The 72,089-nt window shown below is 37.0% G+C and overlaps 4 protein-coding genes across 4 annotated transcripts; all 4 read left to right on the forward strand.

Annotated features, from left to right (window-relative positions):
- The first annotated feature begins 11,223 nt into the window (after window positions 1-11,223).
- LOC146539111 (uncharacterized) lies at window positions 11,224-12,027 on the forward strand. The gene has a single exon (XM_085185955.1). It carries the CDS (start codon window positions 11,224-11,226, stop codon window positions 12,025-12,027), a length of 804 nt encoding a protein of 267 aa, XP_085042081.1.
- Window positions 12,028-22,821: 10,794 nt separating this feature from the next.
- On the forward strand, window positions 22,822-24,938 carry LOC146539112 (uncharacterized). Its single transcript, XM_085185569.1, has 2 exons — window positions 22,822-23,109; window positions 23,377-24,938. Exon 2 carries the CDS (start codon window positions 23,385-23,387, stop codon window positions 24,270-24,272), a length of 888 nt encoding a protein of 295 aa, XP_085041695.1. The 5' UTR covers window positions 22,822-23,109; window positions 23,377-23,384; the 3' UTR covers window positions 24,273-24,938.
- A 13,412-nt stretch (window positions 24,939-38,350) lies between these two features.
- Window positions 38,351-39,222, forward strand: LOC146539113 (uncharacterized). The gene has a single exon (XM_085185570.1). The coding sequence runs from the start codon at window positions 38,488-38,490 to the stop codon at window positions 39,220-39,222; it is 735 nt and encodes a 244-aa protein (XP_085041696.1). The 5' UTR covers window positions 38,351-38,487.
- A 22,954-nt stretch (window positions 39,223-62,176) lies between these two features.
- On the forward strand, window positions 62,177-65,283 carry LOC146539114 (uncharacterized). The gene has a single exon (XM_085185959.1). The coding sequence runs from the start codon at window positions 64,960-64,962 to the stop codon at window positions 65,281-65,283; it is 324 nt and encodes a 107-aa protein (XP_085042085.1). The 5' UTR covers window positions 62,177-64,959.
- The last annotated feature ends 6,806 nt before the right edge of the window (window positions 65,284-72,089 follow it).

The following is a 72,089-nucleotide window of genomic DNA, read 5'->3' on the forward strand; positions in this document are numbered from 1 at the left end:
AAAAAAGTTCAAGAAGCTATCAACAAAATACACAGTTGGACAAAACATTGGAAAATTAAATTAAATTAAACAATGTCCGTTCATATTAACTTCACTAACAAGAGAGATGAATATCACCCCATAATCATTAATGACCAAATAATACCATAAAATACAGCAAAGTACTTGGGCATGACGCTGGAAAGCTCACGTTGAGAAGAAAAAAGAGGAGTTAGAAATTCGATACAATAGGATGTACTGGCTGCTTGGAAGAAATTCTACTTTAGCAGTTCACAATAAGATTTTACTATACAAACAAGTCCTCATGCCAGTATGGACGCGACAGCTGGGATATATGGGATACAGCTGGGATACATGGGATACAGCTGTGGGGCTGTACCAAAAAAAGCAACATAGATATTATACAGCGATTCCAGAACAAAGTACTTAGAGCAATAGTCGCCGTACGGTTCGCTCATCGTACGGTCGTGCGTATAAGATTCTTTTTTGTTTTTTAAATTCACCTACATAAAGAAAAAAAAAAAAAAAATGGTTCAGTGTAAGAAGTGCAAACTTTTTGTGTCTGTAAATAAGGACGATACTATAAAGTGTAAAGGATGTGAATCCATCTACCATAAAAAATGTGCACCAAATATAAAACAGTTTGCACAGACGAGTACTTGTGAGGACTGTCAAAGCACTAGAACTAGTCCTCCACTGCCAAGAAATCCAGGTGGGAACGTATCCAGGGATGTAACACACGAGAAGGTGTTAGAAGACATAAACAAAAAACTCGAGGTCATCTACTGTGTGGAAAAAAAAATTCAAGACCTGACGACTAGTATCGAATTTTATGCTGAAATGTACCAACATCTAAATGAGTTTAAGGAAGAAGCACAGAAAAAGATAAAATCCTTAGAACAAAAGAATGTGTACTTAGAAAAGTGTAATACTGCCCTCGAAGAAAGGATCCAGGAGATAGAATTGCGGGAAAAAGAAAAAAACATAGAAATTCACGGACTAGAGAAGAGAAACGACGAGAATACAATAAAGGTGGTTAAAGATCTAGCACAAAAGTTAAAATTAGACCCCAACGATATCGAAAATGCAAGAAGGGTAGGCCAAGAAAAATCAAATGATAGTAAACCTAAAATCGTACTGGTTACACTAAGATCTAAACATGCTCGGGACCAATGGACAGCAGTAAAAAAGGACCACAAAATAACTAACAACACAGTATACAGCAATGGCAGCAGCAACAAAATTTTTATTAAAGAAAGCTTGCCGAAATACAAGCGCCAGCTGCTATGGACGGTTAGAAATACTTTAAAACCAATGGGCTATCAATATATTTGGGTTCAAAATGGTAATATCTTGGCAAAAAGGAGTAATGAAGAAAAAAAAATATACAATATAAGATCGGAGCAAGATTTAAATAAGTTTGAGGGTAACAAATAAGTGCACTTAGCACTGTTGTTCTACACTAGGTGATTTTGTTCCATAAAATTCGATTCAACAAATTTTATTACAGCTGATTATAATTTCAAACGTTACTGCGACATAGAAAAATTGAATAATGATTTGACATCAAATAAGAATTCCCTACACTTATTGCACTTGAATATTAGATCACTACGAAAAAAATTTAATGAGTTGCAAATGTTGCTGGAAAATTATAAACATAAAGTAGATATAATTGTATTGAGCGAAATAAATATAAAGGAAGAAGAATTAACTTTCTATAAAATATTAGGATATAATACACATATATATACAAGGGAAACTACCCGAGGAGGAGGTTTACTGGTTTATGCAAAAGATAAATTCCATCTAAACATCAAAATACAGAAAACTTCAGAGTTCGAGGTGATCCACGGACAGCTAACAGCAGGAAAAAGCATTACGCACATTTTTGCTATTTATAGGCCTCCAAATAGAAATAAATCACTATTCGTGCAAACTTTTTGTGTCTGTAAATAAGGACGATACTATAAAGTGTAAAGGATGTGAATCCATCTACCATAAAAAATGTGCACCAAATATAAAACAGTTTGCACAGACGAGTACTTGTGAGGACTGTCAAAGCACTAGAACTAGTCCTCCACTGCCAAGAAATCCAGGTGGGAACGTATCCAGGGATGTAACACACGAGAAGGTGTTAGAAGACATAAACAAAAAACTCGAGGTCATCTACTGTGTGGAAAAAAAAATTCAAGACCTGACGACAAGTATCGAATTTTATGCTGAAATGTACCAACATCTAAATGAGTTTAAGGAAGAAGCACAGAAAAAGATAAAATCCTTAGAACAAAAGAATGTGTACTTAGAAAAGTGTAATACTGCCCTCGAAGAAAGGATCCAGGAGATAGAATTGCGGGAAAAAGAAAAAAACATAGAAATTCACGGACTAGAGAAGAGAAACGACGAGAATACAATAAAGGTGGTTAAAGATCTAGCACAAAAGTTAAAATTAGACCCCAACGATATCGAAAATGCAAGAAGGGTAGGCCAAGAAAAATCAAATGATAGTAAACCTAAAATCGTACTGGTTACACTAAGATCTAAACATGCTCGGGACCAATGGACAGCAGTAAAAAAGGACCACAAAATAACTAACAACACAGTATACAGCAATGGCAGCAGCAACAAAATTTTTATTAAAGAAAGCTTGCCGAAATACAAGCGCCAGCTGCTATGGACGGTTAGAAATACTTTAAAACCAATGGGCTATCAATATATTTGGGTTCAAAATGGTAATATCTTGGCAAAAAGGAGTAATGAAGAAAAAAAAATATACAATATAAGATCGGAGCAAGATTTAAATAAGTTTGAGGGTAACAAATAAGTGCACTTAGCACTGTTGTTCTACACTAGGTGATTTTGTTCCATAAAATTCGATTCAACAAATTTTATTACAGCTGATTATAATTTCAAACGTTACTGCGACATAGAAAAATTGAATAATGATTTGACATCAAATAAGAATTCCCTACACTTATTGCACTTGAATATTAGATCACTACGAAAAAAATTTAATGAGTTGCAAATGTTGCTGGAAAATTATAAACATAAAGTAGATATAATTGTATTGAGCGAAATAAATATAAAGGAAGAAGAATTAACTTTCTATAAAATATTAGGATATAATACACATATATATACAAGGGAAACTACCCGAGGAGGAGGTTTACTGGTTTATGCAAAAGATAAATTCCATCTAAACATCAAAATACAGAAAACTTCAGAGTTCGAGGTGATCCACGGACAGCTAACAGCAGGAAAAAGCATTACGCACATTTTTGCTATTTATAGGCCTCCAAATAGAAATAAATCACTATTCGTGGAACAGCTGTCGAATATGATTAAATTTATTCCGAAATCTGAACATATTGTGGTAATTGGTGACATGAATATTGACATTCTCAAAAACAAATTAAACCCGATAACTACAAAATACAAAAACACCTTGTGTGAACTCGGGCTGCAGTGCGTCATACCAAATGCAGAAACAACGCGCGAAGCGATCGTCGGCGGCCGCGTCGACGCATCTTGCCTGGACCACGCATGGGTGCGAGCGAGACGGAGCGAGCCCACGCGGTCGTACGTGCTCGAGGCGGACCTGTCCGATCATCACGCCATCGGAGTGATTTTAAGTTTCCGTGCGAGTGTGTGTGACGACGCGAACGACAGCTTAAACAATGACGTTAGTGTGCGTGAAGTGATTAGTGATAAGTTAGTTAAGCAAAAACTCGATGATTATGATTGGACGCAATTACTGGGATATACTTGTCCGGTATAGTTATATGAATGTATCAATGTAGTATTTAAGCAAATTTACAAAGAAAGCACTATAATTGTTGTTCCTAAAAGTAATAAACGAAAAACACAACCGTGGATTAGTAATTGTTTAGGTATTATGATAAAGCGTAGGGCTTACTTGTTTAAAATATGGAAAGCGGATCCAAAGAATATGTGTAAGCGGTTAGATTATACTAAATTTAGAAACAAAGTGAATAAACTTATAATCGAGGCAAAAAACAAATTTAGGCAAAAAGAAATAAAAAAATGTAACGGGGACTATAGGAAAATATGGTCGAATATTAATTGTTGGCTCGGAAGGGAGAAAGCTAGTCTCGACGATGTGATAATAAAACATTTAGGCAAAACTGAAAGTATTAGGCAAATATGTACAAATTTTGGAAAAATTTTTACGGAAGAAATTAAAAAAATTAAACATGTATGTAACGTAAAATTCTTTGATAGGAACACTTATGTGCAGCCGAGTTTAGTGAGTTTTAGATTTAGTACAGTCAGCTCGCTCCAAGTTAAAAAATGTATAGACCGGTTATCGTGCGAAAAGGCACCAGGTTTGGATATGATCAGGGTAAAAGATATAAAATATGTGTGTGAACAGATAAGTGGTGTTATTGCTAGATTTATTAATTTGAGTGTAACCACGGGTGTTTACCCTGACCAACTAAAAAAAGCGATTATACGTCCCATTTATAAATCGGGAAATCACCTGGACTATTCTAACTACAGACCAATAGCCATATTGTCTATTATTGACAAAATTGTAGAAAAAATTATTGTAGGCCAAATTAGTAACTTCTTAGAGAGCTATGATGTATTGTCGGACGCTCAACACGGTTTTCGAAAGGGGCGCAGCACTGTGACTGCACTAACTAACTTTGCTGACTACATAAACAGCTGTCTCGACTCCGGTGAGCAAGTGATAACGGTTTGTATTGACTATAAAAAAGCCTTCGACACATTAAACCACAATGTTTTGCTTAAAGCGATGGACGAATGCGGGATACGTGGTCCTACGAACACATGGTTAAAGAATTATCTAAGTAATAGAAAGATACAGACTGTTGTTGCTGGTGTAGCCGGAGAAGAAATGGACTTGAATCTAGGAGTCCCGACCGGATCAGTTTATGGACCGGTGGGGTACCTGATGCACGTAAATAGCGTATCTAATGTTGTAGACAAGTGTCGGGTGTATATGTATGCGGATGATATGTGTTTGACCTATTCCTCAAAAGATATATCGGTTGTAAAAAACTACATACAAATGGATTTTGAAAACGTCACTAAATGGGCACATGATAACGGTATAATTATAAACTTTGAAAAAACTAAATGCATGTATATACACTCGCCGTATAGCAAAAAATCAAAAACAATTACCAAAGATGAGCTAGAAATAGTAGGGCATACTTATGACTGTCTTCATAGTAATAAAAAGAAATGTAACTGTAACAAACTAGAATTCGTTAATACAATCAAGTACTTAGGCTTAAAAATTGATAAACATTTTAATTGGAAATCACAGGTAATAGATATTTGCAATAGGCTAAGATGTGTACTGGGGAAGTTTTACCACTTAAGTAAAGTATTAAATAAGGAAACGCTACGCATTGTATACTATGCCCTCGCGGACTCCATACTTAGTTATGGTCTCAGCGTGTATGGGCGGACATTCAAAACATACTTAAGGGATATAAAGCAACTTCAAATACGTTTGATCAAGTTTTTGGTTGGTAAAAAGATAAAAGAAAAATGTCGTGGAGAGTATGAAAAACTATTTTCAATTTGTGGAATTTTACCAGTAGACATCAAAGTAAACTATTTAATAAGCATAGAAAATTTTTATACTAATACATATAAGGAGACGATTGAGAATAAATATAATACTAGAAGGGTCGGGAAAAAAGAATTTTTTGAGCCAACTGCGGAAAATTATTTTGGAAATAGAACAACAAGGTGCATGGTACCCAAAATCTTTAATAATATAAATAGCCTTACATTGAATAAAAACGTTGCTAAACCAATTTTAAAGATAAAACTGAAAGATTTCTATCTTAAAGAATCAGACAAGGGCATAGAGTATTAATTTATTTTTTGTTTTTTTTTTTTGTTTGTATTACATATGGAATATATAGTTTAGGAATAGACGTAATATAGAATAGATAGAATATAGAATAGGTAGTACAAAGATAGATATAATATAGAATAGATATAGTATAGGAATAGATATAATATATAAGATGTGTTAAGTTTATTAATGTTATTTATCTTTTATCTATTTTTTGTTGTTTTTTTTTTTTGTGTTATGTATGTATGGTTAAATTATAAGGGTTGGTATAGTAGTTTAAATTAATGTAGTAAAGTAAAGAGCGCTTCTTGCCTACAAACTCACGAGTTTGGCAAGAGATTTTGTATATATTAAGATTGTAAAATAAATAAATAAATAAATAAAAAAAAAAAAAAATAGTTAATGCTCTTATATATCTTATACAGGTATATTAGAAACGACAACCTTCACGGGGACCTCAATATAGAGTTCGTTGATAGAGTTATTAAGAAATATGCAGAAGCTCACGAACACAGACTTCATCATTTGAACGTCGAGGCAATCCAGCTCCTCGACAACACGGACATAGTGAGAAGACTCAAGAGAATCAAATCTTTCTAGTTAGTGTAGTGCATATTAGTTCAGTGGTGAAAGTGTAATTGTAAATATAAAGAACACATTAACCAAGTGTCTTCCCCTTAAATAGAGACAATAAGAAAAGTGCCGATGGACACAATCTTAGCGTAATATTGTTTCATTATAAAAGTAGGTCAAAATTAAATTACTTATTATCTCCCATAATGCCAGAAGAAAAGGAATTCATTAAGAGATGCGGAAGCTATAAGAATCGGCTGACAATGTTCGTCAGTTATGTTAATTCATTGGATTCTGCTTCATTGACGGCTTCCGATATTAGTGAGTTACAATTAAGACTAGGTAAGATTGAAACTGTTTATAATCAGTTTGATGAGGTTCAAAAAAACTTAGAATGTTTAGATGTGCTAGATATACAATTACAGGAACGCATGTCGTTTGAATCTCAGTATTTCATCTGCGTTATTAAAACACAACAAATAACAGAAAGATTTCAACGAGATGATGACAGGTCTAAATTAAACAACGAAGTGTCTCATATAAATACCCATAGGGCGTTCTCGTAGCCGTACAAGGGAGCGTAACGATACGAGACGCCGCCGTCGGTCCCGTAGTTGTACTCCGCGTTCTAGAAGTAGATCTCGCACCACCGATTCGTTACATGATTCGATGCAAACCATTATGCTGCGGTAGCTGCTGTCCGTTCAACTAAGTATCACCTAAGATGAGTCCTTGGCATGACTCATACTCGAACGACGACAACTCATATACGAAGAAATGTATACTTTTCTCACTGAAATTGAAGCAATATTAAATTCTCGTCCTATAACTCCACTTTTCACCGACCCAAGCGACTACTGTACCCTCACTCCTTCCCATTTCCTCATTGGACGAACCATGTCATCAGTGCTACATCAAACGGTCTCTGAAACCGCCAATGTCAATCTACTCGAGCGACATAGACGTCGACGTCGACCTCCCTCGGGCAAACCACTGCCGTATACCCTGGTTCAGACGGAATAAACCGTGTTGCCGAAATAAAAACCAACAGAGGAAGGATACTAAGGGCATACAACAATATTTGTGCCCTGCCTATTGAAGACTGTTGAAGATACTTCAACCCCGGGGCCTGTTTGGAACTGATGCCGCGAGATGGCACTAGTTTGGCTGTTCGCATGCGCGAACTAATTTGTTATACGGACAGCTTATTAAAAAACTTCATTTCAATGTCAGCCGTCGCCATTGTACCGAATTTTATTTTGTTAAATTTTCTTTTATTAAATTCCTATATCAAATTATACAGTCCACTAATTTCAACCACCAGTGACCCCATCACTGATAACAACTGTGCGCATGCGCACAGCCAAACTAACGCCATCTCGCGGCATCAGTTCCAAACAATATACAATACATAGATACAGTGTGTAGTGGTGTAGGGAACATTACTTATTCAAAATTAATATTATTACATTTACTAGAATCATCCGCACGCAGCGCATTGGAACAATTCAAACCTGTTCCGAGTTTTTTTGCTATGCGTGTCGTAGGCTGCTAGCTAGCATCGCCACGTTTAAAGAGTCGGCTAGAATCGCTTGCGACAATCACTGGTGAATCCATTGCTCTCTTAGCTTGCATTCAATTCTCAACCTTAACTTCTTGCTATTACGTGCTAGTTTAGCTTGTATTTTCTATTGGTATTTATTTAACCCTTAACTTGGTAAGGTACATTAGACTGTACATACATTTCAAAAAAAATTTACTGGTTAAATAATAATATTTTTTTGTTTTGTTTTTATTAAAAATATTACTAAATAATTTAGAATTAGTAGAAAAATATTTTCGTTGTTGCAACACTGAACAACACATGTCAAATTCAAAATGGCTTCGAAACAACAAAGTGTTGGCGGGACCCGGGTAAGTTTTTGCGTTATAAATTACTTTTTAGCTCAAAAACTAATAAAAAAGGGTGTGTTATTTGATCTAAAAACTATGTATTACTCAAAAAGTGGTTTTATGCGTTACTGTCTCAATTTTTATGGCCGATTTTGGTTGAAACAAATGTATGTACACTGCACTGCACGTTGCCAATAACGCACTAAAATACTAAAAATGAATACTATGGTAACCACGCTGTACATTGCTAAGTTTACACAGTTTTTGTTTTTCAACGAATCGGCAGTTTTTGTTTATTTATTTTTTTACCTTCTCATAAAAACTGTCTGCTTTGAACTTTTTTTTTTCTTTTTCCGCCTGCAGAACTTACAACTAACTCGCGCCCATAAGATCTTGGCTTTGGTACCCGCTCAAAACGCATGATCTGACGATAGTTCCACATCTGATGAGGAAGCAAATGCTTATATACCGACTTCACCAGATACCTCTGATCCACCTTCAATAGCATCATCACTAGAAGCCCTTAATTTGCTTGATACTTCAACTGACTCCAACAACGAACAGCATGATATACCCATTACTTTACCACTCACACCAACATTTGATGAAGTTTTTCCATCGCCGAATACAAGTAACTACAATGTTATACCCACATTGAACTCCATCCAATCTTTGCCATCTCCTTCTGTTGAACTATCATCTCCCCAGCCTAGCACCAGCGGACAGCAGTTACTACTTACCAGGTCCAAGCGTAAAAAGACAACAAAGACTGTAGTGACCAAAAAAGTAAAGGTTCAGAAATTCGCCCTAAATTATCAATGGTCAAAAGCAGTATTTCGTCACAATGTATCTCTTGAAGAAAACTTATACAATCTCCATCAAACACAAATAGAGACAGTACTGGATTATTTTTATTTCTTTTTTTCTCCTGACTTAATTACTGACATTGTTTATAATACAAATTTATATGCAGTTGAACAACTAGGTCGATCTATTCAGCTGACAGAAGATGAGATTAAAAGCTTCCTGGCCATTCAAATCATGATGGGTATAGTACAGATGCCAGCTTATACTGACTATTGGGCAAGAAAAACAAGATACCCTCTCATTGCTGATCTTATGCCTCTCAAAAAGTATCAACAAATACGTCGATATATTCATTTTGTTGATAATACTTTGGAAGATTCAAACCGTTATTTCAAGATTCGCCCCCTAATGGAGAAAATACGCAAAAATTTTCTGAAAATTGAAGAAGAAGGAAAATATTCCATTGACGAGATGATGATACCTTATAAAGGTCGTAAAGCAGGTAAACGAAAGCAGTACGTAAAAATGAAACCTAAGAAATGGGGGTTTAAGAATTTTGTCCGTGCGGGTGTTTCGGGTATCATCTACGATTTTATTCTGTATGGTGGCGACGATACCTTTCGTGGACTGACTTTTTCAGAGAAAGAAGCTACAATTGGTTTAGGAGGTATGGTAGTGCTTGCATTGTGTCAAACTATAAAGAAAAAGCCGGCCATTGTGTATGCTGATAACTTTTTTATGTCGCCTGAACTAACATATATTCTGCGGGAAGAATACGGGATCCTTAGTCTAGGAACAATAAGGACTAATCGTCTCAGAGGCTGTCAAGAGTTATTGCCAACTGACAAACAATTAAAAAAGAAGAAACGCGGTTCTAGCGCCCAGGTGGTTTGCAATAAGAATAAGTTGGCAGTCGTAAAGTGGAACGACAATAAAGTGGTTACACTTATTAGCACCTACATAGACTCGTACCCCTTAGAAACAATCAAACGATACGATAAGGATGAGAAAAAGAAAGTAGATGTAGAATGTCCTCAAGTGGTCAAACATTACAACAAACATATGGGAGGGGTCGATTTAGCAGATATGTTGATATCGTTATATAGAACTCCCTTCAAAAGTCACCGTTGGTACTTGGGAATATTTTCACAACTTGTTGATATGTGTATAAATAACGCTTGGCTCCTACATAGAAGAGATGGGAAGAAGACTTCATTGAAAGATTTCAGATTTGAATTGTTTGATGAGTTGTCTAAGTCTAATAGAATAGGAACAAACCAAAACGTTACAGACGATATAGGCGAGAATCTGAAAATCCATAAACCAGTCTCAGTCCGACCAACTGATAGCGTCAGATTTGATAACACAGGTCATCTTCCAGAAGCAGGTAATGAAACAATGCGTTGCAAATATTGTAAGAGTGGAAGAACATCTGTCTACTGTATAAAATGTAACGTACATTTGTGTTTTGTTGTGGGAAAAATAAAACGTAATTGCTTTCGTAATTTTCACCTAAAATAATAAAGAATAATTTAAATATTTCCTCTTTTTTTTGAAATAAATTTATAATAACCTGAATAATGTAATAAAAACAATGTCCTTGGTAGTGTACACCAAAATGTACAAACAATTTATTTATAATATTTCTGTAAAATTGGCAGTGTACATTGTGATGTACTTAAGTTTTCTCGAAACCTAGGATACCTAGATTTTTATTTTTATTTTTCTCAAGTTGTCCATTCATAAATTAAACAAAATTTATCAATAATTTCCTTTTTTTTCATATTTTTAGTTCTTGCCAAGTAAAGGGTTAAATTTCTTTATTTCCTTCTGTGATCATTTTCTCTTCACGTATCTGTGAGTTAAATAAATTTGGACAATTTCTCCACAAAATTTGGATTTTTAATTTTACTCATTTAGTGTAAAATAAATAAGATCATATTAAATAGTGGTATCACATCTCAACCGCTATATTGGTGACCCCTAAATTGGTGAGCACTACAATAAATACCTACGTTTACTGCTGGCAAGAAGATTTAAAACGGCAGGAGGCCATTTTAACGACCTTGGCAAGTGACCTCTGATACAAGATGGAGGACGCGACTACATCCAACGTGTGCAGAATTGGCGTGCGTATTCCACCATTCTGGCCGGAAGAACCAGCCCTTTGGTTTTCACAAATTGAAGGTCAGTTTGCTTTATCTAATATAACAAGTGATACTACAAAATTTTATTACGTGGCCGCTCAGTTAGATAATCAATTTGCTGTCGAGGTGAAGGATATTATCATTTCTCCTCCCGAGACGGATAAATACATCACTCTTAAAACGCAACTGATTAAAAGATTGTCTGCGTCTCAAGAAAAGAAAGTGATGCAGTTGCTGAGGCACGAGCAGCTAGGTGATCGCAAGCCATCACAGTTTCTGCGATACATGCAAGATCTTGCGGGTTCATCTGTCCCCAAGGATTTTTTAAAAACATTATGGTCGAGTAGGTTACCACAAAACATTCAAACGGTTATAGCTTCACAGCCTGATCTGCCTATCGAAAAATTAGCTGACCTGGCAGACAAGGTGCATGAGATAGCACCCTCATCACCACAGGTCGCAAGCACATCTGCGATGGCCACACCCCCTGCATCCTCCATGTTGGAAGAAATGGCCAAGCAGATCCAACTCCTGACCAAGCAGGTATCGGAACTCTCGACCCAGGTACGTCACAACTCGGTCTCATCGAAATTTAAAGAACGTTCCCGGAGCCATTCCAGACATCGCAGGAAGTCGACTACCCGGCAAAAATGTTGGTACCATTTTGAATTTGGTTCAAATGCTAAAAAATGTGTGCAGCCATGTAATTACGGAGAGTCGGAAAACTCTCTGGGCAGCCGGAAGTAGCGGCCAACGTCTGCCCTTTACCTACAGGCCGTCTTTTCATTACCGACCGTATTTCAAAAATGCTTTTCCTCATTGATACTGGCTCGGATCTCTGCGTTTTTCCACGGTTGGCTACCAAGGCGCCCTGTACCAAGACAAAGTATGAACTTATGGCGGCGAACGGTACAGTCATTCATACTTACGGTCCTACATTGTTACACTTAGACCTAGGACTAAAGCGTACTTTCACCTGGAAATTTACCATCGCTGATGTTTCAAAGCCCATTATCGGCGTAGATTTTTTGATATTTTACAATCTTCTTGTAGATTGCAGATGTCAGCGACTCGTCGATGGAAATACCACTCTGTCAGTGCAAGCAATAAAAGAAAATATCTCCGATGACCTTGCGTCAGTCAAAGCCATTTCGGGAGAATCAAAATACCATCAGCTGCTTCATGAGTTTCCAGAGGTAACGAGACCATCAGGTACGTCTTCCTTACCTAAGCATAATACCGTGCATTACATCAAAACCATTCCCGGACCACCGGTTACCAGTAGACCTCGTCGTTTAGACCCAGTTAGACTGAAAGCAGCCAAAAAAGAATTTGACGATATGCTGTCACAGGGAACTGCCCGCTCCTCTAACAGTTCGTGGTCGTCCGCTCTGCACTTAGTTAAGAAGAAGGACGACGGATGGAGACCATGTGGTGATTATAGGGCACTCAATGCTCGCACAGTACCTGACAGGTATCCGATACGCCATATCCAGGATTTTTCCTAAAAACTCTCTGGTTGTACAGTATTTTCAACTATCGATCTAGTCAAGGCGTACAATCAAATACCAGTACACGTCAATGATATCAACAAAACAGCCATTACAACTCCTTTTGGACTTTTCGAGTTCCCGTACATGACCTTCGGACTGCGCAATGCAGCACAAACCTTTCAAAGGTTCATGGACGAAGTGCTACGTGATTTTGATGACTTTTGTTTTGGTTACTTAGACGACATTTTGGTATTTTCCAGTTCTGAAGAACAACATCAGCGCCACATCAGACTACTCTTCACCAGGCTCAAAGAGTATGGTGTTTTGATAAACACATCCAAGTGTGTCTTCGGGCAGCGACAGGTAAAATTTCTTGGTTACCTAGTGTCAGATTCTGGGACTCAACCTGACGTGGAGCAGACACTTGAGAAGCGGACAAGAAGCGGAAGAAGAGTCAAGTTTCCAGACTACTATCGCCCTTAACCAGGTCTCTGGGGGGGAGTACTGGGGGGAACATTACTTATTCAAAATTAATATTATTACATTTACTAGAATCATCCGCACGCAGCGCATTGGAACAATTCAAACCTGTTCCGAGTTTTTTTGCTATGCGTGTCGTAGGCTGCTAGCTAGCATCGCCAAGTTTAAAGAGTCGGCTAGAATCGCTTGCGACAATCACTTGTGTATCCATTGCTCTCTTAGCTTGCATTCAATTCTCAACCTTAACTTCTTGCTATTACGTGCTAGTTTAGCTTGTATTTTCTATTGGTATTTATTTAAATTTCTTTATTTCCTTCTGTGATCATTTTCTCTTCACGTATCTGTGAGTTAAATAAATTTGGACAATTTCTCCACAAAATTTGGATTTTTAATTTTACTCATTTAGTGTAAAATAAATAAGATCATATTAAATAGTGGTATCACATCTCAACCGCTATAGTGGTTAACTATTAACTACATTTTATGTAAATTTCATTTTTATTTAAATTTAGTCGCGCTTGAACTTTTGACCTATTTTTTGTTGCACCGGTCACGCGGCAAGTTTTGCGCGTACGCCGGTGCACCAATCCGACTTGATACCGCGACGGCGAATGCACGCTCCTCTTGCGCTTCTCGCTAATTCATTTTTGCTTGTATTAATCTTTCGCTTCCCTATATATATACGAGAACCTCAAGGAGAAACTAGAAAATCAAGAAAAAAGATTACACTTTCTTGAAAAGTAGTTAAGACAGAGAAACATCGTGATTTTTGGTCTAGCGGAAGTAGATCTAGAGAAGATACATCGTATTGAAATCTACAAAAAAACCGTTTTAAGTTTCAGAAATCAATATTTTTCTTTAAGGCTGGAACGCAGAGATTTACAAGAAACTAGGAGAATTGGGAAGAAAGGACATCCCCGACCGATCACGGTATCTTTTACCTCACTGGGCACAAAAATAGAAGTTTTTAAACAGAGGAGATTTTTAAAAGATACCACTTCCTATATTAAGGAAGACTTCCAAAGCACATTTTAGAGAAAAGAAAGAAATTACAAGAGCAGTTAAAAATTGAGATGGAGAAAGGAAACCTCGCCAGAATCAAATACGACAAATTGGCAATATACCACAAGAATACATATACACCGAGACACCAGAAAAGAACCCTACCAATATCACCAAATTACAAAGATCCTACACAATCGGAACTAAAAACGCAAGTTAATAAAAAGAACAAAACCCAAAAAGGTCCGTATAGATCGTCGAGCTTATCAGACGAAGTTATCAAACCCATATATAGGTGTAGTGAATATTATAAGTTGTGGGTAAGTCGAAATAAAGCGTTGGTTTACTCAGTTGTGATCGGACATTAAACGTGTACAAATCAGTTGGCATTTTATTCTACTATTATCTCGAAAATACTACAAATTGGCGACGAGGGACTTACCGACGTTTGCAACAACGTGTATAAAGTGCATTTCATTATAAATTTTCGAGGATAATACGAAAATGTCGTTTTTTGGGAGTACACTCGGTTACGATCACCACTCGCAACAATGGGATATTTATATCAGTCGGTTTAAGCAATATTGTACAGCTAACAATATTAGCGAGGAAAACGATAAAGCAGGAGTGAAACGTCGAGCCCTGTTATTGACATCTTTTGCTGAGGACACGTACCGGATAGCGAAAGATTTAGCCTACCCTACGGACTTGGAAAATATTGAATATGATACGTTATTGCAGAAGCTCACCACTCATTTCGTCGTAAAGAAAAGTACGTTTGCGGAACGATACGTATTTTATAAAGCGGAACAGCATCCTGGGGAAGACCTAACGGATTGGGCGGCTCGAGTTCGCAGCCTAGCGCAGCATTGTGAGTTCAAATCAGATCTTGACACCGCTTTAAGGGATAGATTTGTGTTGGGACTAGAAAACAATAAGGAAAAAGAGAGATTGTTCGCAGAAAATATTGAAACGTTGACATTCAATAAAGCTCTGGAGTTAACAACAAATATTCGATGTGCCCGGTTAGCATTGCATAGGGCGAGCATCGAACCTGCGACTTCGCATCGCCACGCGACGGACGCATCCGGCGTCACCGAGGTGTTCGCGGTGCGAGCACGAGCAGCGGCGACGGCGAAGTTGAATAACGTGAAACCGGTTTGTGCAGTGTGCGGCTACTGGAATCATAGCAAAAATGAATGTCGTTTTGCTAATTATACGTGTCACAAGTGTAATACGAAAGGACATCTACAACGCATGTGCGGGAAACAAATTATTAAATATAATAATTTTTTAAGTAAGGATGAGGACGAAAAATGTAATTTAAATAGTTTTAATATTAAGTGTATAAACGGAGCGCCGATGACGGAGACAGTTTTAATCGGTAGCGAGCGATTGTTGTGTGAGTTAGACAGCGGCAGTGCCGTCTCCGTGTTGCCCCAACACGTGTACGAGCGATGTTTCGCGGGGCGGGCCGAGTTGCACTCGTGTCGTGTGGTTTTAAATTGTTATAATGGCAGTAAAATGCACCCTTTAGGATTTATAGTGGTGCCTGTTGAATATGAAGGTCATACACAAATGTTGAAAATATATGTTTTAAATTGTTCTGTTCATCAGCCGGTACTTTTAGGTCGAGATTTTATAAGTGCGTTTAACTTGCAGTTATGCAGGATGACATGTCATAGTATAACGGATGATAAAGTATGTATCGGTTTGACAGAAACATTTAAAGAGCTATTTGTGGATGAATTAGGCCGTTTTAATAAATATAAAATTACACTAAAAATTAAGCCAAATTCGCAACTTAAGTTTTTTAAGCCCCGACCGGTTCCTTTCGCTTTAAAGCCAAAAGTGGAGTCAGAACTAAAAAGATTAGTGAGTTTAGGTATTTTAGAAAAAATAGACCATTCAGATTTTGCTACTCCCATAGTACCGGTTTTAAAGGCAGACGGAAATGTACGGATTTGCGGAGATTTTTCAGTAACGTTAAATAAAGTTTTATACACGGACAATTACCCATTACCGAGAATAGAAGAGCTATTTTCTAAATTACATGGTGGGGTCGAATTTTTAAAAATCGATCTGTCTAGGGCCTATAACCAGTTAGTTCTAGACGATTCTAAAAATTTAACGTGCATTAATACTCATAAGGGGTTATTCCGTTTTAATAGATTAGTGTTTGGATTAGCTAATGCACCTTTTATATTTCAACGAGCAATGGAGCAGTTATTATCTGACATAGAGGGAACGTGTATCTTTTTAGATGACATATTAATAACGGGGCCCACTAAAACTATACATTTACAAAGATTACAATTAGTCCTAAGTAGGTTACAAGACGCGGGGCTACGATTAAAGCGGGATAAATGTGAATTTTTTAAATCTTCAGTGGAATATTTAGGTTTTATAATTGATAAAAACGGGCTGCACAAGTCAAATCAAAAAATAAAAGCAATACTCGATGCTCAGTGTCCAAAAAACGTCAGTGAGTTGAAGTCTTTTCTCGGCATGGTTAATTATTATAGGTGTTTTGTTCCAAACACGTCGAGCATATTGAATCCGTTGCATTCATTATTAAAAAAAGGCGAGCCATGGATTTGGGGGAAGTTACAGAATGATGCATTTACAAAAATTAAGCAAGAATTGACATCGGATCGAGTTTTAGCACATTATAACCCCGAGTCGATGACGATAGTGACGGCGGACGCGGGGCCCGCGGGGCTGGGCGCTGTGCTCGCGCAGCGGCAGGCGGACGGCTCGGAGCGCGTGGTGGCGTACGCATCGCGGTCTTTGTCTAAGGCGGAACGTAATTATGCACAAATACAGAAAGAAGCGACGGCGATAGTATTTGCGGTAAAGAAATTTCACCACTATTTGTACGGGCGTACGGTTCCATTTACGTTACGCACTGATCATAAGCCGTTGTTATCGATTATCGGAACAAAAAAAGGCATTCCTGAACTAGCCGCAAACCGTTTGCAGCGTTATGCATTATTCCTATCCGCGTATAATTATAATATAGAATTTGTTAAGGGTGAAGATAATACAGCTGATTTTTTATCGCGGTCTGTGCCCATTGGATATGACAGTGAGATAGACGATAAGGAAATTGATAAGTCTAGTATTGTAAATTTTGTATCGGATATTTTTTTAAAACCTGTAACGGTTAATGAAATTAGGGAAGAGACTGAGAGAGATGAAATTCTAAAAATAGTGATTAATCACTTAAAAAATGGGTGGCCGCGTAACGTGAATGACGTGAAAGTGAGACCTTATTTTTTGTGTCGTTTAGAATTGTCTTTAGAAAATGGTTGCTTGTTACGGGGACATAAGATTATAATTCCAGCAGTTTTTCGAGATAGGTTACTAAATGAATTACATTCCTCTCATTTCGGAATAGTAAAGATTAAAACGGAAGCCAGGAGTCGTATGTGGTGGCCTAATATAGATAAACAGATTGAAGAAAAGGTAGGTTCATGCAGTTTGTGCACACACGGGGAACTGCGGAAAGATGCACATCTTTCCGCAGTTCCCCGCCTCGAGCTCCACTGGCTCCCTGGCCTTATCCTGAACGTCCATGGGAAAGAGTACATCTAGATTTTTTTGCGGTGCACGAGAAAAATTTTCTTATCGTAGTTGACGCCCATTCCAAGTGGATAGAATGTTATCCTATGTCTTCCACAAATAGCGACGCTGTTATTATGAAGTTGTACGAATTATTTAGTAGATTTGGTTTAGTTCATACTCTTGTTACAGATAACGCAACGAATTTTACTTCGAGTCAGTTTAATAATTTTTGTATAAGTAATAATATAAAACATGTCACGATTGCACCTTATCATCCGGCGTCAAATGGCCAAGCGGAAAACACGGTGAAAACTGTTAAAAAGGCACTAAAAATTATTTTAAAAACTGAGTCTAACCAAAGAAATATTAACGTAAAATTATTAAAATTTCTGTTTGATTATAGAAATTCAACACATTGCACTAAGGGATATTCACCCGCAGAACTAATGCTCGGAAGGAAGTTGTTTTCCACATTAGATTTTTTAAAAGATACTCGAACGTCACCTAATTCGATGTCGTTGGCATCTGCTGCTAAAACAGCAGTTAACTATAAACAAGATTTACAAAGTAAGCAATATGGCGGTGTACGCAATGTTTGTTTTAACATAGGTGACCAGGTTTTAGTTAAACATTTTTATTATAATGGAAATAAATGTACATGGCATTTAGGAGTAATTAGAAGTAAGATTGGTTCTAGACTTTTTATGGTATACATTCCAGTGTTAAATTTATTAATTAAGAAACATTTTGATCAATTGTTAAAGTATACGGGTGTAACTTGTGTTCCAAAAACAGATGAAGTCGGCCCAGTAGCGAATTCTGAAACTACATTGGATCAAGTGGGAGAGAGAGAGAAGTTATCGGAGGAAACAGAACCATCGGATCCTGATGTTCGAATTAATGTAGACCAGAGTAATAAATCCAATGTAGATTCAAATTCTAGGATGGGCACATTGCCTGTTGTTGATAAAAACAATGTCATGTTACCTGGTGAGGACACTACTCCAGTGTCCGTCACGGCCGAGAGTGGTCGGAGGTATCCTATTCGTAAGACACGGAATCAAAAAAATGTAAAATTGTAATAAACCTATTAGTTTCGTTTACTTGTCAATTGGATAATTGTTTTTATTTGTATATTTTTATATTATTGGTGGAGGGATGTAGTGAATATTATAAGTTATGGGTAAGTCGAAATAAAGCGTTGGTTTACTCAGTTGTGATCGGACATTAAACGTGTACAAATCAGTTGGCATTTTATTCTACTATTATCTCGAAAATACTACAATAGGGATACTCAATTTCTTAAAAAAACCCAAATAAAACCCTCCAGAGGAAATAAAACTTTTTGCAAATATTAGGAAAAGTAACCTTAATGACACCTTATACATAGCGACAGAGTTTTAACATTGTATGCTAAAATTATGCCGACTTACTCACGCCTAGAATTAAAAGAATCCTAAAAAAAATGTTAAATATGACATCATTGGTATCTCAGAAGTCAGAAAACAGGGCAATAAAATTAAAGAACACTATGAATTCATTTTCTACCACGTAAAGTACTCACTGGATGCGATTAGCAAAGGAAAGAGAACAATGGTCATCTCTGGAGGAGGCCTTTACCTTCCGTTGAGGGGTTCTTGCAATCTGCAAATCCATTAAGAGATAAGTTGAAAGGAAAAAGAAAAAATAAACAATAATATTAAGTTAATCTATAATAAAATAAAATAATAATGATATATGTATAAAAATATATAAACTAAAATATTGAATTTCTTCATTTGGAGTGTTGTTGATTCGTGGTTCGTATTAGTGATCTATCAGAGTTTACAGAGTGTGTTGTAAACATTTATATATCTCTTACTTGTGTTAAAATGGAAGATCAGGTTCAATCATTCAAAAGGAGAAAATGATCAATGTGGACATGCTTTAAGAAAAGTGAACGTGGAACAGTAGCTGTTACTTCTAGATTGAAACCATATGAAAGGAGATCTCCTTGCATAATTTCAACGCTACTAAATCCTCATTTTAAAAAGCTGGGGTTCAGAACAGATTCTGACGTCGACCGGGCAGTTCAGCTTGTTCAAAATGAATATTCATCATATTTATCATCAATAAATAAAGCGTCACCATCCTCTTTCAAAAATGAGAATGATGAACTTGAGTTCTGGTGAGGGATTCATTGTATCAACCAAAAAATAAAAAATAAAAAATTTTCTTATCTTCAAACTCACCCTCAATCGAGCAATAGAAGTCATACTGCAGATGCAATTGAAAATTGATGCAATTGACTTGAGGCAATATATTGAAAAGCCGATCATAAACCAAACCGAATGTCCCATCGTGTACTGGTTTTACAGTCAAAATAATTTTAAAAATATAGCCCTAAATTATATGCCTTCCATAACACGAAGCTTTTCTGGCGAGAAGTTAGTGTTTTTCGAGGTTGCTCGCTAACCTGCAGAATGAAAGGGGTGCTTTCGAAGGTCGTTGAAATTTTAATTGAACAATCACACGTTTTGCAGCGATGGGCGGATGATGAGATCATGGTTAACGGGGCCTTAGCTGCATTGATGAGACGGCGAAACGTCAGCACAGCTACGCGTGTGACCGTACACAATGCAGTGTTGGTTCCGACGTTGTTATATGTCAGCGAAACGTGGGTATTACAAAAGAAGGATGAAAGAAAGATGAATGCCGTGGAGATGCGATCTCTTCGTAGGATATGCGGAGTCAGCTGAGCTGATCGAATCCGCAATGAAGAGATACACAGAATGGCAGGTACTAGCAAAGATGTCACAGTGAGAATGAAGAAAAACATACTCAGCTGGTTTGGGCACGTGAAACGAATGAGTGATGAAAGAATGGCAAAAAATATCTTTGATGGAAAAGTGAGCGGTAAGAGAGGTACGGGGAGACCTCAGTTGATCTTCGAAAAAACAGTATCAAAGATACTGGAGAAGGTAACGTAAAAAGCATGAGAATCCCTAAGAGGGCATGTATTAATGACCAAATAATACCATACCAAAATACAGCAAAGTACTTGGGCATGACGCTGTATGCTAAACTACGCTGGAAAGCTCACGTTAAGAAGAAAAAAGAGGAGTTAGAAATTCGATACAATAGGATGTACTGGCTGCTTGGAAAAAATTTTACTCTAGCAGTTCACAACAAGATTTTACTATCCAAACAAGTCCTCATGCCAGTATGGACCTATGGGATACAGCTGTGGGGCTATACCAAAAAAAGCAACATAGATATTATAAATAACAACAATACAGAATAAAGTGCTCAGAGAAATAGTTAATGTTCCTTGGTATATTAGAAACGACGACCTCCACAGGGACCTCAATATAGAGTTCGTTGATAGAGTTATTAAGAAATATGCTTCTACATATTTCTCCCGAACACAGACGACACATCATCATTTGAACGTCGAGGCAATCCAGTTCCTCGACAACACGGACATAGTGAGAAGACTCAAGAGAATCAAAACCTTTCGAGTTAGTGTAGTGCATAATAGTTCAGTGGTGAAAGTGTAATTGTAAATATAAAGAAAACATTAACTAAGTGTCTTCCGCTTAAATAGAGACAATAAGAAAAGTGCCCATGGACACAATCTTAGCGTAGTATTGTTTCCTTATAAAAGTAGGTCAAAATTAAATTACTTATTATCTCCCATAATGCCTGAAGAAAAGGAATTCATTAAGAGATGCGGAAGGTATAAGAGTCGGCTGACAATGTTCGTCAGTTATATTAATTCATTGGATTCTGCTTCATTGACGGCTTCCGATATTAGTGAGTTACAATTAAGACTAGGTAAGATTAAAACTGTTTATAATCAGTTTGATGAAGTTCAAACAAACTTAGAATGTTTAGATGTACTAGATATACAATTACAGGAACGCATGTCATTTGAATCTCAGTATTTCACCTGCGTTGTTAAAACACAACAAATAATAGAAAGATTTCAACGAGATGATGATAGGTCTAAATTAAACAACGAAGTGTCTCATATAAATAATCATAAGGCGTTCTCGTATTCGTACAAGGGAGCGTATCGATACGAGACGCCGCCGTCGGTCCCGTAGTTGTACTCCGCGTTCTAGAAGTAGATATCGCACCATCGATTCGTTACATGATTCGTTGCAAACCATTATCGCTCGACTAAATGTATTAGAGGGTAGGTCTTCGGTAGCGGTTTCGTCTTATACTAATGTAGAAACAATTCGCACGAATGATTCGACTAAGGAGATAGTGGAGGCGATTAATTCGTTAAAAACAAATTCTACTCATGATTATTACGTGTCTAATTTTGATATTAATGTGCATAATATTGACTCATGGTTTGATGAAGTAGATCGTGCGCAAAGTGTTAATAGATGGAGCGATATAGAATGTTTGTCGTGAATGTCATTCTTTAAAGGGAGACGCGAAATCATGGTTAGATGACTGGGTGAATGCGAATCGCTCTTGGAGTATTTATTTATTTATTTATTTAATAGGAAGCCAACGCTGTATACTGTACTGTAATCAAAACGCTAAAAAAAACAAAATATCAAGTGAAAACGACATTAATTGTATACCGCACTTACAGGCTAACTTGACATGCATAAATTAAGAATAAATGAAAACAAACACAATACAAATCCTTCTACACTAACATTACTGAAGTGTATTCAGAAAAAAATAAAAATAAAAATAAAATAGATTTATTATAAAAAAGATTTTAAATCTTTATGTGTAAAAATATTGATACGGCTAACATCATATATAGTGTTCTGAGTACTACTTCGGATGCCTATCCCACGTTTGCCGATTATGCACGTCGGTCTTTGCTTCGGTTGCGTATGGTAAAAGGGTTGAGTGATGAACTTATGAGCGTAATAGATTTATAGACTTAAATAGAAAGAGATAAACATATAACTATTACATTTGACAATGAATTGACATTTGACTTTTTTATAATTTGGTGTCTAAGACATGTATGTATGTTTGATTAAGTTATAGATCAGAAATGTTTATTTATATTTAAGTTATATTATTACGATAAAAATACTTTAATTAATTACTATAAAATTATAATGAATATGATATTTTAATAATAAGAAATATATGTATAGAATCATTACCATAGATATTTATTTATGGTCAGTAGTAAAGGCAATTGATATTTGTCTATGGCAAAAGCTTTAAATAGTGGGTTCGAGAAGGATCGTCCTCTTTTCCCTCTGTTGAAGCTAAGCGATCAGTCATTGAAAGTTAAGTTGTTATTTTTTCCAACTATCAGGTAAATATGTGTAGTTGTTCTCTAGATGGATAAATTAATTATAAACTGGTCCTTTTATTATAATTTTGTGGTTAATGTATGTATTGTGTCTTCACTGGTAAATATAATAAACACGTGTATTTCATAACCTCTTTTACTTCAACAACCTTAATTTGCTATTTTATTTACTTATAACTAAATTCTTAAAGCATATAAACATAAATCTCACATCAGAATTGGGATAGTGTCCACGAAATCCACAATATTAACATTGATTATTTATTTCAGGATTAGAAATGGATCTCCCTGTGTTACAAGAACTTCTTAAGGCGATGAAGGATACTCTTTCCGGTGTACAACGGAGAGATGACGACATCGTTTTACCAGTCTTCGACCCAACTGCGAGCGACCTCGGTGCTGAGTCCTGGTGCAACAACCTCGAAACGCTCTCCAAGGAGTTCGGGTGGAGTAGCATTGCTACCGTCGCTGAGGCAGGTAAAGCTTTAAAAGGGTCTGCGCTGTTATGGTTCGAGACTTGGGATCCCGAAGAAGGTCGTTCTTGGGAGAATTTACGTAGAGAGTTAACAGCTTTATTTCCTGAAAAAAAAAATCTTACGGAAAAGTTACAAAAAGCAGCGTTATATACCTCTGACTCGGCCATTTCCTATTGCGAATATGCTAGAGAAAAGATAAGACTGTTACGTAATACAAAGATTGCCTTTAGTGAAATACAATTAGTTGAATTAGTGTGTGGTAGTATAACCGATGTAAATGTAAGAATGGCGTCTTTCAATAGCAATGTTAGAAATACATCCGAACTTATTGCATTATTTACTTCATATGTCAAAATTAAAAAACGGCTTTTAGAGCAAGATAATAGGTATTCCAAAAATTCTTTTATTCCTAATTATTCTAAGCGTCCTAAATTTGAGGATAAGTCTAACGAAATAAAATGTTTTGTATGTAGTAAATTAGGACATACAAAAGCGCAGTGTCCTATGGTGTTCACTGGTTTACAGAAAAATAAACCAAACACACGAGATCGCGAATTTGTTAGAGATTTCTGCACGTTTTGTAAAAAACCCGGTCATGTAAGCGCTTTTTGTCGATTCAAACCGCAAGTAAACAGTAACAATGTCCCTGCGTGTGAAAAGGAGGTTAATTTTTTAGGAAATCCGAACTAAAGCTAACTAAAGTATCTATTAATAATGTAACACTAGACTCGCTTATTGATACTGGAGCCAATTGCAGTATTGTAAAGGAGTCTGTTGCAAAACGCCTTGAATGCCCTCTCGTACCATGTGTTTTTTATGTTTATGGAATAGGTAAAGGAAGTATACAAGTTTTTGCGAAGATAACAGTACCGGTTCAATTCCCGGAACTTTGTATAGAATTAGACATCTATGTAATTAGGGACATTGATTGCCATTATGATCTGTTAATAGGTAGAAATGCTATACAATATTCTGATATTGAAATAGTGACAGATTCCGTAGGCTCTCGTTTAGTGCGAAAACATAAAAGCAATTTAGAAATAAATTTTTTAGACGTTCATAGTGACGATCAGTTTACAGAACTTACATTAATGTTGGTGCACTTAGATAAAGAGTTACAGAACAAAATTAAAATCATTTTTCAAAAATATCCCTCTGTTTTGGAATCTATGGGAAACGTTAGGTGTGGGGAATTAGAGATAAAACTAAAAAGGAAAGAAGTTGTATACTATAGACCTTATAGATTAGCCCCAATAGAAAGAGAAAAGGTTAAAGAAATAGTACAAGATTTATTAGATAAACGGATAATAAAAGAGAGTAATTCTTCGTTTGCTAGTCCTATAATTTTAGTTAAAAAGAAAGATGGAAGTGATAGAATGTGTGTTGATTACAGAGCGTTAAATAAATTGATAGAAAGAGATGGATACCCACTCCCTCTTATTGAGGACCAAATCGATAAGTTAGGTCAATCTAATCTTTTTATATCAATTGATATGAAAAATGGTTTTCATCAAATACCTGTTTCTGACAACTCTACAAAGTATACGGCTTTTGTAACACCTGATGGGCATTATGAATTTTTAAAGATGCCATTTGGCATTTGTAACGGTCCATCGGTGTTCCAGAGAGCAATCTCTAAAGCTGTCAAAGATTTAAAATTTTTAGTAATATATATTGACGATATTCTAATTCCGTTTAGATGTATTGAACAAGGGCTAGATTATTTAGAACAAACGATTGCAGCACTTAGTTCTAATGGATTCACAGTGAATTTAAAAAAATGTAAATTCTTTGTCGATAACATTGAATATTTAGGTAGGCATATCTCCCGTGACGGTGTTAGGCCTAGTCAATCCAAAGTGGCTGCTTTAGTACATTCCCCTATACCTCGTAATGTTAAACAAATTAGGCAATTTATGGGACTGTCTAGCTATTTTCGTAAATTTATTCCTGACTTTGCTTCACGAACAGCTTGTATTAGTAAATTGTTGAAAATTGACCAAAAATGGGAGTGGGGCCTCGAGCAGGATGTGGCTAGAAAATATATAATAGATCACCTTGTTTCAAAACCTCTCTTAACCAATTTTAATCCAGAGTATCCTACAGAACTACACACCGACGCTAGTTCGATCGGCTACGGGGCAATACTTTTACAAAGAGTTAATAATGTTAATAAAGTCGTTGCATACTATAGTAAAAGAACTACTCCGACAGAAGCCAAGTATTGCTCTTATGACCTAGAAACGTTAGGTATTTATAATGCTCTGAAGCATTTCAGAGTTTACCTCCTTGGAATTTATTTTTTTATTTTTTTTTTTTTTTTCATTTATTTATGTACCACACAAGAAAGAAAGTACAGAAAACTTATAACAATAGAAAAAATGTGTACAAAGGATAACTTATCTCTAATAGAGATCTCTACCAGAAACCCTTGATTGTAGGAGATGTCAAAAGAAATGATTCGGGTGCGGTATTTTAATATTACGTTAATAATAATAATAATAAACCTACATACAAATATTAATACACTATATTATAATATATAAATATATATAATACATAATATTAATAAATATTACTATACCTATATAAATAAACATACTTATACAAACATACACACATACAACATATAAATATATACAATGACACAAAAGAGATGAAACAGGAAAAGAAAATTAATAAAGAAAAAGACAAAGCGACTACTAAAGATTCTAATTGAGATTAAGAAAATGTTGTTTTAATTTGATTTTAAAAGTATTTAGCGATGGATTGCCCGACAGTACAGAGTTAGGTAGCGAGTTCCATAAGCGCACTGCTTGAACTGTGAAAGATTTTTCATAAAAAGAGGTATTACATATAGGGTACTCAAGCTTTCTTTGAGTTACACATGAGCGTACAGGTCTTTCACTTGGAAGTGTCAATTGAAAACGCTCCCTTAAGTAAGAAGGAGAGGATGACTTTAAAATGTTAAAAAGCATAGTGAGAATGTGCAGGTTACGACGTAAACGCACAGGAAGCCAATTCAGTTGTCGACGGAATTCAGACACGTGGTCAAATTTGCGTAATCCGAAGATAAAACGAATACACATATTCTGAAGGCGGTCAAGTTTGTCGAGAGCCTCTTCGTTAGCATCAGGATAACAAACGTCAGCGTAATCTAGCAGTGGCAGAAGAAGAGATTGAGCAAGAATGATTTTAGTGCGAATGGGTAAAAAATTTTGAAGGCGTTTAAGAGAGTGCAGAGAATAATGTATGCGTTTACTGATTACATTAATGTAATCCAAACCACGATAACTGTCTATCAATTATGAGACCCAAATTTCTTGCTGAATCAGACAACGGTATTATAGTCTCGTTTAGTTTAATGCAAGGCAAGGTGCTAAACTCTACTCTGGCACGTAATTGCCTACTGCCAATTATTAGAGCTTGAGATTTGGAGGGGTTAATAAGAAGGCCAAACAAAGTCGCCCACTCGCTAATATGAGCGAGATCAGTGTTAATGTTCAGAATTGCAGTGTTTAAGTCTTCAAGAGTGGCGTGTCTATATAGCTGTAAATCGTCAGCGTAAAGATGGTATTGACAAGATAGGATTTTGGTAATTTCATTTATAAAAATGGAAAAGAGCAGAGGAGAGAGTACGCCGCCTTGAGGTACACCAGTTACCAAATCAGCCCAGTCAGAGCAAAGCTCTCCGGTGTAGATTCTTTGCTTGTAATTTACTTTACTATAGTTACCGATTGTAATTCGATAAAGTCAACAATGACAAAAAAAGATTTATCACCACGAGTTGCTCGTTGGTGGACCTTTATGCAAGATTTCCGGTTCGATATTAAGTATAGGAAGGGTAAATTTATTAGTCATGTAGATTTTCTTAGCCGGAATCCTGTTGAGTCCCCAATTTCTAAATGTCAATCCCAATCCCTTCCCGAGATTAGTTTAATTGAGATCTCCGATGACAATGTTAGTTCACAATCATGGTTAAAAACTGCTCAAAACAATGACCTAGAGACCCAGACTATTATTTCTCAGTTACAAACCGGTGAGATAGATTCTAATCGTTATTTAATTAAAAATGACTTATTATGTTATAAAAGTAACCATGAAGAGGAACCTAAAATGTTTGTACCGAAGGGTTATAGATTAAGCATTTTAAAATGGTTTCATGATGATAATTGTCACGTTGGACCATATAAAGTCTTTCATAAAATAAGAGAGTATTTTTGGTTTCCTAGAATGGTAGTGTTTATAAAAAAATATATATTTCATTGTTTAATTTGTACGGAGAGAAAAGGGCATTCTGGTCCTAAGCAAGGCTATTTGCATCCAATTACTAAAATTAATATTCCGTTTCACACTATACATTTAGACTGTACTGGACCCTTCACTCTCACTGAAGAAGGTTATAAATATATTTTGATTATAGTTGACGGTTTTACTAAATTTTGCTTATTAAAACCACTAATAACACTAAATAGTCAGGAATTAATACCAATTATAAAAGAAACTATTACTTTGTTTGGCACACCATCCTTAATTGTAACTGATCGTGGAACCAATTTCAGTTCTCGTCACATACAAAATCTTTTTAGAGAATTACATATTAAGCACCACATGATAGCCACAGGTACACCGAGAGGTAACAGCCAAGTTGAACGTTATGTATCAACGATAATCAATATGTTAAGTACCATATGTAATGAACCGTCAGATTGGCCGAGCGGATTATGGAAAGTTCAACAATCTATTAATACAACGATTCAAAAATCCACTGGTTTTTCACCGCTGCGATTATTAATAGGAGTAGAGGCAAATACACCTATTGTGCAAGCCAAGTTAAATGAAGTCGTTGATAGTAATAGGTTTGAACCACATATTGATATTGCCGCTGATCGTGAGCTTGCTAAGCAACGTCTGCAACAGATATCCGAAAAATTTAAACGGCGATTTGATTCCTTTAGACGAAATGATAAACTTTTTCGTACTAAATTGTCGAATTAAATTAAAACTAAATCACCTATTTAGTTTATGTGCATCAGGATCATAGGCGTAACGAAAAATTAAAACCTAAATTTAAAGGTCCTTATAAGATTTCTTCAATTCTTCCCAACGATCGTTTTACTCTAAAAGGTTTAGGCAGTTTTAGGGATATAATTGTAGCTAAAGAAAAATTACGGTTATGGCCCGGTGAATGGGTAGAAGAAAATATTGCTGTTGAAAACGTTAACTATGATTAAAATATCAATATGTAATATTTTTAATATATAAATATTAATTTTTAATATATTACATGAACATTGTATTCTTTTAATTGCAATTATTTTATTTCTTTCTTTTTTTTTATTAAGTAGGAATTAATTTAAATTGTATAAACTAATATAAACATATTATTTTTCTAAACAAAGAAATGTTATTTTATTGTAGTTAGTTTTTGTTATTGTAAGTTAGTTATTTTCTTAGCATAGTATAGTTAGTTATGTATATATTTTATATACATTATATGTTTTCATATATGTCCGCTGGTCGATCACATATTTGGCATCACCTGGTCGCACCGGCAGCGGGTGAATGCAGCTGATGTGTCTATTTATGTGACTTATATATTACATATTTTATCTATCCGCTGGGCGATCACATACTTGGCATCGGTTGGTCGCACTGGCAGCGGGTGAATGCAGCTGATGTGTCTATTTATGTGACTTATGTATTATATATATATCATATTTATCCGCTGGTCGGTCATATATTTGGCATCAGCAGGTCGCACTGGCAGCGGGTGAGTGCGGTTGATGTGTCTATATATGTGGCTCACGTATTTTATACATATACATATGTCTGAAAAAGTGAAATCGATGATAAAATGTTGAGGTGTATCCAATATAAATGTTGAATTTAATTTCTATATTCTTTTAAAATATGTTTTTGTTATATAACTTCGGGGACGAAGTTTTGTCAGTCTGGCCGTAATAGATTTATAGACTTAAATAGAAAGAGATAAACATATAACTATTACATTTGACAATGAATTGACATTTGACTTTTTTATAATTTGGTGTCTAAGACATGTATATAATTTGGATGATTAAGTTATAGATCAGAAATGTTTATTTATATTTAAGTTATATTATTACGATAAAAATACTTTAATTAATTACTATAAAATTATAATGAATATGATATTTTAATAATAAGAAATATATGTATAGAATCATTACCATAGATATTTATTTATGGTCAGTAGTAAAGGCAATTGATATTTGTCTATGGCAAAAGCTTTAAATAGTGGGTTCGAGAAGGATCGTCCTCTTTGGATCGGCCCGTCCGCCGAGTCAACACCTCTCCCGGCACGAGTCTTCCTACGGTCTTCAAGAACTTGTTAATATTTCTTGGGAAATAACTATCAAGTTTTGCTTGCGCCTTCGCGTTGTGAAAGCCACCTGCGACCCAGTGTATTCAGTGTAGTGAACAGTGTAAACCATCATTGCCAGTGTACATCTGTCTCCATCGGACCTCGCGGTCCCGCTCTAGGGCCCGATGACTGCCGAAGCGGACGAATAGTGTATACCATCTCGCTCACTCATCATGAGTGACCGAAAGGGCAAACGTCGGTCGCGTTCGCGCTCTCGCCCGCGCGCCCGTTCGCCATCTGCCACCGCAACCGCCGCCGCGCGCACCTCTGCTGCGCCCGCCGTCGCTGCCTCCGCCGCGCCCGCTGCGCGTGCCGCCGCCGCCGTTGCCGCGCCCGTTGCGCGCACCGCCGCCGCTGCCGCGCCCGTTGCGCGTACCGCCGCCGCGCTTGCCGCGCCCGTCGCGCGTGCCTCCGCCTCCTCTCCTGTCGCGTTTCCCACGCGTGCCGCTGCAGGCCCCGGTGCCGCGCCCGCCGCGCAAGCCTCCGCTGGCTCCGCCGCCGCGTCTGTCGCCGCGCCCGCCGCCGCGCAGGCTGCCGCGCCCGCTGCCGCTGGCCTCGCCGATGCCATCGCGCCTCCCGCCGTGAGCGCCCGCGAAGTGTCAGTGTCAGTGCCAGTGCCAGTGATATCGCAAAGGAGCAGACCCGCTGATAGGGGCGCCTCCCGACCTCGCCGCTCTCCTTCCGCACCACCGCAAGTGGATCTGGAATTTTCACCGCGTACCTCGCTGCACTCTGACATCATAGCCGTGGCCGAGCTGCAGAAGCGTGGGGTTCTCTCCCAATCACTGCTGGCACATATTGCTATGTTCCTCACTGATCAGGGTAGGGAACTGGACCGCGCACGCGCCGGCCACGGTCCTTCCGCAGCCCCGGATATAAACCCAATTCTAACGACACCTGCGAGACGCCCACGCACCTCGGACGACGCTTCGGAGTTGGCAACGCTAACAACGCCGAAACGATTGTGCGCCAAGCCCCTCCCACAGCGCGATCCGCGCATATACAGGAGGATCGAGACGACATCGGCGCCCCTTGCCGTGCCCAACGCCCCCGTATGTGCTACAACAGTACCGGCGCCCTCGCCGGCACCCGCTTCTACTACATTTGCCGATGCGCTGCGCACCGCCGGATCCAGCTCGGCATCTCAGGTTAGTGCATCAGCTTCTCTAGTGGGGCCACAACAGCCCTCTCAGCCTAAGCCATGAATCCCCCCCTTGATCGTGGAGGAATTATCTAACTGGACATTACACTTCAGGGTTTTAAAAGAGCGCCTCGGCCATCCGCCGAATGCCCGCCCCTTCGGGAAAGGCATACGATTTTCACCGAACTCGGCCGAAGAGTATCGAACTATCCAACGATACCTGTGTGAGATAGAGGAAAACCAACAACTATCTTGGTTCTCATACGCCCTCCCGTCCGAGCGTAGCCGAAAGGTGGCGATCCGAGGACTGCCTGCCACCACCACTCCAGAGGAAATTACGAAGCCTTAGGAGAGTTAGGCTTCAAGGCGGAATATGTAAGACCGATAAGGGCGAGAAGGGGGCGCCCTGGCTGCATATTTTTTGCTATACTGGCCAATACACCCGATCTCGTACCGGCCATCTACGAAATATCGGAATTATTATATATGCAGGGCATAAAAATCGAGCCATGGAGGAACAAGAAGGGCCCGGCACAGTGCCACCGGTGTCAAGGTTTCCGACATTCAAGCCACGGATGCCACCGGCGGTTGGCATGCGTGAGATGCGGCGACGAACATGCCGCGCGCGACTGCCCGAGGCCCCTGGACGTTGCCGCGACCTGCGCGAACTGTGGCGGCGCGCACCCAGCCAATCATTCGGCCTGTCCGCAATACAAACGCGAAGTACGCAATAAGAGGGCCGGCACGGTAGCCCTCTCTCAAACGAATACCGCGCAAAGGGCATTGACCGCTCCCCGAGCGGACTTGAACACAGTGGAAGCGGAGAGCGCGGCCACTAATCTTATGGCCCCCGCCAACCCGCACACTGTTGTCGGAGGAAGACGACCCAAGAAGAGAGGGGGCAAGAGGACGAGGAGGCAAGAGGAGCAAGCCAGAGCCTCGTCCGCCAACCCCGCGGCCTCTACCTTACCTTACCGCGGCTGCAGCGCCCGCTGTCGATACCGCCGCAACTACAGACGCACGACAGACGCAACCTGCACATATCGCCATAGACAGGGCTCTTGACACCCTCAAGAACGTTCTCCTCGCCTTGAGGGCGGGTCAAGACCCTGTTCAGTGCGTCATGGAGGGCATGAAGAATCTTCTTTACATTCACGCCTGAACTCAAAATAATCTATTGGAACGCCCGGGGATTGCGGAGGAGTATGCCCGCTCTCCGTTACATATTGCACACGCACAACATAGACATTGCGCTTATTAACGAAACTCACACCTACCTACACGCTACTCTGTCTGCCAACATAGCGGGTTTTAACGTCCTGCGGTTAGACTCAACCCGCGAGAAGCCTTGTAGGGGCCTACTTGTTGCGACCCGCAGGGGTATGGCCGTACAACCACTCCCTGCCATCGACACTCATTCACTTCAAGCCTTGGGGGTTGAATTTCATCACGACAATAAAACCATGAAGGTATACGCCACCTACCGCCCGAGCAACGTACGCCTGGACGTTAACCAAGTGCAGCAGCTTCTCTCCAGTGACTCCCCGACGTTGATTGCGGGGGATTGGAATGCACATCACACTGCCTGGGGTTGCAGCTCCACCAACACGGCAGGGAGGGCCCTCTTCCGCGATGCTCAAAGACACGGATACGAAGTCGAGGGCCCCGACGAACCCACTCATTACTCTGACACCAGTAGTTACGTCTCCTCTACTATTGACCTGGTCGTACACCGAGGACTGGATAGCATTGACCTGGAGGTACTTCCCGACGCCTTCGGCTCAGATCACCAGCCGGTTCTGGCCACCATCGCGGGCGAAAGAACGTTCGCTAGAGGCCCCCCTGCAAGGGGACGCGTTGACTGGGAACTCTTTGAGACAGCGCTTCAATCGGAATCTTCGCCGTGCATTGAACCACTCGTCGACGCCGCCAGCATTGACCGTCTCGAAGGCAACATAACGAGACAGATCCACAGTGCATTGACCTCCGCCACCATCCCACATAACTCGCGCGGCCGACCTCCTCCCTCGAAAAAGATTCTCGCCCTCATTGCGGAAAAAAGGAGGACGCGCTCTGAGTGGCAGAGGACGAGATATCCGCCTTTAAAAACCAAACTTAACGGCCTAGTTGAACGCATCAAGGCCGCGCTTGAAGAACGCGACAGCGCAAGTTGGGAGAAGCGTATCGATAACGCCAGCTGCGATCAACCCTCTTTCCACAAACTGAACCGTCAGATTATGAGAAAAAAGCCTCCTGCCAGGCCGATTATACACAGCGACGGCACTCTCAGATACACCGCGGTGGAGAGAGCCGACCTATTGGCCGAACACCTGGCCAATCAATTTCGGCCAAATCCGAGTGAGTGTCCGGACCGCCACGCCGAAATTGAAGCCGAAGTGGAGGTGCTTCTCACATCGCTGGCCACATGTGACACACTACCACCATCCCCGCACTTCTCTCCATCAAGTGTGAGGAAAGCGATCCGGGGCCTAAAGCCAAAGAAGGCCCCCGGGATCGACGGAGTGCCAAACACAGCCTTCAGACATGTCACTGCAAGATTAATTTCCGCCATCGCCAGACTCTTCAGTGCCATCCTTCGCCTGGGCCACTACCCACGGGCGTGGAAGGAGGGGTTAGTAATTATGATACCCAAGCCGGGTAAGAACCCACAACGCCCAGACGGCTATCGACCAATCACCTTACTTAATACTATAGCCAAACTGTTCGAGAAGCTTCTCCAACCGCTTCTCCTGCCGCACATACAACCGCGGCCCGAACAGTTTGGCTTCCGAAGCGGTCACTCCACTACACTGCAAATCGCCCGAGTACTTCACTTTGCCGCGGCAGCTGTGAACAAAAAGGAGAGTGCAGTCGCAGCCTTCCTGGATGTCGCCAGCGCCTTTGATCGAGTTTGGCATCCAGGCCTGATTTTGAAAATCCTCCGCGCCGGCACTCCATACCACATAGTGCGTGTCATAGCCGCCTCCACGGTAGGGGTACCACAGGGCAGTATACTCTCTCCTGCCCTATACGCGTGGTACACAGATGATATCCCATTAGAACAGGGCTCGACGTTGGCCCTCTATGCCGACGATATCGCCTTACTTACACAAAGCCTGAATCCGGAGCACGCCGCAGTGAAACTACAGCGCACACTCAATTTACTGCCCGACTGGCTATCTGAATGGAGGCTAACTATAAACGTGTCGAAGACCCAGGCGATCGCGTTTGGGAGCCGCCGAAAACCACCGCCGCCGCTGAATCTGTTCGGCCAACAAATCTCCTGGTCGAACGACGCCACCTACCTTGGCGTCATCATCGACCGCCGGATGTCAATGTCTAGACAAGTCAAGAAAGCCGCCAACGCCGCTAAAACGGCGCTCTTCATGCTACGCCCGCTTCTCCGCTCGCGCCTACCGCTACGGGCTCGACTGGCATTATATAAAAGTTTCGTGAGGCCTCACCTTACTTATGCAACCCCGGCCTGGTACGCGCTCGCAAGTGCGCCCCAGCGCAAGGTCCTGCAGGTGGTCCAGAACGTCGCCCTCCGGCGCGTTACCCAGGCTCCCTACTTCGTACGCAACGCCACTCTCCAGCGCGACCTTAACATAGAGAGCCTGGAGGTACACATCGGCCGGCTCGCGCGCAACACATTTAGCCGCGCCGATGCTTCGGACCACCTGCACATAAAAGATATCGCACCATGGCACACCAGACCGCCAGACAAGATGCGCCTACCAAGGGACATCCTCACCTCACCTAATTCCGACTCCTGAGCTGCCCCTTCGGTCGCTGGTCGCCTAAGCTGGGCCTCTCACGGGGCAACCGTGAGTCTCACCCGGCTTGGCTGACCGCCCAGGGGGCGCCAAAGCTCATCCTTTCTCAACGAAAACTTCCTTCCTCACCCAAATTTAACCCCCACGTTAATCCACTCTCCCCCTTGGCTCCAAGGCCATCTCATAAGGACGCGGCTATTGTAATAGTCGCCGCTAGAAACCACAGTAAAAGGGCACACGCCTTGGCACTGTTGCCCGACGTAACACACACGTCGGATGTAGAAGATACGGATCGTCCTCTTTTCCCTCTGTTGAAGCTAAGCGATCAGTCATTGAAAGTTAAGTTGTTATTTTTTCCAACTATCAGGTAAATATGTGTAGTTGTTCTCTAGATGGATAAATTAATTATAAACTAGTCCTTTTATTATAATTTTGTGGTTAATGTATGTATTGTGTCTTCACTGGTAAATATAATAAACACGTGTATTTCATAACCTCTTTTACTTCAACAACCTTAATTTGCTATTTTATTTACTTATAACTAAATTCTTAAAGCATATAAACATAAATCTCACAAGCGCAATTGTCATACGTGGAATAAACGAGCCGCATATCAAAGCTTCAGCTACTAATGAAAAATTAATGCCTTGTGATTTAGTCAAATATTTGTCTACCTTCGTTAAGCCATGTAATGTAACAAATGTCGAGTGGATTATTAGACCACAAATGGTTAAACGGGTAGCTCCTATATCAAATCTTACATTCAAGTGTTTCTCGTGTAGTCAAATAGGGCATAAACAAACAGCTTCCCCTACAAATCAAAAACCAACTTCTAGTAACAATGCGAAAATTAATTATGTAAAAGATAACCCTAAAATAACCTGCGCATACTGTAAAAAAATAGGTCGTCATATAAGTAATTGTTTTACAAAGCAGCGCTCTGATCAGCGGAAAAAATAATGTAAACTTTTGTTCTTTACCAAAATTAAGTAATTCCAGTGATGTAGTAGTATGAGTGATTCAAGGAATACCTATCGATATCGTACGAAATGTCACCAACGTCTAACTTATAGTTGTGTGTCCCCGCAAAAGTCTCTGCGGTCGAAGCGATGATGATGATGTCTGTCTAGTCTTGTACTTTTATACAGACTTCATAACCTTACTGTGTGGTGTAGGAAGATGGACATTCTCAGCCTGCCGAGGACGTCAGGATGTCAGGAGAGGCCGTATAAGATGAAAATTTAGGGTCGAGTTTCCGAACGTCAGTTGTAAAGAGCTGACAGATTTGCTTGGTAATAGACTGACTCTTGCTTCGGGGCAGCGTGAGAGCGATCAGACGCATCACTTACTATAATAGCGGTATCGTACCCACATTTTAAATTCAAAACCAGAAACTAGTAAAAGATAATTATTGTTCATTTAAATATTAGATTACATGATTGTTCAATCGATATAAGATTTGTAGATTTAAGTTTTTGCCATTAGTGTTGTGTTTGTATTGAGTAATTAATAAAAATTGTAAAGGTGTTACGTTCCCACACAACCCCGGAATCGCTGACCTAGGACCACCCAGAACATGTCCCACAACATTACCCACATTGCATAATTCTCTTAAATCTTGGAATTGTTATTTGAATCCCCGCACCTGCAGTTATAATTAAAATTAAAATTAAACGTAGAAATTAAAATCATTCTTGTCTCCGACATTGAGCAAGTCTCACCTTTGTAACCATAAGTTAATTTTAATTAAGTATTTTTAAGTAAAATCGGTTTTTTTTGGATCCTACGCTGCCACCGTACATAATTAAGGTTGTTTTTTTTTTCGTTTTTTATTTGTGTTATTCTTAATAATATATATATGACGGCGCATAGCTAGCGCCATTTGAGAAATACGTCGGAACGAGATTTTGACAGCTGTCAGTCTGGCGGAGCGTCGTGTCGATGGTCAACGCCGCCATTTTGGACGACACTGGTTGTTCAACGTCAATGGCGACCGTACCACATTTACGGCGAATCGTTTTTGTTCCGAATAATATTAACTTCTACATGGCTGATTCTGATAATGAAGGGCACGCGCCTAGATATAATATAGAAAATATTAAAATGTATATGATAATGCGCGATGCGCGATGGCAAGTCGCCGTGCCCACCGCCCTCGCGCCCCTCTCACCTCAGCTGGTGCCTAGCGATTCATTCGCTCCAGACGGCGCGACAGACACAATCTCACTGTTCAACGCGAAGCCTGTGACGCTTAATCCTTTTCTTAATATTGCCATGTGCTGATACCTAATTTCTATATTCCTATCTACACTTCTTGTATTTCTACCAGCGTCTATTCTTCATCAATCTAAACCTATATGTACTGTGCTCTTGACTCTCTCCTTTTATATTATTTTATATTTGTGAACTTATTGTGAAGCAGTGATAATATACGCTTATATACTATAAGAAAGACTTATTTATTTTCACACGCATCCTTACATATCTTTTAATTGTTTTTAGCTCTTAGCTTACATTCAATTTTCAACCTTAACTTCTTGCTATTACGTGCTAGTTTAGCTTGAAAATTTATTTATTTCCTTCTGTGAGTGTTAAATTATTTTCTCTTCACGTATCTGTGCAGTTAATAAATTTGGACGATTTCTCCACAAAATTTGGATCTTTAATTTTACTCATTTAGTGTAAAATAAATATTAGATGATATTAAATAGCGGTATCACATATTAACCGCTATAATGCGCTGGCCTGGGTCTAGAACAGTACTCTTCGTTACTTTCGATATTATAAGTTCGCATTACATTATGCAATATACATGTTGTCAAAACAACATTATCAACCATGTCTGGATTTAAACGAATATTTTTATTGTATATTTCAAACTTTTGGTATAATATTCCGAATGCATCTTCGACTACTTTGCGTGCGCGTGACAGGCGAGTGTTAAATTCTTTTTGGTCCTGAGATAGTTGGTGAGAACGAGAATATGGCCTCATTATGTTCTTTTGTAACGGAAAAGCCTCATCGCCCATGAAAACATGTGGAAGTGCTACGTAAGTCCCGGGCAATGCTTTGTCACTTGGAATATTGAACCTATTATTTTGAATTCGTTTTCCAATTTTTGAAGATGCAAAAATACCACCGTCGCTGTTTTTGCCATAAGCACCGATGTCAACAACTGTAAAGCTGTATTTATGATCGACTATGGCCAAGAGAACTATCGAAAAATGTTTTTTATAGTTGTAGTAGAGCGATCCGCTGTTGGGTGGGGCTATTATATTTATATGCTTGCCATCTATGGCACCAATGCAGTTTGGGAAATTCCACTTGTCATTAAACCCTTCCGTAATTTTTTCCCAATCTTCAGCTGTAGGTGTTGGCATAGAATTAGGTCCGCGGCACACTACATTCGCTATATCCGTAGATATTATGTTCGGCGATTTTTTACGTTGCTTACAAACGTCGAGGTAATTACAAAATAAATACTTCATACGCGAATAGACCCGTTTCATAATAAATAATATGTTTTTAAATCGCGAGTGCTTAAAAATTCTATTTAATTGACTATTTATTTTTTCAGTACCAATGTGCAAGAAAACGTGGTCCAATTTAAGGGAAGCTCATCGTAGGGCAATTAAGAAAAAAACTACCAAAAGCGGTCAAGCAGCAGTCTCAGTTAAAAAATGGCAATTCGAGGATGAAATGAATTTTTTGACACCCTCTTATAAAGAAAGAGCAACTGTATCTTCACTACTCAGAGATAGTGATGATACAGAAAGTATTGTCAATAAAGATTCGCAGTTGTCTGCTCCCGATTGCCAATCGGATATTTCAATAATAGAAGATCGTCCAACATTATCTGACTCCTCTACAAAGAAATCCAAGTTTTCAAATATAAAAAGGCAAAGAGTACTTGACGAAGACAAATCTTCTGCATCGTCATTGTTAATGAAATATATATTAAATAAAAAAGATGAAAATAATGAAGATGATATTGACAATTTTTTTTATGGTATAGCTGCAACGGTGAAGAAATTTAATGAATACAACAAAGCAATTATTAAATCTCAAATTTTTAATATTTTTTCGCAAATAGAACTCCGAGATATCAATGAAAAAGGAAATAATTACTACAACAGTAATAATTATTCAACTGCAGGACCTTCTGGAAATTATTCAACGCCAGGACCTTCTGGAAATTATTTAACAGCAGGCTCTTCTGGATACAGTACTACAACGAACTATGATACAGACAGGAATGCCACAGAGGTGAACACACCAGTCTTGACTGATACTGACAAAGATTTACCTAATTTTTAAAAATGTGATTAGTAAGTACTTAATTAGTGACAAAATGATGTCAAAATTACGAAAATAAAGGTTGATTTAAGATACTCTTACATTGTTTTACTTATACACACATACATACTTACATATATACCGGTCAAAAACTAAATTGTTATTAAAATAACACATGGATCATACCACGAGGTAAAAAAAATAACGTAATAACTTTATTTACTTACTTTAAAGTCACAGCCAATTTCTCTTCGGGTGTGATCGCTTCTCTGAATCTTGTGTTTTGCTTAGATATGGAGTCTTCAATATGAGACAATATGTTATAAAACACACATTGCGGCATATGATAGTAGGAATATTTTTTTTTTTCTCGTCGGCTAGCAAATGCCTACGAGCTGTCCAATATTCACCCTCTTTTTTTCTTTGTTTAAACATTTCGTGCACCCAATAAGCTTTCCTTTTTCTCTTGGGTCTTTCATTTTCTTCTGCATCAAGCGCTACAGCCATGAGTGCCAATTCACGGTCTGTAAAATTTAACATTATGAAGCACATGTGTAGACGTAGTGCCAATTGTTAACAGACTACGCGAAAATTCCTGGACTAACCGGTCTCCAGTCGTAGACCACGTGGCGTCTACCAGCGGCCAGCGCGGGGTCCACTGGGTGACGATGCGAGGTCCACTGGGTGACGATGCGAGGTCCAATTGTTGACCGCGCGACGTTTATTGGTGATAACACGGTGTCCACCCGTGGACCACCTGTAGACCACAAGTGGACGCCGTGCGACGAGGCGGTGCGGAGTGGAGGCCGGGTGGCTCTAATGAGCTATGACCTTTAAACAACATATATAAAGAATTTTGTCAAACGAAAACAGTTGCTTGCAGGCGGAAGCCCTGATTGGAAGGTATCTAGTGTTTAGTATTGTTATTGAGTGATACATGTCGCTTATTGTAATTACGTGGAACCTCTATCCGAATACGTTGGAAACATATAGACGGGATGTATTTTTATCGTCTTTTCTTAAAAACGCTAACCACTTACGATTTCTAACAATATGTATACTACAACTGTTCCGGCCGATTAAAGTGACGCTTGTCAGACTTGACAAGCGGCGGCCATTGCGCTTTGAGACTCGGACCGAACAGCGTCAACGTTAGTTATATATTGTTTTAATTATTATTAATTGTTGAAGAATGCTTCAATAAATCATAATTAAAATTGGGTCTCAATATACCTTCATACATCATTGGCGCAAGTATTCAAGAATTAGGGGAAAGAATAAAATTTTGCGCATATTTGCGCTATTTTGAATGAGAGCAAAAAAACCAAGAGGTGGTAATATTTCAATTTTTGATATTTCACGAATACTGCTTTTATTTTAAATAATTGGCATCTTATTTGGTTTTTTTGTTTTATAAGTTTAAGAATAACTACCAGAGGCCTTTTTTTAACATGGAAAATAATAATGTCTATTTTTTAAAAATAGCATATATGTTTTAAAAGATAACGTATCTTGCGACTTGTAGACCAATTTCTATAGAATTAGCTAGAGAAATCAATCTCAGAAAACTGAGAAAGTTGTTGCTGACATAGAAATTCAGATAATATAATTAACTGCAACGTTTTTGAATAAGAGTGAAGAGGTGATAGAAATCAAACGTTAGCTATTTTAAACGATATTACGATAGACGAAAAAGTAGCTTGATGAAAAAGTAGCTTGTGCTTTCTGCTCTGTGTGTCGGGATTTTTGCCAAGGCAGATTAATGACCTTACAAAAGTAATGGCAATAGAAGTCAACGAATATTCTGTCAAATACTGACTATATACATTACATGCTTGGATCAGATGTATGGCGATGATACTCCATATTTCGTACAATTTATCTTTCAAAAAGTGGTCTGCACCAAAAACCGAGAACAGAGAATGTCATGATAAAAAAAGCATGTGCAGGAACGTTTTCATGAGGATCTCAGATTACATGTAGACAAACCACGACAAAATACTGGTAATAGCAATGATGGAAACACAGCTAGAAGAATTTTTTAAAACTACCAATTTTCTGCAGGAACAACTTGTATTGATGAGGAATTAATAAAACGTTTTTATATAATTCTTCAAACTATGTCATCAGGACAAATGTCGAAAAATTCTCGTCAATATACATTTAATACAGCGCAAAACATGTTAACAAAACATATAACTGGTATTAAGTATATGCCATTGTAGGGAACTTTTCATACTATCTTTTATAATACAAAATTAATATTACTTCTTCTTCTTCCTGGCATTAATCCCGGCTACTACCAGGGTCTGCCTTCCTACTTAACCTACTCCACTTTGCACGATCTTTTGCGTCCTCGGTGGTTAGACCATTGGCTCTCATGTCCTGCATCACGACATCCAACCAGCGCTTCCTTGGGCGTCCGGGAGGTCGCGCCCCAGGAACTGGTATAGCAAGGCACTTGCGTCCGACATAGTTCTTAGGCCGGCGCGTAACGTGGCCAAACCATCTCAAGCGACGCTCTTGGAGCTTATCCGCTACGTCACGGACCCCAAGACTACCTCGAATGAATGTATTGCGCATGCGGTCAGACCGCGTTACGCCGCACATCCACCTCAACATCTTCATTTCCGTGACGTGAAGCTCCTGAGTGTGCCGAGATAGTGCTGGCCAACATTCGCTGCCGTATAAAAGAACCGGTCGGACGATGCTCTTGTATATCAGCCCCTTGAGCTTGGGCGGTATTCTGCGGTCGCAGACCACACCAGTGACCTCCCGCCATTTGGCCCAGGCAGCGCTTATCCGGCCATGGACATCGTGGTCGATGCCTCCAGACTCGTGCATAATAGATTCAAGGTACCTGAACTTCTCCGACTTAACGGCTGGCTCAGGACCTATAAGGATGGTGCTCGAGTCCCGGTTCCCGCAGGCCATGTACTCTGTCTTCGAGACATTTAGTTCCGCCGTTTAAGACCGCCGTTCTCAAGCGCAACAAAATTAATATTACTATGTACAATTATAAAAATATTTATTAGTATCGTCTGCACGCAGCGTACTTGAATTCTAAACCTGTTTCGAGTTTTTTGCTATGCGTGTCGTAGGCTGCTAGCCGGGATTGCCACTTTTAAAGAGTCGGTTATAATCGCTTGAGACGTTCACTTGTATATATATTGCTCTCCTTGCATAACTTGCTTAACTGCTTCAACCTTATCTTCATACTGTTAAGTGCTACTTTCGTTTATATTTTCGTTATCTTTCCTTCTGTAAGCCTTAAATTATTTTCTCTATCTGAATGCATTAAATAAATTTGGACGATTTCTCCACAAAATTTGAATCTTTAATTTTACTCCATAAGTGTAAAATAAATATTAAATAATATTAAATAGCAATCTCACATTTTAACCGCTATATTGGTTAAAACAACTGAAGCGCTATACCTTCTTCGGTGCATAAAGTTCTTATACATGGAGCTCAAATTATACAGAACTATGCAATTCTTCCTATTGGATAACTTTCTGAAGATGCTCAAGAAGCAAGAAATAAGGATTACAAATTATACAAATTGCACCATGCCAGAAAGTGTTCCCGATCAGCTTCGAATGAAGATGTTTTTCACATCTTAATGTATACCTCTGACCCATACATTTCAAGTTTCAGTACACTTCAGCAAGTGTAACTATATGTAACGAACTTTTTGACGAAACTAAACTTCCGCAAGTCACAGAATAAATTCTTTGTTTACGTCACAATTATTATTAAAATTATTTTTATATTATATATGATACATCATTTTTTTGTCTTATTACATATGATACATCACTTTCAATCCTTACCCAAATCAATAATTTAACACTAAAAGCTGTTTCTGAACAAGTAAATTAAATTATTCATTGACATCAATACATTTGACTGTCAGTCAATTCTGTTCATTAAATAAAAATCATGTAGTTAGTTACAAGCTGCAGAGTCAGTACATTCCATTAGCCGTTCAGGTATATTCTCAGAGTTACAAAGATAAACATTTCTCACTTCTCAGTATTAAAACAAAGAAAGATGATTACAAACTCAAGGACAACAACCCTTGGGTACCGTCCCTAACAACGAATAAATAATAATAATATGAGCATGAGAACGGCTCCTCAGAATAAACCCTTTTTTCAAGCTAAACGCAATACATCACTTTTAGTGATAAGGCCGCTCTTTCACATTTCTTTTTTTGTACAAATTTATTTATTGAATATGTAATTTTCTGGTGTGGAATAAAGAGTTTTTATGTTTTATGTTATGCTACAACATAAAAAAATATGTGAAAACTTTGACGTTTGTATAAAAAATAAATCGAGAGAAGCATACAAGTTTGGACTCATGTCTCAGTTAGGACCTGCAACGTATCCGTTCGAAATAGTCTCTATAGATACCAAAGGTGGATTCGGTGGTGCGCGTTCAACCAAAGTATATTTACATCTTCTAGTAGACCACTTTACTCGTTACGCCTACATTTTGATATCCAAAACTCAGAATGCAAACGACTTTATTAAACTAGTCCAAAAAGTAACACAAGATTATAAGATTGACTTGATTCTGTCAGACCAATATCCGGGCATCAATTCAAAGGAATTTAAATATATTTCAGAAAAAGAAGGCATACCCATAGTATTCACTGCAGTAAATGCACCATTTTCTAATGGATTAAATGAACGGTTAAACCAGACATTGGTTAATAAAATTCGTTGTAAAATTAATGAAAGAGAAAATAAGATCGCTTGGACTAGTATTGCTCATGAATGCACGGAAAGATACAACGAAACTGAACATAGTATAACAGGGTTCTCCCCAAAATATTTACTGCAAAGGAAAAATGTGGACATTCTACCAAAAGAACTGAAAGAAAATGAAGTACAGTGATGTAAAAGAAGTTTGTGATACTTCTTTCACATATGACATTGAAGACTCTTAAAAACTAAAGAGAAAAATATATTTTAATATTTAATATTTAATAAATACGAACTGGTGAAACAATAGCTTTAAATGTTGTTTCTCTTTTTAGGTGAGTTTGTAATAGATTAAGGTTAAGGTAAAGATAAAGAATATTTGTAAAAGTGTGAATATTTATGTAATTAATCTCTTTTCAGAGCAACTCAATTCTAGTTATAGTTTTACTGTTCATCCTAATATCCAAGGATAATTATAAAATACATTATATATATTTGCAGTTATATAATACTGTTTTATTTCTACACACCCCTACAAGTATATTATTGACTTGCGACCTGTTTGCGGGTGTAACACAATTTGCAGTCCCCTTATAATAATTTCTAATGTTGTGATTTTTTGATATGATCTTTCAGCCTTACTATCGTTTAAATATTTTTTGTGCGTTTTCAACTATCTATCTCGTTACGTTCGTTCGAACATCGTTATTTCATTCCCCCAAGGGAAATCGAATCCGTAATCGTCGCATTCACACAGTCGCACACTTCTGCTCCTTCACTACCTCGGCCTGAGCTTGTTATTTATTAATATAGTTTATAACATTAATTTCTTTATAACTATTTATCTCATTATATAGACATATTTTCAGGCAGTTTCTCATTTCTTTGGTGAAGTTATTTACGATCTTATTAAGACTAGTAAATTATTTTATCAAATCAAATATTTAAAAAAACTACACCCTAACATTAGTATTGACAATCCACCTGGTCATCTACCAGGTGGAAGATGACCAGGTGGATCGTGGCTTGTCGATAGTAATAAAAGAGACGGAGAAGTGAGGTAAACCCTGTACATGGCCGAGGGCAGTAATTATAAACTACAGTAAATATATAGCCCATCTAATGTATTGAATTGGTTAATAAATAATACCTATTAGCCACACAGCTTAAAATAATATCATAAATAATTCAATATTTAATTGCGATATATGAAATATAAAAATGATTACTGTGGGTTATCGTTTGGATATATTAATATGCCATCGCAGACTTTTTTGTAGATATTTTTAATATATGTTTGGAACTGATGCCGCGAGATGGCGCTAGTTTGGCTGTGCGCATTCGTGGACTAATTTGTTATACGGACAGCTTATTAAAAAATTTCACTTTAATGTCGGCCGTCGCCATTATACCGAATGTTATTTTGTTAAATTTTCTTTTATTTGTGGCCTGTTGAAGACTCGACATGCGCTCGCGCATAGGTCACACCGGTCGGTCAATCGTTTCTTATAAGACACGCGAAGCGAATGTCTCTCGCTTGCTTCATTTATTTAACACATCGTACACACATTCTATATATTAAAGGCCTATATTAAATTATACAGTCCAGTAATTTCAACCACCAGTAACCCCAACACTGGTCCTTACAAGTTTAAACAAGGAAAACTGAAGATTGAGGTAAAGTTTGGCCTAACTTTTTATTCGCGCCAGCTTATTCTCCCCACTTCAACGGATTAGCGGAAGCTGCTGTCCGTTCAACAAAGTATCACCTAAGACGAGTCCTTGACATGACTCATCTCACATACGAAGAAATGTATACTTGTCCCACTCAAATTGAAGCAATATTAAATTCTCGTCCTATAACTCCACTTTCCACCGACCCAAGCGACTACCCTCACTCCTTCTCATCAAAAGGTCTCTGAAACCGCCAATGTCAATCTACTCGGGCGACATAGACGAGTAGATGCTCTAAAATTTCACTTTTGGAGAAGATTCACCAACGAATACGCAACAACAACGGACTGGACCAAATCCAACGGGTGGTGGTTCCAACGAAAGGTGTCATAATCAAAGAAAAGAACGCATCACCGCTTCTACGGTCCCTCGGGCGAATCACTGCCGTCTACCCTGGTTCAGACGGAATAAATCGTGTTGCCGAAATAAAAACAAGCCGAGGAACGATACTAAGGGCATACAACAATATTTGTGCCCTGCCTACGGAAGACTGTTGAAGATACTTCAACCCCGAGAGCCTGGCATAATGGCGGCTGTTGTGCCACACCCAGTTTTTAAGTGAAAATTACGTGTACGTGACCGACGGGACCAATATAGTAGATAATTCTACGTACTGTTTGATTTTTTATTTATTGAAAAAAAAAGATGAATAAATTGATTTTATATTTTCAGAGCACAGGCTTGGGCTAAATTTTGTTGGCCTAATAAAGATTTTATTTCTATAGAATCATTACAATCTATATATAATTCCATTAAAGTCCTATGTGCGAGACATTTTAGTACATCTCAGTTTCATGTTACTGGAAAACGAAGACTTATCACATATGCTGTGCCAACCTTAGTTGAGCAGCACGATTTACCTATGAATGAAAAAAAATATCAGGTTTTGTTTTTTATTGCAACTAAATAATATATCGTTAGCCATTCTGTAACTCTTCTAACTAACTAGACTTTATATTTTCTATATCTATATTTTTGCAGATTGACAATCAAACAAATAAAATGATGGAACAGAAGCCTTCGACCTCTAGAATTCCTTTGACAGAAATTGAAAATGTGAATACGCTCAATGCGCAAATTACTACAATTTTTTTTCTTCAACAACCCGCACAAATTATAATTACACCTAAACCAACAATAAAAGTAAATGTATTTTATTAAGTATTTTATCATTTGTATACATATATGATTTTTTTAAGTATACAAAACAGTTTGTGTTTCAGAAAGGTGATTATGCTGCGGTAACCCCAAAATCAGTAGAAACACATTTGCTTCCCCACTCTTCTCCTAAAAAAAGGAAAGGAATGCTCAGATCCTCGAATGTGAGTAAAATTAGTGTCATGAGCCCCAAAGAATTGAAACTATACAATATATGCCAAAAGAGAATAAAAGAAATTATGAGATTAAGGAAAACATTAAAAAGTAAGAAAATTAAAACTTTTATAAAAACATTTACAGAAGAAGAAAATGTGCAGAAGCTGTGCAATTTAAATATGAGTAATAGTTTTGCCATATTATTGCAAAGCCAATTAAAAATTGGCCAAAAAAACCAAGAGGTAGGACTAGAGGTTTTCTCTAACCAAAAAATTATGGCTTGAAAAAAAATGGCTCAACTATAGTGATGAGAACAACATTCGTATTTTGTCATTTGATGAAATGTCCATTAAAAAACATCTGTATTATAATTCTCAACAAGATGAAATTCAGGGCTTTGAAGACCACGGTCACCACAAAAGTAATGGAGTTGCTACTAAAGCCCTTGTATTTATACTTTCTGGAATTAAATGAAAGTGGAAGCAGCCTATTGCTTTTTATATTTCAAAAATCTCAAATGCAGATAGGTTGATTGTGATTTTAAAAGAGGTAAATTTATGAACTATTTTAAAAGATATTTTTTTTTGACTTCACTAGTGTTAAACTTTTTTTTTCAGGTGCTGAAAGAATGCTTCGATGCACACATGAATGTAGTTGCAACAGTATGTGACTTATTCACAGTTAATTTAAAAGTTCTTAAAACATTAGGAGCTACAACACAGGAGCTATTTTTTACTTTGTATGGACGAGAAATTGTTTCAATTTTAGATCCACCACATTTGCTTAAATGTACAAGAAATTTGTTCATGAAGCATGATATTGAGTGCAGTACTCAAAATAATATAATATTATTAGTGAATGTAAGTCTGTATACGCTAATAATAAATAAAAAAATATACATTACTATTTTTATCTTCTTCCTAAAGTTCGTTTGCTTTGGCAATGGTGACAGATTTGTTATAGGTCGTTTTAGTAACCCCTTTTTAGTTTTAATGATGACTACTCGGACCCACATAAAAACACACAGAGAACACCTATAACTTAATTAATTTACATTGATTTACTTACAACTTTACTAACAATTTATTTACATTGATTTACTCCAAAAAAAATTCCATGAAGACTTTAAATCAAATTTTGACAATGACAATAAGTCATGGGTATATATAAAATTATGAATTACGGGCCCAGAGGACACTGCAGATTTGGCAAGGGAATCGACTATGTCATTATCTGTGATATCAGAGTGGCTCGGGATCCATGCCAGCGATAAGAGTACCCCTTGTATGTGGCAACGATACAAAGCTTCTTTAATTTTGAATACAAGGTGAAAATTAGATTTACTACGGAAAGGATTTTGCAACAAAGATTGTAAAGCACTCAAGCAATTTGTAAAAATTATTACTTTTTTAAATTGTGCGATTCTGGGAATAAGATGCCTTCAAGGAAAGCTACACATTCACCAGAAAAGGTACAAGTTTCAGGAGGGCATTTAAAACTTAATATAATTTTGTATTTAGGAATCCAACAAGCAGCCCCAACATTGGAACAATGAGGGGACTTAGATGCATCTGTAAATATGCCTATGAAATCTGGCCAATTTTTAGCAAAACAAATTTGAAATTTTATATTAGCACCTGGATCGTTTTTCACAATACCCAGGCTCGTTAATACAGAAGGATTATACGTAAGCGCACTAAACGATATAGAATATAAAAAGCGAATAGGAGAAGAGAAAATACCAGTTGAAAGGGTGAAAATTTACGGAAACTTTTTAAAATACAAGGGAAGAGCCGTGGGGACTTAATGACACGTGACATACGATGAAGACACCTAATCAAAGGATGAGAAGAAGACTGTAGGACTTTAGACATAAAACAATCAGAAAGGTATTGGCGACGAAGGTGAAGCGGAGGATCAACACACTCCACTGGCATGGCGTTTGTTGGGGATGACTTTATAGCACCTAAGATGATTCTTAGGGCCTTATAATGTATTTTATCTAATTTGGTTAAAACAGGCCTGTAGCATGGATTTAACAAGAAAATAGCATAATCAAAATGGCTACGAATAATTGCGTTATATAACAGTTTTAACGTAAAATGATGGGAACTCCACCAAACCCCTGATACTGCACGTAAAATTTGAAGATTTTTTTCACACTCATTGGACACATATTCCATATGTAGAGAACCAGACAGTTTAGAATCTAAAAGCACACCCAAGAATTTGACGAAGTTAAGAACCGGAATACTTTGATTGTTGTAGACAATATTGACCACAGGAATATATCTTTGACGTGTAAAAATAACCACACTACTTTTAGGTACTGACAAAGATAACCCATGCATAGATAGCCAAACACCTAAATAATATAAAGCGCTGTTAATTCTACTTACAATTTCGACAATGTTTTTGGAGCTGAAATACAACACAATATCGTCAGCGTATTGCAGAATAGTGCAAAAGCTATCAACTGATTTATCAAGGTCTTGGGTATAAAAGCTATATAAAAGAGGGCTCAGCACGGAGCCCTGAGGAAGGCCATTCCAAAGAGTTCTAGGAGGAAGAAGGAGATAGATCTGCCGGAAAGGAGATTAAAAATGAAATGAGATAATTTAGGAGGGAGACCAAGACTAAGCATTTTAAATTTAAGGTTAGAAAGAATTTCTTGTCTTAATTGCTCTGGCAACCATTCTGCAATAGATCAAATCTGCCCAGAGCACGCGAGACAGCGTTTGATTAAAAAAGCAATGTCGCAAGAAAATATTTCCTTTTCCCAGGTCTCTGCTCAGTTTCCTCATTCGCGCAAACCTTATGCTGAGGTGGCAAAACATCTTGCCTCTCACACTGCTCCTCCTCATACTCAGCCCTCTATTGAAAGTACATCTTCTTCCAACAATCATTCTCATACCACTTCCTCATATAAAAAAACAGTCATCCAATCTGCTCGTCCTCATTCTCCAAGTCCACCTGGCTATGACAAAGTAGCTCTTCGTAATATCATCTCTTTAGATTCATCCGCTCTTGGTAATGGTTGTGCCATTAATACTCCCTCATCCCATTCTCCATCTACTGAACAACTCTTGCATACTTTTCTACTCATTTTGACTAATCATTTGTCTCCCATTCATGGTATTAATAACCAACCGAACAACGCAGCTCCTATCACCCTTGATGCTCCTTCATCCTCCATTACTCTTGCCCATGGACTCAATAAAAATAATTCAGTGGAACTGTAAAAGTCTCTCTCAGAGGAAGCCTGAACTAATTAACTTGATTCAAGAACATAAGCCTGTTATATTTGTCATCTCTGAAACCTGGTTGAGGCCTGGTGTAGGGTTTCGTGTGCCTGGTTTCTTAATTGCTCGTTTCCTTTTTCGCGCGTTTCCCTTCCTTCCCATAGACCCAATTTTAATGTTGTGGCAGTTAAAGCCTTTGATATCACTTTTGTTTCGTTTTACATTCCCCATCCTCATTCTTCTCTAGATGCAGATATTCAGTTTATTTTATCAAGTCTCTCCCGGCCACTAATCGTCCTCGGTGATTTTAACTCCCACCACACGGCGTGGGGCTGCCATTACTGTGACAGTTTTGCATTAGAGTTATTGGACATGTTTGATGATGCAAATGTCTGTTTTGTTAACGATGGTTCGCCAACTCGCAGAGTTTTCCCGCATCAGAATCCTAAGAGTGCAGTTGATTTGACCCTTTGTTCTCCTTGTTTGGCTCCTTGCCTTAATTGGGAAATTCTCTCATCATCCTTCGGCAGCGATCATTTTCCCATCATTGTTTCTTTGCGGAATAGATCACCTCCTCCTTCCGCCCCAACCCCTCTGTTGCCTTACCGGTTGAATAGAGCTAATTGGTTGGAGTTTTCGTTATTTGTGGATTCCCAACTCTGCAGTTTTCCCATTGTTAATGCAGATAATTCCTTGGCTTGCTATGAACATTTTATTAACATTTTACACTCTGCAGCTAATTCTAATATTCCTCGTAAGCGGAATGGTTGTAAATTATTATCATCTCCTCCTTGGTGGGACGAAGATTGCACTGCTGCTATTAAAAATCGCAAAGCTGCTGAACGGAAATATATCCAGTGTATGACCCCCTCAAATTTTATAGTTTACAAGAAAATAGCAGCCCAAACAAAAAGGCTATTTAAAAACAAAAAGAAAAAGGGTTGGCTTCGGTTTTGCCAGTCATTGCACCCTCGCACTCCATCCACTAGAGTTTGGAAACATATCAAAATTTCCCGTTCCTCCATTACTGATTTTCTGTGTAACATATCGTCCAATGATTCTTCCTGGCTAAAAAATTTTATGTGTAGTCGCTCCTCTCTTTGTTCCTAACTTCGATTGCTTTAACTCTCCCCTCTCATCGCAGGTTGATGTTATGGATATCCCCTTTCCTATTTATGAGCTCCAATGTGCTTTAAATGGCTTGGCTGACTCTTTCCCTGATGTCGATGGTATTCCCTATTCGTTTCTTACAAATATTAGCATTCCTGCCAAAAAAGTATTTCTTTCTATTGTTAATTCTTTTTTAGAATCCTGTTTTGTTCCTTCATCCTGGAAAACTCAAGTTATAATCCCAATTCTAAAACCTGGGAAAGATCCCAAAGAGACTTCTTCGTACCGTCCCATTACCTTGTCTTCCACGGTATGCAAAGTTATGGAGCGTTTAATAAAAATAGACTAGACTGGGTAATGGAGAGTAGGGGATTACTCCCTAAGTCTCAATTTGGATTTAGAAAAGGTCTTGGCACAATTGATAGCCTTAGTGTCCTCACTTCAGAAACTCGCCTAAGCTTTGCTAAGGGTGAATATCTTTTAGGTGTTTTTCTGGATATAAACTCCGCATACGATATATGATTGTTATCATAAATAATATTTGTAATTGACATTTGACACTTGTCATTGATTTGGCGTTTAAAATATCCGTCTGTGATTTGGTGATAAAGTAATGGATTACTATATAATTATGATTATATTTAATAGATATATAAAGTTAATGGTAATTAAATAATACATTTATGATAATTGACTCTTGTCTAGGATTTGTAGTTTGATACATCTGCCTATGATTTGCTGGCTGGTGATAGAAAACAATGGAATTACGATAATATTTAACTTATAGTATTATTGTAAATGTATTATATATCCTCGGCTATCTTTATTATAAATGTTAATAGATTTATCATTGATATAATCAAATATTACTGTGATTGCAAATGTGGTAAGTACAGTACAGGTAAGTTATAAGTATGTAACTATACTGGGTTGGAGCAGTGAAAGGCGAGTGTTGTTATAACGTTAAGGGCCTACAAAAAACCCTGAAGCCTACAATTGTGGTTACAAGTCCACGGCACTGCTCCAAGCTTCACATTATTGAAATTAAATCTACCATTCCAAGCTCCATACGAGCAACATACCGAATGTCCAAAGCCAAACGCCATTTTACAGCGTTTAATAGACATTCCTGGAGACGGCAATTGTTTATTTTATTCTCTCATTGAAGTCCTAAGGCTCAGAATAACACCATCTGAACTCAGAAAACAATTACTGGAATCTCGATATTTTCATACCTGCCAAAACCCAAATAATGCAAGATTTATACTCATTAGTGAGACCGAATTTGGAGATTTAGATTGTTTATCAATATTTTCAAAAGAATACAATCAAAATATTTGAGTGCATTTTCATTTCTTCGATACCAACACACATAAAGAAAAAGTTTGGTTCTGTTATTTTATTGTGAATGATACACAAAACTTCATTCACCTTCATCTTCGCAATCAGCATTTCTCTCGGTATATTGAAGTACAGGAAATGATAATACACAACAGTATTAATAGTCAACAGCCTATTGAAACACAAGATATGATAATGGGCAACAATATTAGTAGTCAACAGTCCGAAGACTGTATTTTTGAAGATCCTTCAAACTTTGAAAATAATACAGCAGCCGAAGAAAATTCCGATGCAAGTGAAATTGAATTTGATGACGAAAACGATGAGATTGAGATGGAATTTATAGAAAATGATGTCACAATTCCAGTTTACACAAATTATTACCAACACAGCAGTAGTCATCTAGATTTTGTCACTGGCTTTAAAAAAAGTGATCTGTGATAGGCTTTGGTGGGTAAAAGATTTAAGTAAGACATCTAGTATACACGAGAATATTTTACAAAAAATATTGCCGGTATTTTTTTTACTTTAATCAATTTTTTATTTTTATTGGTACTTCATCTTATTTTATTACTATATGTTCTTTTTGCTATTTCAGAATTATGTATGTGGTACAATTGTTGACATTTGTTCTACGTGTAAAGCGGCTTTAAGCAAAGAAAAAATACCTTTAATGGCGACATACAACGGTTTTTCATACCCAATAATTCCATCCGATCTGCCAACATTAAATCTTGTAGAATAACGATTAATTTCACCGAGAATTCCTTTCATGCAAATACGAAGACTTAGACTTGTTCATGGTCAATACGGTATTTATGGTCAAATTATAAATGTTCCAATTGAAGTTAATACAATGGTAAACCAGGTGAGATAGCGGACAAATGCTTACCCATCTTCAATATAAAAAAAAAAAAAAAAACCATTTGCCTAGAAATATTAACGATGACCATTGCGTTTATGTACACTTAAAGAAGAAATTAGTATATAAAAGTAGTCATGTTCATGGCCTAAATCTAAAGAATATTAAAAAATGGTTGACTTATTTGGTAAAAACTCCGCTTTATATTTACTACAATATCACAATCGACAATACCTTTTTAAATAATAGCAATAACGAAGCAGCTCCGGAATTAGTGCTTGATGATGTCAGTGAGCATGTACCGATTGAAGATAATCTCACAGCTCAACAACAAACTCTTATGTGGAATGAAGATTTACATTTGCATATGGCACCTGGAGAAAAGATTTATTCGACGAACACGCCGAAGAGCTTTCATTTCCAACTATCTACGGTGGTCAGTTTAGAACCTATAGAGAAGATATACATGTAACTGAATTTATGGAAGCTACTAGTGAAATCCGGCGTACAGATCGACGTGCTACTGATCCACAACATCTTTTATATTTAGCTGCGAAAATTATGAGACTGTGAGTCAGTCAAAGCGTTAGGATTGCATTTAAACACGTTGGCTATGACACTAAAATTACGAAAGAGAACGTAGTCTGAAGAATATATTAATAACTGTATTGAAAGTAACCTTGCTTTTCTTCGTTGTATTCCGAATTCCGCTTGGTACTGGTCCGATCGAAAAAAAGATCTTTTCCCCATGATTCGACAATTAGGAGCACCGACTGCTTTTATGACTGTCAGTGCTAATAAAACGGGTTGGACAGATTTGCTTAAATTATTGTATAAATTAAAGAATAATGGAGCAGATATATCCAATGAACTTTTAGCTGAAATGAGTATATCGATGAAGCAACTCTAGTTAATGAAGATGCTTTTACTTGTGCCATATACTTTAACAAATTAGTAGATTGTTTATTGAAAATTTTACAATCTAAAAAAAGAAGTCCATTTGGTAAACATAGGATAAATAATTACTTTAAAAGAACCGAATTTCAACATCGTGGAAGTTCCACGCTCATATTCTGTTATGGTTGGATAATATAGCGGGAGATTTATTAGATAGAACAAAGATTTTATTCAAATAATTGATGAAATAATTTCCATATCAGAGTTAGAAGCGTCTGGAAATATAAAATAAAAAGTTATAAAAAAATGGACCCTAATAAAAAAGAAAACTGCCGATTTGGTGCACCATTTATGCCATCGCGAAATACATTGTACATTATACCTATATATACATTGTTACCTATTAAACATACTGATCCAAATTTTTCTGAAGAAAAATCTAAAGAATATAAAAATCACTATAAACTGATTCGTTCAAATTTAGAAAGTTTTGAATACACAGATTTTGATCACTTTTATAAAGACAATAATATTGAATCTGACGAACATTATTACAACATTATTCGTGCAGGTATCAATAGACCAAGGTTATTCTATCGCAGAACACCATCAGAAAAGTGGCATAATTCTTTTAATCCATTTGTACTTCACCATCTAAAGTTTAATATGGATTTCCAAATGATCCAAGATGAATATTCATGTGCTGCTTACGTTGTTGACTATGTTAACAAACGCAACAGAGGTATCAGCAATCTACAACGACAAATACTTCAGGTTATGGACGAAAATCCAGAATTTGATCTTGTAGATATCACAAAGAAATTAAGTGTTGACGTTCTTCATGCTGTTGAAATGTCAGCACAAGAAGCTGCTTGGTATTTGTTACGACAGCCTATGGCAAAATCATCGGTAGTGACTGTTTATATACCGACAATATGGGATATACTGAACTTCAAAGAATAAGGAAAATTATGAAAGAATTAGAGGTATTGGAGGATGATTGCACAAATATATGGAAAGAAAACTGGTTCGATAAGTATGAAAAAAGTCCCCATGATTTGGACAACGTTATATTAGCATAGTTCGTAGCTAATTATTACATTAATAATAAAGGAGAATATGTAAAAAGGAAAATTCCAAAAGTGATCCGTTACCGTAATTATGATATGGCTGATAACTTCAATGACTACAGAAGAGAAATGGTATTGCTGCATATTCCTTTTAAAAGTGAAAACAACGACGTTCTTGCTTATAATAAATATATCCAACTATATGAAGATAACAAAGATTTAATCTTAAAACGCAGAAAGGAGTTTCGAGTCCAACTTAGATATCGAAAAAACCCTTGAAATTTGACCAGATTAATGTTCAATTTTCTAAAATTCTAACTAAGATAGGCAACGGAGATCCATTGGATAAGGATGAACTTCAAATTATTGAATCCAGATTTTTTACCAAAGAAGATGCCGAAAGATTGTGTCCTCATGGAGTTCGTTTGTTTCATGAAAACATTCGTGTTGACGCTTACAACAATTATGTTTTGCAAAAATTTGAAGAAAAAATAATTTCTACAGCTGACGATGTGATCATTGGTTCAAAAAGTCGTGAACAAGGAGACTAATTGTCGTCAGAAACTGCATAAAAGAGTCTCAATGAAGTCGGTGGGTTACCGTACCAAATTACTTTTGTTAAGTCTATGTATTACCTTATTACTACTAACATCGATGTAACTGATGGCTTATGTAATGGTTCAGTGGGAAAGTATATATGTATATACGTATGTAGAGTTTGGTTAGAATTTTGTAGTTCGAAAAAGATAGGTCAAAAAAAAAAGAAAAAAAGCTGCTCGACTAGCAATTCAATGTGGTATCAGTAATCTTGCTATACCAATTGAATTACGTTTAGCGAACATCCCATTGACATCAGATAAAAAAGTTACTGCGAAACGGAAGCACTTTCCTTTAGTTTTCCTGCTGCGATGACCACTCACAAATCACAAGGTGGAACATTCGATGAAATTGTTTATGAATACAGTAAGGGACATCCACAAGAGCTTGTTTATGTTGCGCTATCTCGTGTAACAAACATCGAAGGTTTGTCTATTGTAACACCCGATAACAATCCAACTAACTTCAGATTGCACCATAATCGAGTGCAAGCATCATCAACGAAATGTTTGCTGCAAGAATTTCAGAGATTGTCGTTAAATCCTTTACACACTAAAGCCCAAACGATCTTGGATTTTCTTCAAACTAAAAATGGCATTTCCATAACCACATTGAATTGTCACAGTCTACAAAGCCATAGATTGGATTTGTCGGATTCTGTAATTCAAAAAAGCAATTTCTTACTTCTTTCCGAAACGTGGATGAGCAATGACCAACAGTTTCATATTCCTAATTTCAACTGCATTGCCCATTTCAAACGAGATTACGTACGTACAGATGGAGTTGCTATCTATCAAAATAGCAATGACACTACTAATATTTTAACACCAAATATGGACGTAATCTTAAAAAATACTGGCGATGTGAATGTTTCACGTACAGGAGTTGGAGACATTTGTTCAGCTGTATGTAAAACGAACAACGGAGTTGAAATTGTCATGGTAATAGTCTACATTTCACCAAATACAAAAATAGAAGATGTGAAACATTTCATCCATCGAGCGCTAATAGAATATACTGATGAGGTTTCTAAAATACTTGGTGGAAACTTCCATCAGCTTCCGATGGTTTTATCTGGAGACTTCAATATCAATTTTACAGATGAAAAATCAGAACCACTAAAAACATTTTTTTAGAAAAATTTAAATTACATATAAATAACAATCCAAAAGAATCAACAACAAAATACGGTACTACTATTGATGCTGTTTTTTCGAGGTATTTGCATAAAATAGAATCACAACATATGTATCATATTTTAGTTACCACAAGCCAATAGTTTCAGCAATAGAATTTGATGACGAGACTGATTAATAAGAATTACTTATAATAATAATGTTAATAATAATAATAAAGCCATTCACCATTATTTAAAGATAATAAACTTAGAAGACAATATATTACACACCCTACAAGAAGCTGCTATTTTAAATACGTGCAGGATAGTGAGGAAGTTCTTGCAGATAGAGGAAAATAACATTAACACACTAAATTAAACACACTGCACTCCATAATTACTTGGCGCATGTCCGTAGTTATGGTTCTTTACCAGCTATAAGTTGAGAAATTATAACAAAAGCGTAAAATAATAATAATATTCAGATTACACACATAGACACAACCAAATTTGTAACATCATACATCAACAACTTGCACACAAATATAAATTTATTACGAATATTGATACTCCTTACTGTAAGTACGCCCCAAAATCCACATTAGAAAACTCTACCCACAAATTATATTACGACCGAGCTGTCCTTACTGATAGGACTATACATTTTAACAGGCCAGATATAATATTGCAAAACAAAGCAGATAAAATTACTTACCTTATAGATATCGCCGTACCCAACACTCATAACCTCCAAAAAACAATTACCGAGAAGATAAATAAATATGAATAGTTGAAAGATGAAATAACAAGAAATGGAAACAAAAAGCAGTATATATAGTATCTTTAGTTCTCTCTACTCGATTTTAGTATGTTTTTCCCAGGTTTTGGTAAATTATTTACCGCAATCTGTCAAAAACGCAAAAATAGAAATATTATCTATGGTCACATAACAAAATTTGCTTGAATCGAAACGCAAATGTCACTTTTACGGCCATTTTTTTCTTTGGTCGTCCGCTCAACTGTTGTTTCTGTGGAAAGTGCGGTGAATTTTAATCGTAATGGCGGATCGGAGAAAGGTAAGTCGTACATTTTTTTTATATGCTGTAGAATTTGAGTTTTTCTAGTGATATGTGCATAAATTATACGTAAGCACTTGAAAAATATCATGATATAACGAAATGAAAAATGTGGGGAACCATATAACCTTAGCCTGTGAAGGAGGTGCACATTGTGGGAATTATATGCCCATTGCATGGTGAATTATAATCTTTATTTTGTGCTAACTTTTTGCCGCGGGTTTTCTTTTTTATTTTAGGAAATTAGGTTTTGTTTTATCGAAATATAACTTGTGGGTAGTGATAAACGTGATTTGTCATCATCGATTTGTCAGTCAGCATTTACCTACTTTAGTGTATTTTTGTTATACAGGTATTAAAAAGACGTCAAATTGAAAATGCGCTTCATGAGATGTTTTCGTCGGAGGACGAAAGTGACGAACATGACAATGATTATACTGATTATGTCCCAAAATCACTGAACGCAAGGTTAAACGATATTCAAGGTATGTCTAATCAACAGTTATTACTATTAGACGGCGATGCACGTCAGTCTTACGAAGAATCACCTTACGAGGAAGTTTCACCTTGTTTTGCACTGTCTGTACCATCGCCTGACTTTCCTGAAGTGCTTGCACCCGCTGTTGATGAAGAAATAGCACCTTATGTTCCATTGTCTGCACCATTGCCTGACTTTCATACTCACCCTGAAATGCTTGCACCCGCTGTTGATGAAGAAATATCCCCTTGTGTTCCAATGTTTGCACCATTGCCTGACTTACCTACTCACCCTGAAATGCTTGCTCCTGCTGTTAACGAAGAAATGGCACCTTGCATTACAATGCCCGGACCATCTTCTGGCTTACCAGCTAATATTTCAACTTATGCTGAATTGCAAGCACGGGATAGAACATGGACTACAGATGTTGAAAATTTTGACGAGTTAAATTTCGGCAAGGAAATTGAACCTACTAAATCATATAGCTATCAAAGTCTTCCCATTGAATATTTTAGTAACTTGTTCCCTGATGACATTTTTGAAATGATCGTCGAATACACAAATAAATACGCGAAGTTGAAACAAAGTAAATTCTGGAGCGACACCCACGTAGACGAAATAAAAGCATTCCTAGCTATAATCATTTTAATGGGAATAAATCCTCAGTCAGATATAGAGCTGTATTGGAGTGCAGATCCTTTTTATAATAACATAGAGATTAGTGGCACAATGACCTGCAAGAGATTCAAAAAAATTTTAGAAAATTTACATGTTTGCGACATTACAGCTCACTTGCCCCGGGATCACAAAGACCACGACAAATTGCAAAAAGTAAGACCATTACTAGATTATCTCAACAGGACTTATCAAGAAAATGCCACCAACTCGGAATCTCAATCAGTGGATGAAAGTATGATTAAGTTTAAAGGGCGTGATAGTAAGAAGCAGTACAAGCCAGCCAAATCCATCAAAAGAGGTTTTAAGGCATGGTGTCGTTGTGATTCTAAAACTGGTTATCTATATCAGTGTGATATTTATACATGCAAAGACCAAACACTCAATGAGGAAGGATTAGGTTACAGAGTTGTAATGAAACTTGGAGGAAATTTACCACGAAACACACATTTGGTTTTCGACAACTTTTTCTCCTCCTTGGCTCTCATGGAAGCTCTTCATCATAGAGGTATTTTAGCAACAGGGACAGTGCGAATGAATCGCAAAGGCCTTCCTAAAGAGCTGTGTCCACCAAAACCTAAAACACCTGAAGAACGAAGACTGGCTAAAGAGAATAAATTGGACCCGGGCGAATTCACATACCGTTTCTGTCACCCTTGTGCTGTGATCAAATGGCATGACACTAAAGAAGTTTTTGTCCTTACAACTGCAGTTAACCCAACCAAAGTGGAAGTGATCCAGAGAACTCAAAATAACGGGCAAAAGAAAGATATGTATTGTCCCTCTGCAATCGCAGAATATACAAGGAGTATGGGAGGTGTGGACCACTTCGACCACTATCGAAGCTCGTACTCTATTGGCCGTAGGTCAAAAAAATCCTGGTTTCGGATATTTTGGTTCTTGTTTGAGAGTGGCATTATAAACGCCTACATTTTATACAAATACAAAAATCCAAATCGTAACAACATACACCGTGATTTCAGATTACGCTTAGCTAGAAGTTTGAAATCGGCACATATCTCAAACATAAAACAAAATCCGGTGGTATACAAAAACAAAAAAGGTGTTTTTGGGGTACCAGACGACTTTATTTATTTGTATCTATTTACTCCCTTTATTTATTTCTATTTGTATCTATGTATATTGGGTGTATCTAAGTATGTATGTACGTATGTATGTATATATTTGTATGTATGTTGTGTATTTATCCGTGTATGTATGTTCATATGATAAATAACGTATTTATATTTGATTTTGAGTATCATATTTATTATTACTTTTTGCACCTTTTCGCTATCTTTTATATAATAAGTCCTTTCAAATGGTTGCCTGTAAGAAATCGCTTTTAGTGATAAGGCCGCCATTGCACTATGTATTGTCTTTCTGTAATTACTGTTACTGTACTGATTCTTTGTTTATTTTAGTGCAATAAAGTATTATTATTATTATTATTATTAAGATTGGCGCAAAAAGGAAGTCATTTTTTATCATTGTCTACGTACAAACGATGCAGGTTTTGTAGCACCAGAAAACAGGATAAGCGGTCAAAATACGAATGCGAAATTTGTAAAGTAACATTGTGTGTTACCCCCTGCATGAAACTGTACCACCAAAGTCAAAATGTAGCAGATGAATAAAACCTTTTTTGTCAATTCTCAATATTTTTTATTACTGAAATAAAGAATAAGTGTCTAGATGTCATATTTTATTTGTACATTGTATTTTTCTTTCCTAAGTTCTAAAACATGATGTTCAACATTTTAGGCGATAATTTGGAATGGGAAAATCCACAGCATATTGTTTATTTTTTTATTTATTAGACCGCATTGTAAACGACTTTATATAAGAACATGAAAATGACAAACATACTTGTTTATATATATAAATATAAAGGTTACGTCTAGACAGGCAATGGGATTATGTATTCCCACATGCGTTTTTTTCAATTTTCAGCTAAATTTCTAAATATAATCGATAAAATCGCATACTACAGGTTACTACTCATATAAATCTACAAAAAGATCACTATTACTGCAGTATTTGTACGAGGCCTGGTAAAGGGTTAAAAAATACAATTTACATAACATTACAGAGAGCAGCAATACTAAACACATGTAGATTAATAAGGAATTTTTTACAAATAGATGAAGATCGTAATACTAACATACCACAATTACAATAACACAACATTTACATACATTGTATTTACTTGGTAACAACCCGTAGATACAATAGAATCCAGTTTTGAACTGAGCAATTAGCACATATACAAAAAATAATAATAAACTTTTTTTGTAATATCCCAGTAGCGCAGTATATAGTAGCGCAGTGGTTGTTGACGTTACTATCCCACATGATGAAAATCTCGTGAAGGCCGAAAAAGAAAAACAATCTAAATATTTGGACCTAGCCCATGAGATTACCGCCATGTGGGATGTCAATGCGACTATCATTGTGCCGATAGTGGTTTCGGTTAACGGTTTAATAGCGAAAAGCCTCGACCAACACCTTAAGAGGCTATCGCTTAGCTGTTGGATCAAGAACCGGATACAGAAGGCAGTAATACTTGAGACGGCACGTATTGTGCGGCGGTTCCTCTCTCTGGAGCCCTAGCCACCGATGGCTTGGACCCTTGTCCCGCCCTCGGAAGAGTGGTTTTTTTATATTTTTAAATGTATCTTTTTTATAATAATTTATATTTAAAAATGTAAAATTGATTCACTAATTTAATAAAAGTATATTCTGTAACTGTTTTTGTAATTATTTTTATTTCTATTTTTCTATTCTATTTCTATGTAATTTTATGTTGTCAAACAAAAATAAAGAGACATATTTTGTTATTTTAGTTGATAATTTGAATTACGATGTTTTTTTATTTTAAGTAATTTATTATTTCCTAAAATAATGAAACCTAAATACTTTCTTGTACTTAAATAAAAACTAATCAGCAAAATTTAAGAGAAAAATCAAGAAAACCTACATAAAACTGAGCACGACTTTTTTTGCAATTTGTGTCGATTCTACATTAGCCGAAGGAACTTCGTCCCTACCTGGTGTCCCACGACACCACACCATTTTTTTGTTTTATCAATCTCCATCTATTTCTTAAATCATTTTGATTAAGGTTGTCTTTAGTGTTGCCGATATTCTATCGATAGTTTTCCGATAGTAGGACTATCGATATTTTAATCGATAGTATCGAAACTATCGATGGTTCAAAAGAGTACAATACTATTGGAAAAATGCACTACTATCGATATTATCTCATATTATCTCCCAGTGAGAAAGATATCGATACTATCGATTATTGTGAACTATCGATCGCATGCTAAGTTGCGATAGAAACGTTTACTAATTTCATGTATAGTAACCAATCATTATAGTATTAGCAACGAAGTTGAAGTACCTAACTAATTGCTAATTCATTCATAGCTTCGGTGTTCCACTAGTCAAATTTGTAGTTTTTTTAAATGTTAGTAATTGTAAAAAAATTGGATAAATTTTTACTTAACTGTCGATGTTCATTTCAAGTGTTGTTGATTCGTGGTTCGTGTTAGTGATTTATCAGAGTTTACAGAGAGCGTGTTGTAAACATTTATATATCTCTTACCTGTGTTAAAAGGTTAGTAGTGTATTACGATACTCAACCGTATTCAGAAGGCACTAAGGCTATTGGGAAATACATAAAGTACCTGGAAAATATTTGTGAAAAAATACAATCACGATCACATTGCGATGGCGTCTTTTTGCAGCTACGGCATGAGTCGAGCGAACTGCAATACTACACTAGCCAACTGTACAAACAATAACGTACGTCACAAATAATCGGGCTAATAATTGGGATCGGATATATTGCAAATATACCATATATAATATTGCTTGTTTGGGGTTTTAGACGACAGTTTCGCCCAAAAATATGAGAGCACCATAGATATAATAAGAAGAAATCAAAATCATCTAGCTCTGCTATGGAAGAATCAGACGTCGGTGGTAGAAGCATAGTTTAATTTTCTAAAATGCACTGAGAAATATCAAATTAATGAAAAATGCCGAATCCTTAGAAGAATTGTTTTTTCACGACGTGCACGACTATGCAGCATATTTATTTAACTCAACATCATTAAAGATTTTGGGAATTTCTAAAGAAGCTTCTTATTTTATTTTCAAGAAAAAGAAGTTGTTACAATATTTGGTCTACCTCTCTTACTGAAATTGTTCCGAAATTTGTTTTTAAAATATAATATAAAATGCAATACAAATATTACTTTAAACAATGTTGAAGGAAAAGGTAATATTTTGCTATCTTTATGTATATTAAAATTACACTAATATGCCTAGTCCAGTTAAAAGTACAAGTTTCTAGTTACTAAAAATTAAATGAAAAACTGGGACAAATACGGAAAAGCAGGAGATGATTGGTTATCGTCATTTTTGTCTCGCCACAATCAAATTACCCTCAGGACTCCAGAAGCAACATCGGTTGCAAGGGCTAAAGGATTTAACAGACGGACGTTTTGGATTTATGTCCGGCCATTTGGCCATTAGCTATTTGGCTACACCTATTGGAAACATATACAACATTTCTTACAAAGACTGGTAATGGAAATTCTGTTTACGCACCCAAATTAAAATGACAAGGACAACAAAGGGCAGGGCCAAATGCCAAGCAGATAATGAGAGTGAATCTTGCTACTTAATTGCTAATATCTCAAGATATTGTTTTAGTTGCTTAACCTGTAAATATGTGGCAATAAATGCAAGCTTTTTGATTCAGTTTCCAAAGTTAACACTAGGTTTACGGGGCCCGTCAATGTGATGCATTTCGAATTTTGTAAGAGAAATTACAGAAAACGTTAGCATTTTTATTTTTTCTCTTGTAATGACTTTTATTAATTGATCGAGGGAAATATATATTGAAGTCTATTTTCTATAAAAGTTTTGAAATATTGAATTTATCTATGTGGTATCGGTTCGGTTCGCTTCTTTATTTATGGCGCTTCGAGCGTGCCAGTTGAGCACTATTCACTTCGCCAATGTCACGTTGCATGGAGAACACAAAAAGGAGATTGTACGGTAAAAAAGAGATTATATTACACAATAGGAGAATGCATGTCAAAAAGAGTCCAGTTAAAGTGTTGCCTTCACCTATAAAATAAAAACTCATAAAATAAATATATACATGAACATGAGTTAGTAGCAAATACTATTTTATCTATGTGGTATACCTATCTTTACGATATACGTCAATTTGACGCACTCGCAATATAGACAAAAAATTGAGTAAACATGCAAAGCCACACCAATAGTAAATAGCAATGTACCAACAATACTTCTATCCGTTATCCGATATCATCATTTCATATAATACAAGTGATAAACAAATGTCGAAAAACAACTATAGAAAGAACGGAACGCAGAATATCAATTGAGTGCCAAGGGATTTTGTAGGTTTCAGTTGCTTAGTTTGAGTATTGAAAAAATTATACAGAATATTTTTAGAATATTATTGTGAACCCATATTTATCATCTAAATATGTCTAGAAGAGGAGATAAAATTTTGCACAAGATAGTGAGTGTTAGTGAGGAGTGTTCGGGCTCTGAAGAGGATGAAATTGATTTGATTCAAAACGAGGATGACATCGAGATTTTGAAAGCTGACGAAAGTATGCAAGCGGATGAATCATCAGACAGCAAAAAAGAAAACCTCCAAAAACGAGGTCTTCGCAGAAAAAGGATGCTTATCCTATCCGATGCTGAATCTGAGAAAGAAACAAGTATTACGGGATCTTCCCGAAATCTAGAGGCATTCTGTGACGCAGAAGTAGCAGTAGATGGAACAACATTGACAAAATTGTAAGTGGGCGGATCGAATGGTCGATATCCTTCCCACAAAATCTTCAAAGACATCATTGGGCCTACTGCCCCCACAAAACGAAATGTGATGGAAGGAAACGTAAGCAATAATTTTCATATGATTATAACCAAAAAAATGATAAATCATTTAGAGGTGTACTGAGGAAGCATGTCGTGTTTTGAAAGGGGATTGGAAGATTTCAACCAAAATATTGCTTTCATTTCTTGAAATGTTGTACGCTAGGGGAGCGTATGAAGCAAGTTCACTAAATGTTTTTTATTTATGGTCCAAGGAATGGGCTTCCTTTTTTTCTAATACGATGCTTAGAGATTCAATTCATGCAAATTCTTCGATTTCTTCGATTTGATAAAAGAACGGAACGATCTAAACGTTTACGCACAGACAAATTTGCAATGTTATCCGAAATTTAGGATCAATTTCTAGACAATAGTCAATGCTGTTATAAACCTCACGAGAATATATAAATAGACGAACAGCTGTTCCCTACTAATCTACTGATCTTCATTCGCCAAAAGTATCTGTATGGGCTGCAGTGTCATCGCGAGGAATAATCGGCCCATACTTTTTTGAAGACGCGTGCAATTACAGTTAACTCAGAACGAAAGATGTTAGATTTTTGTTGCCTACACTGCACAATTCTCCTGGCTATAGTCAAAGGACATAGTTCCAGCAGGATAGAGCGACGTCACACGCGTCTAATGTGTCTCTACCACGAGTTCGTGAGATTTTTCCAGGAAAATTAATCTCCAGAAAAGGGGACATAAATTGGCCTCCACGCAGTCCTGATTTGACTCCGATGGACTTTTTCCTGTGAGATTTCCTTAAATCTAAAGTGTACCTCAACAAACCAACTTCTCTGGCGCAATTAAAATAGCCACGAAATGGAAACGCTAGGTTGAATGAGTGCAGTAAACGCGAGGGTAAACATTTGAATGACATGATTTTTAAAAAATAAATTCCCAAAGTCTGTATTTTAGAAATAAATAAACATTTTACTAATAAACTACTTAGTTTTTTTAATGATATTTATAAATATAAAATTGCTTTTGAGACACCTTGTATAACCACGGATAATTTTTTCACCAGTATCCCTCTAGCTAACAAATTAGTTGCAAAAAAAAAAATTGTTGGAACTATTCGAGCCAATAAAAGAGAACTTCCAAAGCCAGCAAAAGTCAAGAAAGATAAAATGAATTTGTATTCTTCAGAACATTATAAAACAGGAAAATTCACACTCACTATATATAAAAGTAAATCAAACCTAAAGGTGCTGTTACTAAGTACTAAGCGTACTTTTATAACAATAAAAGACAATAAAAAACATACTCCAAAAACAATAGCATATTACAATGAGACAAAGTTTGGAGTCGAGGTAGTAGACCAAATGGCTCGCAAATATACCACCAAAGCAGCATCTCAAAAACATAGATTTTAGATTATAATGCCAATCCCAACCTATCACCAAGTACTTCGGGAGAACGCAAGACTTGCCAAATTGGTTTTTGTAAAAGAAACAGGAGCAATAACATCTGCAAAATATGTAAAAAAGTTGTTTGTGGAAAGTGTATAAACAAAATTGATTATTTGTGTAAAAGATGCGCGAAATAATTGCAGAATATTGAAATAATGTATAATAAAATTATTGAATAATAAAAAATTTTCATAAATATATGTCTTACATTGTTAATTTTTACTTATAATATATAATTACATTTTTGTCTAATTGTTGTTATATGTATTCATTTACGAGTCAACCTACTCTAACATTTGTTTTAAAAAGGTAATTAATATAAAACAAGTGCCCGATGTCAAGAGGGCCGTTGATAGATTTACGACTTTGAAAGAATGTCGTTTAAAAGCATCACGAGGACACTTAGACATTTGGATGTCGATGTCAAGAGGCTCGCTGATAGATTTACGACTTGGAAGGAATTTCATATAAAGAACTCCATGAGAACCAAATCATCCTGGGGGACGAGCCACAGGAGTGGGGACACTTTAATTTGTATTAAAGCCGACCAACCTTAGGGAAAGGTAATTGCAGGCACTATCAGTACTCTTATACAGGTGGGCAATAAATGTTTGCAAATAGCAACACTTGATTTCTCAAAAACCGCTAGAGGAAGGGGGGGGGGCGCGGGTGGCGAGAAAATGTACGTCGCTTTATGCAATTTTAGTCACGATGGAGTGCTTCACGGGACAACAACGTGCATTTGTGTGAAATAATTTTACAAAAACAAAGACTCCTACGTTACTGTACCACGCCTATTTAGAGTTGAATATGGATTACACCGTGTAAGTGAGTGTCCAAGTGTTAATTTAATTAAAGCTTGGGTCACGAAATTGGAGCAAACATGATCGACAATGAATATTAAACAAACAGGACGGCCACGTTCAAGAAGAAGTGAAGAGAACATTCGGGAGGTTGAAATTTCCGTAAGGAACGATCCAGAATCATCTACGCGTAAGCGTTCGGTTCAAAGTAGACGTAGTCGATTGTAGGACTGCCAGCGACTAGACGGGACACATCTCGACGATGTCATTTTTAAGAAATAAATTGCAATAAATGTTTATTATGTTAAATAAATCTCTCCGTTAGTTTTCGCAGATGATAACCGGCTTAATAATTACTTTGGCCATTCAAGAACAACATAACCTATTAATATCATTGACTTCATATTGGTAAAATATAATTTTTGTTAGTTGAAAATGTCCAAATTTGAGCCATGAGAATTCATGTTTCAAATGTGTAAAAAGTTATGGCCCACCTGTAGTTAAGAACTAGTTTTAGGGTAAAAGCACCAAAGCCCGACAGGGAGCCAAAGGAAGACACTTTCAGAAATATACTTCTGTATTAAGAATATTTTTATTCATATGGCACCACTATTACTGTCAGATACTCCTAGCGTCAAATGTTGATAAAATTACGTAAGCATATCAACTGTCATTTATTTAAAATTTAAAATAGCGTTAGTTGTTGTGTGCTATATGACGAAGTGACACTTGCTTGCCGCCACATCTTGTTATTTTGATTAAAGACGCCGTTACTACACAGGTGAGTTTTACTATTTTATTAAGCTTCTGTTGTGGTTTTTTTTTGTGTTACAAATATTTTTATATTCTCTAAAGATTAAAATAATATGTTTCTTGCTCTTATTACAGTTTGGTAAAAGAAACAGAGTGTCTATTGTTGGTTCCTAAAATAGTCAGTACACCCAACAGATGTCACGTCTACTGTCATGTCTACTATTCCTATATTAACACGTTGACGGACAATTGCGGCTATAGCCGTCAAAGCGAAGTTCACAATGTGGCATGACTGCTATAGCCGTCCAAAACGAAACGGTCGTTTTTAGACACTACGGCTATAGCAGCACAAATGTGCACTTACTGGCGTATACGTAGAAGCATAGTGTCGTGTTTTGAAAACATCTTTTTAGGTTGAAGTTCATATTTCACCTGTTATACGAGTTGCAGATTCAGTATGCACGTGGTTGTGAAGGGAGTAGTGCGATCGTGTTTTCTATTGAATTTATAGTTCTTATTGATACTTTTAACGATATTTATTATTATTTATATAACTATACTGGTATGTATTTGTTTATTATTCATTTTATACTTTAAACAGAAATAAAAAAACAAAATTTAGCATTTTAGGTTAGGTTAACGATACTATAGGTTATACTGTTTACTTTTTTTTTTGGTTTTACATTTGAAATATAAATAAATAATGATAATGTAAATGATAAATATATATTATATATATAATGTAAATGATAAATATATATTATATATATAATATACAATAAATAATAATACAAAATAAAATGTTTTATTTAATATTTACAGAAAATGGACAGTTGGGAAAAAGATCAGGCTAGGCTGCTGAAGATTGTTGAGGAAATGAATAGTGGATCAAGCAACAGTGAGTCTGAATCTGATGCTGACAGTGCTGAAAATAACAATTCGGATAGTGAAGATGATGAATCAACTACAGATGAGGAATATGAAGCACCAGAAGAACCAGAAAATGATGAGACATGGCATACCAATACAACATCTATAAGAAACTTTTCTTTTGATGCAGATGCCGCTGGTATTCTTTTGGATATAGAAGAAAATGTTTCTCCAATTCAGGTTTTTGAAAAAATATGGGATGACCAAGTAATGGAAATGATTATAAAATCTACGAATGATTACGGCATAAAACTTTGCAATCAAGCACGGCCACATACAAGGCATAGTAGAAAGGCAAATTTCAAAAATACTGATATGATCGAAATGAGAAAGTTTTTAGGTTTCTGTTTGCTTCAGTCCCAGCTAAAATTCTCCAGCATTAGAAATCTCTTTTCCATTGATGCATTACATTACCACCCAGCATTTCCGTCACAAATGTCTGGAAGGAGGTTTGAGCAAATATTGAGGTGTTTTTGTGTTGAGGAAGAAAATTCAAACGACCCTTTGAGGAAAATAAAAATATTTCTTGATTTGCTCATACAAAAGTTTGCGAATGCATATGCACCAAATGAAGCTAAGAATAGAATATCATTAGATGAATCGTTGTTATTATTTCGAGGAAGGCTTTATTTTCGCACGTACATGAAAGGCAAAAAGGCAAAATACGGAATTAAATTCTATGAACTTTGTTCAGCCCAAGGTTACGTTTTGAATATAGAAGTATACAAAGGCCATCGAGAAAACGATGAAAACATGACAACTATTGAAAGTCTTGTGATGCGATTGATGCAGTCATACTTAAACAAAGGCCATCATTTGTTCATGGATAATTATTACAACAGTCTACCATTGTCTAAAAAATTACTTAGCAAAAAGACACATGTGACAGGAACTCTTCGTGTAAATAGGAAGGGTCTGCCACAAGAAATAACACGTCGTAAGCTTAGAAAAGGAGAACATGTATGGCGACGCCAAAATCAGACTTATGTATCCAAATGGAAAGATAAACGGGATGTGCTATGTCTAACAACAGCTTACCACCCAAGCATGATAAACACAGCTAACCGGCGACAACAGGAAAAGAGAAAACCAATTGAAATAGTGAATTATAATCAGAATATGTCAGGTGTAGACAGAGCAGATCAGATGATGTCCTATTATTCCTGTCCACGGAAGACAATTAGATGGTATAAAAAGGTAATCTTTCATCTACTGGATGTAGCAGTATGGAATTCTTTCTACATCTTTAAAGAAAAGACAGGTTCTCAAATGAAGTATATAGAGTACAGGGAAGCAATCATACGATCTCTAACTGGTATAGATAATAAACGGGATGGAAGAACTTTGGTTCAATTTAAACGTGCACAAATCCAAACCAATGAAATCAACAACAATGGAACACAGCATTTTCCTGAGAAAATTTCACCTCCTGATAATTATCAGCGAAAAACATATTTTCAGCGTTGTAAACAATGTTATAAACAGGGAATAAGGAAGGAAACATCATATTGCTGCAAGAATTGCATGTCAAAACCTGCACTGTGTCCTGCACCATGCTTTGAAACATGGCATACCGAAAATAATTATAATAATTTTTTTTGTCATTTATTTATTTTTGTTTGATTAAGAACTAACATTTCGTGTAAAACTCCCAAAAATACTTTGTTGCATACAAAAATTGCTTGTTTGAACCATTAAACCTGTCATTTACGTTTTTAAGTTTTTGCTGTTATAGCCGCCATCGTCCTATCACTTAGTGTATAGAGTCCGCTGGCGCCATGACGGTTATAGCCGCAACCTAATTAAAGGTACTAAATTAATCAAAATTAAGTTTATTTAAGCAGAAAGAGTAAAACTATACTTCTAACATTCTAAAAATCACAAAAACATATAGTGTCAATTTTCGAACTTCGCTTGTTCCTACTGTCCGTCAACGTGTTAACAAAACTTATTCCTGAGCGCAGGTTGGGGCAATTATCAACATTAGTTCCAATAATATAAGTACTGTAAAACTTACAACAATATTAGAGCACTCCATCTAATAGTAGACAAGGTGTCAACTATTGGGGAGCACTGGATGTCAAGTAATGGTGTATTGTTTTTTTGTTGGTCAGATTGTTCTAGATGCCACATATAAAAGGGCAGATGTTCCGTTACACTGAAGCGGATATGGAAGCAGCAACAGAGGAATGCCCACTTCAACTGCTGTAAAAGGAATAACATCTATCAAACGAAAAATGGGAAAAACATGATATCTAACAGATAAAACTGAAACCATGCTTGTGAAGTGGCCAAAAACACGGATGATAAACAAGGATTCCCAATAGTTCGGTCTCCTCTTCCATACAATGACGAAGATACCAATAACGTATTAGACGACTTCTCCACACCTAATAAAAATGCATCGCAAAATCTCCAGCCTTCATCAAACATTCAAACTCAAAACATAACAACCGAAAAACACAACTCGGAAAGTCATACGAAAGGACCGAGGCGACCGGTATTGCCATCGGCAACAACAATAATAGAGAGTTCCTCATTGGTTCCATCTAATGTAGTAATACCTGATCCATTTAAAAAAGCTTTGTTTTGGCCAACAACTAAACTCAAAAAGACAGGATAACGAAGAAACAGAAACAGAAGATAGAAGGAAAAAATCCCTTCTGTCATATTATCTGTTGCTTGGCAAAAATACCATGAGAGCAAAGAGAGAAAAAGGATTGACTTAGAAGAAGAGAAGAGCTGAAGAAAGAGAAAAAAGAGGCTAAAGAAGCACGAAAAATCAAGACTGCTAAAATATTAATAAAGCGAAACCAAAAGGCTAAGAAATC

This window comes from Heliconius melpomene, chromosome 5 (genome assembly GCF_056956725.1).
Source record: "Heliconius melpomene rosina isolate 202511_hmr_F chromosome 5, ASM5695672v1, whole genome shotgun sequence".
In the NCBI taxonomy this organism is placed as follows: Eukaryota; Metazoa; Arthropoda; class Insecta; order Lepidoptera; family Nymphalidae; genus Heliconius; species Heliconius melpomene.

Coding starts and splice junctions, on each gene's coding strand:
- LOC146539112 (XM_085185569.1), top strand. CDS start 23,385: ATGGATCTCCCTGTGTTACAAGAACTTCTTAAGGCGATGAAGGATACT.
- LOC146539113 (XM_085185570.1), top strand. CDS start 38,488: ATGTGCAAGAAAACGTGGTCCAATTTAAGGGAAGCTCATCGTAGGGCA.
- LOC146539114 (XM_085185959.1), top strand. CDS start 64,960: ATGTCTAGAAGAGGAGATAAAATTTTGCACAAGATAGTGAGTGTTAGT.
- LOC146539111 (XM_085185955.1), top strand. CDS start 11,224: ATGGAGGACGCGACTACATCCAACGTGTGCAGAATTGGCGTGCGTATT.